The following is a 55622-nucleotide window of genomic DNA, read 5'->3' on the forward strand; positions in this document are numbered from 1 at the left end:
CCTTCCCTGAGGACCCCCAAGACCCAGACCCTCTGGATCTTAACACAAGGAAAGTAAACCCCTTTCCTCACCATTGCCTTTCCTAGGATTTCCCTCCCTGGGTTACCCTGGAAGATTACCATGATTCAAATTCCTTGAATCTTAAAACAGGGAGCAATGTCCCTCCCCCCCTCCCCTTTCTCCCTCACCCAGAGGCAAAACAGATTCAAGCTCCATGAATCTAAAACAAAGGGATTCCCCCTTCTCCCCTCCCTTCCTGTTAAGTACAGACTCAATTCCCTTGAGCCTCAACAAGGGGGAAAATCAGACAGGTCTTAAAAGCAAAACTTTTAATAAAAAGAAAGAAAAAAGGTAAAAGTTTATCTCTGCAATTTAGATGGTAAAAAGTTACAGGTCTGTCAGCTTATAGAAACTAGAAAGAAGCCTTCCCCCCCCCCAGCAAGATACAATTTAAAATACTTCCAGCAAACTACACATTTGCAAATATAGAAACAATCAAAAGACTATAACTGCCTTTCTTACTAAATTACTCACTATTCTGAAATATATAATAGACTGTAGCAGGGAGATTGGCAAGAAACCTGGTTGCACGTCCAGTCCCTTCCAGGACCCAGAGAGAACAAAGCGAAACCCAAAAAACACAAACAAAGGCTTCCCTCCGCCGAGATTTGAAAGTATCTTGTTTCCTGATTGGTCCCCTGGTCATGTGTTTGGTTCCCTGTTTGTTAACCCCTCACAGGTAAAAGAGACATTAACCCTTAACTATCTGTTTATTACAGGGTGATTCTGGGTAAATGTCGTCACTCATTCCTTCCTCTGGAAAAGCAACGGCAGACAATCATTTCATGCCCTTTTTCCCTGGTTTTACACTGGCAGATGCCATAGCATGGCAACCATGGAGCCCGTTTTGCCTTTTGTCACTGTCACCGTATGTGTACTGGATGCCGCTGACAGAGGCGGTACTGCAACGCTACACAGCAGCGTTCATTTGCCTTTGCAAGGTAGCAGAGATGGTTACCAGTCATTCTGTACCATCTGCTGCTGTCATGGGTGCTCCTGGCTGACCTTTGCTGAGGTTGGCCGGGGGCGCAAAGACAAAAATGGGAATGACTCCACCCCGGTCATTCCCTCCTTTATGTTGTATCTAAAAATAGTCAGTCCTGCCTAGACTATGGGGCAAGTGTACTAGAGAACCAGTGTATCAGAGAACCAGAGAGCACAGCCGCTCCATGTCAGATCCCACAGAAATAATGAGCTGCATGCCATTCACGGGGTGTCCCTGCAACAACCCCACCCGTAGCTTCCCTCCTCCCCCAACCCTTCTGGGCTACCATTGCAGGGTCCCCCCCATTTGTGTGATGAAGTAATAAAGAATGCAGGAATAAGAAACACTGAGTTTTAGTGAGATAAAATGAGGGGGAGGCAGCCTCCAGCTGCTATGATAGTCCAGGCAGGACATTAAATGGTGGAGAGGAGAGAAGCGCAGCATCCCGCTGCTATGATAGTCCAGGAAGTACAGAATCTTTTCTTTAGACATGAAAGGGGGGGGGGGCTGATGGAGTTCAGCCTCCAGTTGCTATGATGAGGACGGTTACCAGCCATTCTGTACCATCTGCCGGGAATAACCGGGAGTCATTCCTATTTTTACCCAGGCACCCCCGGCTGACCTCACCTGAGGACAGCCAGGAGCACTCACGGGCTGATGACGAGGACAGCTACCAGTCCTACTGTACTGTACCATCTGCCACCGAGGAAGGGAGGGGAGAGGATGCTGCTGTTCATTGCCCCAGCACCATGTCTAGCAGCAGCATGCAGTAGACATACGGTGACATTGAAAAAAGTCAAGAAACGATTTTTTTCCCTTTTCTTTCACCTGGGATGGGGAGGGGGAACAAATTAATGAGATATACTCTGAACCACCCCAGACAATGTGTTTGACCCTACAGGCATTGGGAGCTCAGCCAAGAATGCAAATGCTTTTTGGAGACTGCGGGGACTGTGGGATAGCTGGAGTCCTCAGTACCCCCTCCCTTCCTCTATGAGTGTCTATTTGATTCTTTGGCTTTCCGTTACACTTGTCACACAGCACTGTGCTGTGGACTCTGTATCATAGCCTGGAGATTTTTTTTCAAATGCTTTGGCATTTCATCTTCTGTAACGGAGCTCTGATAGAACAGATTTGTCTCCCCATACAGTGATTAGATCCAGTATCTCCCGTACGATCCATGCTGGAGCTCTTTTTGGATTTGGGACTGCATCGCCACCCGTGCTGATCAGAGCTCCATGCTGGGCAAACAGGAAATGTAATTCAAAAGTTCGCGGGGCTTTTCCTGTCTACCTAGCCAGTGCATCCGAGTTCAGATCGCTTTCCAGAGCGGTCACAGTGGTGCACTGTGGGATACTGCCCGGAGGCCAATACCATCGATTTGCGGCCACGCTAACCCTAATCAGATATGGTAATACTGATTTCAGTGCTGCTACTCTTGTTGGGGAGGAGTACAGAAACCAGTTTTAAGAGCCCTTTATATCAATATAAAGGGCCTCCGTGTGGACAGGTGCAGTGTTAAATTGGTTTAACGCTGCTAAAATCGTATAAATGCATAGTGTGTAGACCAGGCTTCAGCTCTTCTCTCAAGGAGAGCTATTCTTTAGCTGCCAGCCTCGAGAGCTACTGAATGTGTCTGTCATCTGTGTACTGAGTCCCTGCTGGAATTTGTTCCTGAACAATGACCCAGCTGTTGTGTAAGACTACAGGCCTATATTAATGTTATCAACTGCTTGACTCAGTTGTTTGTTACACTTTTATAGGCCAGTGCTAATCTGCCCCTTACCCCCGTGGAGCTATTTGTTCAGTGCTGGTTATGCAAGTTACATCATTCTTTGCCTTCTGTGATTCTGAAGTTGTGTACGTAAAAATAATCAGTTTTCCTGGAATCATTGGCTGCAACATAAGTCATGTATCAGAGGGTAGCCGTGTTAGTCTGGATCTGTAAAAGCAGCAAAGAATCCTGTGGCACCTTATAGACTAACAGACGTTTTGGAGCATGAGCTTTCGTGGGTGAATACCCACTTCCTCAGATGCATGTAATGGAAATAATATTTCCATTACATGCATCTGAGGAAGTGGGTATTCACCCACGGAAGCTCATGCTCCAAAACGTCTGTTAGTCTATAAGGTGCCACAGGATTCTTTGCTGCTTTTAACATAAGTCATGGTATTCAAGGACAGCAGTAGAAATTATTTAATGAAAGTGTTCTTCTGCTGAGCTCCCTTGTCTTCTCTGCTGTCTCTTTTGTTCTCATTGGAGATACTTATTAAAGGAATGCTAAGACCTCTGAAAAGAACAGAAAAGAGAAGGGAAGGAGAGAACCAAGCAAAGGGGGAGAATAAGACAGTTCATGCTTTTAAAATTATTTATGTAAGGTGCAGGATTAATATGGGAGAACACTGCAAAAATTCAATGAATAGGACATGCCAATTAACCTTGATGGCTTTCATGTGATTTCATGTAGCCTCCTTTTATGTGATTTCCACAAATATTTATGTGAACAAATGAAGAAAGAGAAAGTGTTGGGAATGTTCATGAGTACCCTGTGTATTTGCACAAGTATTTGTTGTAACCACTGTGTTGGTGTAACCATCTTGAAAGCTTGTTTTGGAGAAACAAAGTCAGAGAGCAAAAGCAACGTCATAGATCTTACAAAACTGAGTACAACTAAGGGATACTCAGAGCACTAGTTATCCCTGGCCAGCCCATAGGATGAAAATTAGGGCTGTCAAGTGATTTTTAAAAAATGAATCGCTATTAATCACATTGCTAAACAATGATAGAATACCTTTTATTTAGTTTTTTGATGTTTTCTACATTTTCAAATATATTGATTTCAATTACAACACAGACTACAAAGTGTACAGTTATCACTTTATTTTTATTACAAATATTTGCACTATAACCCCCCCCAAGAAATAGTATTTTTCAATTCACCTCATACAAGTACTACAGTGCAATCTCTTTATCATGAAAGTTGATTTTACAAATGTAGAATTATGTACAAAAAACCTGCATTAAAAATAAAATAATGTAAAGTTTTAGAGCCTGCAAGTCCACTCAGTCCTACTTCTTGTTCAGCCAATCTCTTAGACAAACAAGTTTGTTTACATTTGCAGGACATAATGTTGCTCACTTCTTGTTTGCTATGTTGCTTAAACTGCAGCAAGGGAAGTTTAGACTGAACATTGTGAAACCTCCTAACTGTGAGGGTGGTTAAGCACTAGAATAAATTGCCTAGGGATGTTGTGGAATCTCCATCGCTGGGATTTTTAAGAGCAGGTTAGACAAACACCTGTCAGGAATGGGCGAGATAATACTTAGTCCTGCCACAAGTGCAGAGGACTGGACTAGATGACCTCTTGAGGTCCCTTCCAGATGTTTTCTGTGAATATATGGGGTTTTTTTCAATGGAGGACTAACTAGAGAAACAGGTAGGAAGGAACAGACTGACTCAAGATAAGCTGCCTCAGAAAACAGTTCAGGAATGTTAAGCAACAATGCCAGGACTATTCCCTTGATTTTTATTGTGTTGTTTCTGGCCAACTTTCAAACCTGGTTTGGAACAGGGCAGGAGAAGGTCTGTGACCATAGAAGAAGAAATGAACCCTGGCAGGAATAAAAGGGACCCTTTCACAAGAGAAGTGAGTAGTTGTTTGGCGGAATCACACAACCCTGGCCACCAGAGATGTCTAAACAAGTTAGGTCTGCCTAGATTACCGTCAGGGGATTATTAGACCTTAGCAAAAGAGTGTGTAGACTGTTTGCTTGTAAAATTATTTTTCTCCATATGCTTTGTTCCTACTGTTAAAATAAACAATACTTTGGCTTAAGAAGACTGTGGCCACTTTTCACCACTCCAAAGGGAAAAAACAGAGGAGTCCAAACTCAGTCTTTTTCGATGAGACAGGTGGATGTGCAATGTACTATATCCAGGGCCTGGTCAAGGAGTGGGAGAAGAGTGAAATTCCACCCCAGGTAGGTACTCTCATTCCCATGGCAAGGGACAGACAACTCCCATGCCATTCCACCCCCAATACAAAAAAAATAGCTATGAGCCCACCTATACATATTTGTGACCCCCCACCTGCACAAATATGGCGGCAGTTGGGATGGTATATTATCTCATCCACAGCCACTGGTCTTCCAGATTTCCAGTACATCTGGATCATGGTTGGAATGAATTACTCCCAAGTGCGATGCCTGCCAGTGTTCCCTCCATGCTGCCTGACAACACTTTGGGTTTGTTTGGTTTCTTTTTATAAATGGAATCAGTTTGAAAATGGTGTTCGCTAGCAAAAACACATTGATATAAGATACTATGGTAGGAAGCAAGGGAGGTTTTTTAGCCCAAGTTTCAGAAGTCCAGTAGATTCAAGTAACATACCCCACAATCCACTGCAAAAACAGCCCCTAATTCACAGTCTGGCAGCAGAACTTACTGAGAGAGCTGTGCTGCGTGAACCCTATCCTTTGCAAGGGAAGGCACTTCAGCCACTTTAGACATGTGGATGCACTCCATCAGTTTAGTGTACCTGTATAATTATAGCTCTAACCCCCGCATAAACCTTTCCCATCTTGATAAAACTTTAGACTGAAGGCCATTATTGGCTTCATGGGCCTGATTCACCACTGCCTGTCACTGAGTAGTCATTTACACCTCCACAAAGAGTGCAAAGTGGGCCTAACTTGCCACTATGTACTTTGCACAGGTATGCAAGGCAACGGAGAAACAGGACCCACATGAACAGCGTGGAGACAGGTTTGCTCCCAAGAACAGCATTATGGAGTGTGAAGGAGCATTATATGTACATGCTTCCAGATGAACTCCTCTCCTTCCTCATGCCATGACTAGAGTGAAGAAGCTGAGTAATCAAGGATAAGCCTTTTTAGTTTTGCTAGATAAATGCTCTGTGCAACTGAAAACATGTTTATAGAACTTTCTGGACAGCCTGCTTTTTGTTCTGTGGGTGTGCTTTATCATTTGTGTCATTTAATACAGTGATGGACTGACTATGCCAAATGAAATCAGGCTTTATGTCCTAACGTTGATGGCTTTTTCAGCTAGCAGAGCTCTATGAATAGGTGTGGCATATGATAAGCAAAAGCAGGGCAAGTGACTGCATCATTTGCAAATTGAGTAATCAATACTATCTGTACTTTGTTAGGGTGTGACTTATTACCAGGAATAATAATTTACATTTCTAGTTAGTGCTTGTCATCCAATAATTTCAAAGTACTTTACATTCATTAACTGAACCTTCCCTATACCAATCCCACGCAGTGATTATTACAGCTGTCTTACAGATGGGAAGCTCAGGCACAAAGGCCCAGGCCCACAAAGTTACTTAGGCTCCTAGCTTCTACTGAACTCAGTGGAAATTAGGACCCTGAATACCTCTCAGGATCTGAGCCAAAGACATTGAGTCATTTGGTAACGGCTGCATAATGAATCAATGGCTAAACTGATCCCAGGAATCCTAACTTCCAGTTCCTTATTCAAACCACAAGACTACACTCTTTGCCTATATCTAATAAGATATTCATAAGCAGACTCTTACTGACCCATTCTGGAGTCTTTCTCATCAATCATCTCCTTCCTTTTTTTCCCTTTACTGCTTCATCCATTTTAAAACTCTTTACCAGGGGGTCAGAATGCTGCTTGCCTCAACTTTGTGTTTCAGGGAACTGAAGTGTGAAACACTGTTTTTACATACTAGAGATTTGTCCTGAGCCTGTGAAGTGCTGATCCTGCTCCATACTTCTCAAGTGTTTGAATTCAGGATTTTCATTCAGGGTCCTCTCTAGTTCTTAGGCTGTCCATCCTGATATTCCACTAGGTTCTCATAATGCATCCATGTGGCATCTAATAAATGGAGGTACTGAGAGGTGGAGGCCCAGATCCTCAAAGGTATTTAGGCACCTAACTTCCTGGGGGTGATTCGTTCAAGTACACACTGTGATTTAGTGGTAAAGACAAGAATAGAACCCTGGTCATCTTATTCTCAATTTGATGCCTCTTTTACCGGACCACACTGCCTGGTGAAATCAACAGCAGCTGGGAGGATAAAACTGGTTACAAGAACTGTAAGAGACAAGGGAGTGCTATTACTGATCTGGCCTTGTCTTCCATTGGTGAGGGAGAGAGGGGAAGCGGAGGGAAGGTGTTTGATTTTTAAACCATGTTAGCTAACACATGATAAACTCCTAGTGTGAACAAAGGACTTGCTAACACATGGAAGATATATCTGCCTTGTCCATCCTAGGAGTTTACCATGTGTTAGCTAGCACAGCTCTCAAACACACTCTTTTTTTCCTGCTCTGGACGTATGCAGGGGTAGTGTGAGATATGTACACACAGGATCCCTGAATAAGGGGAGTCCTATACATATGGACCAGGCCTCTGAACTACTATTTCTCCCTACTCCAACTTTTAACTCCCAAAGCCATTGAGGCCCCTGGGGTTTGAGTTTCTGCCTGGTGTTCTCACGCTTTTTGCGATGCTAATAATTCAAACCTGGTTTTCTATAATGTTTGACAACTGGGTGTATTCATACTGCAGCTCTCCAACACCAAATTCTACAAGCCATTACCCTCTGATCCCTCAGGGTTACTAAAAGAAACTACACCATCTGCTCAAGAAACTTCCTGAAAAAGCACAAGAGCAAATCTGCACAGACACACTCCTAGAACTCTGAGCAGGCGAATTCTATCTGCTACCCAAGATCCATAAACCTGGAAATCCTGGACGCCCCATCATCTCAGGTACTGGCATCTGACAGCAGGATTGTCTGGCTATGTAGAATCTTTCCTCAGGCCCCATGCTACCAGCACTCCTAGCTACCTTCGAGACCCCACTGACTTCCTGAGGAAACTACAATCCATCGGTGATCTTCCAGAAAACACCATCCTAGCCACTATGGATGTAGAAGCTCTTTACACCAACATTCTACACAAAGATGGACTACAAGCCATCAGGAACAGTATCCCTGATAATGTCACGGCAAACCTGGTGGCAAAACTTTGTGACTTTGTCCTCACCCATAACTATTTCACACTTGGGAACAACGTATATCTTCAAATCAGCAGCACTGCTATGGGTACCCGCGTGGCCCCACAGTATGCCGACATTTTTATGGCTGACTTAGAACAATGCTTCCTCAGCTCTCATCCCCTAATGCGCCTTCTCTACTTGTGCTATGTTGATGACATCTTCATCATCTGGACTCATGGAAAAGAAGCCTTTGAGGAATTCCACCATGATTTCAACAATTTCCACCCCATCATCAACCTCAGCCTGGAAGAGAGCCACTCCCTGGACAATCACATAAACACCACCCTATACCGGAAATCTACTGACTGCTATACTTACCTACATGCCTCCAGCTTTGACATAGACCACATCACACAGTCCATTGTCTACAGCCAAGCTCTAAGATACAATCACATTTGCTCCAACCCCTCAGACAGAGACAAACATTTACAAGATCTCTCTCAAGCTTTCTTACAATTACAATATCCACCTGCTGAAGTGAAGAAACAGATTGACAGAGCCAGAAGAGTACCCAGAAGTCACCTACTACGGGACAGACCCAACAAAGAAAGTAACAGAACGCCACTATCCGTCACCTTCAGCCCCCAACTAAAACCTCTCCAGCGCATCACCAAGGATCTACAACCTATCCTGAAGGGTGATCCATTACTCTCGCAGATCTTGGGAGACAGGCCAGTCCTTACTTACAGACAGTCCCCCAACCTGAAGCAAATACTCACCAGCAACCACACACCACACAACAAAAACGCTAACCCAGGACCCTGTCCTTGCAACAAAGCCCGTTGCCAACTCTGTCCATGTATTTATTCACGGGACACCATCATAGGATCTAATCACATCAGCCATACCATCAGGGGCTCATTCACCTGCACATCTACCAATGAGATATATGCCATCATGTGCCAGCAATGTCCCTCTGCCATGTACATTGGCCAAACCAGACAGTCGCTACGTAAAAGAATAAATGGACACAAATCAGACGTCAAGAATTATAACATTCAAAACCAGTCAGAGAAAACTTCAGCCTCCCTGGTCACTCAATTACAGACCTAAAAGTCACAATTCTCCAACAAAAGAACTTCAGAAACAGACTCCAATGAGAGACTGCTGGATTGGAATTAATTTGCAAAATGGACACCATTAAATTAGGCTTGAATAAAGACTGGGAGTGGATGGGTCATTACACATAGTAAAACTATTTCCCCATGTTCATTCCCCCCCTCACTATTGTTCCTCACACCTTCTTGTCAACTGCTGCAAATGAACCATTTTGATTACCACTACAGTTTTTTTTCTCTCCTGCTTGAAATAGCTCACTTTAATTGATCACTCTTGTTAGAGTGTGTGTGGTAACACCCACTGTTTCATGTTCTGTATGTGTGTGTGTGTGTGTGTGTGTGTGTGTGTGTATATATATATATATATATATATATAAAATCTCTTCCTACTGTATTTTCCACTGCATGCATCCGATGAAGTGGGCTATAGCCCACAAAAGCTTATGCTCAAATAAATTTGTTAGTCTCCAAGGTGCTCCTCGTTCTTCATAGTACAGTGTTTCAGAGCTAATGTCAAGGCAGTTTGTATTTTTCAAAGGTGTAGATGCTTGTTATATATTTTCCTTTCAGCTCAGTATTGTCATGTTCAGGGATGCCTTCTGTAACATGCTTTTTCAAGTCAATTGTGCTTGTATGGGCCCACAATGGGTGTGTCTACGCAGCAAGCAGGAGCCCAAGGCAGTGAGTCTCAAAGCCCAGGTATACAGTCCCTGGCTTGCAGGGCTCCTGCTGCAGTGCTAAAAATAGCTGTGTTGGCTCAGGCTCTGAAGTCCAGGTCCCAGCCTGAGACTGAATGGCTACACTGCTATTTTTAGCATCTTACAGTGGGGCTCTGAGACTTGCTGCTACAAGATCCTGCTTGCTGTATAGATATACCTGCTGTGTACAATGGTCTTTCATAACCATTCTCAGTAAGTGCTGTGCTGTTATTTCTCCCCATTCCAACTTGCCTGTCTAAAGCATTGAGCATATATCAAGATGTGAGCATGTTGGTCAGGTGACAAATGCAGTGGCACAGAACTCAGGAAATCTGGGATCAGTTTCCTCTATAAGCTTGGGCAAGTCATTTAGCCTCCACTACCCACCTGTATTTCCTTTCTCCCATCCATTAATCTGACATGCCTATTTAGATTGTAAACTTCAGCACGGAGATGCTCTCAGCACAGTGGGACCCTGATCTCAGTTGAGGCCCAAAAGTACTAGCAGAATATAAACAAGAATAGTAGTGATGCAGATAGGTCCAACCCAAGTCCTGCTAGTTCTTGGATTGTTTGTGCCCTAAAACCATTCAAATTGTAGGAATTTCTTACAGAGAAACTAAAAAGGCACCAAACTTCTTTGTTAGTTTAAAAAAAAAAAAAGTGTGTCTGCTGCTTGCAGTTTGAGCAACTTACTAGCAAAACTATTGAGCCTTATTCTTCACAGCCTGGCACCTCATGGTCATGGGTGTAGCACACGGTGGGTGTAAACCCTTGCCAACTCAGAATGATAGTGTTTTCACCCACTGGGCATGGGTGTGAATGATGACTACACACAGTGCAAGGCAGCAGAGAAGTATGCCTACTGGGTTTATAAGATTGTAAATCACTTTCAAAATCAAATTACCCGTGGGAAAATGTGTTGTTTAATGTGTACTTTGAAATTCGAGATTAATTACATGTCTCCGCAGTAGAGCCTGGAGCATGGTACGGTTTGCTGGGCTGTGCTTCTGAAAATAAGTTTTCTAATAAATCCCACTGGACTTTGCTCATTGGAAACTGTGTATTACTTTTGCCTCACTTGTACTGTATTGTGTGGAACAATACATAAGCCCATGGTCCATCCAAGTAGAGGGCTAAGTTGGGCCTCAGTAGGAAGTAGGACCACGACATAGTGTCTCAGCAGGAGCTCCAGAGGCATTCCACGTGGGCCAGACAACATTTTCTGCAGTGCTAGGGGAGGGCAGTTACTGCTAAATCCATTCGAGTACAACTCCCCTCAGTGAGACACCCACAACTAGCCTGTGTCAGTTGATTCAGGCTCAAGGGGCTTAGGCAACCCTTTAGCCTGATCTCTACACCTCAGTCAGCTGGCATGGGCCAGTTGTGGATGTCTAATTGCAGAGGAGATGTACTGTAAAGGTGGAGAATGTACTCCATTCCCCTTTCTCCCTCTAGGCAATTTTATCTGGATGGATTTAATTTATCACCAGTTAATATGAAATAGTTAACACACTTGTAACAGTTAGTGTGGACACTCCTGATACATTTGTGCTTTATGAAGTAGCCTAAAACAGGGGTTCTCAACCTTTTTCTTTGAGGCCCCCCACAACTTGCTATAAAAACTCCACAGCTCACTGTGCCACAACAACTGGTTTTCTGCATATAAAAGCAAGGGCAGGCATTAAGGGGTAGCAAGCAGGGCAATTGCCAAAGGCCCCACATCATAAGGGGACCCAAGAAGCTAAGTTGCTCAGGCTTTGGCTTCCGCCCCGGGTGGTGGAGCTCAGGGTGGAGGGGCTTCAGCTTTCTGCCCTGGGTCCCAGGGAGTCTAGTGTCAACCCTGCTTGAGGGCCCTCAGGGGGCCTCAGATGCCTGGTTGAGAACTGCTAGCCCAGAACAAGTCTGCGGGGACTATCCACAGTAGCCTTTACAACATGTTAAGCACCTTGAGTTGCAAACAAACCTTATAAGGGAATGTAAATACGTCTGGTAGCAAAACAATGAGTGCACAAGCACAGACATTCAAGAGTGGAGAGAAGCCTTCTTGTACCCTTTCCCCCTTGTGCACTTATACAGGGCTGGGTGCAGTTTGACCTAGAATGTGTATCCTTCCATCTTCATCCCATGTCCAAATCTTCAGCAGCTGACAAGGCTCATAGCACCATACTTCCTCAGTAGAAGTCTTCAGCCACCTCTGAATCCCACTAGCTTCTGCCCCTCTTGCCCCACCCATTCAGAATAATGATTGTCAATAGCTAAAGCTACACTTGTTCCTCTGTCCTTACCTACTGATACTTGTTGTCTATTCTTTACCTGTCCTCTACGCTGATATTCTGGTGGCCAGGGATGGGTCACCTGCTGTTGCAGCAGAGTAGTTGTTCTTCTGCTTTTGTCTTACCCACCTTGAGGTCAGGCCACTGGCTGAATGTGGTTAAAGCCTGGGAGGGAGCCTAGACAATAACTGAACTAGTTTAGCACATAGTGAATTAAAAGATGCCTAGTTTAGAAGTGTTAGCTAGCACAATCTTTAAATTCTTGTCAGGAGAAAGCCTAGATGGAGGTAGGGAGGAGGCTGACTATAAACTGAATGGACAATCATCCCTACACTTCACTTTATATTTGCAATGGAAGGCAACTGGGGGCCAGACTTTTAGTGGTATTTAGGCATCTAAAGGTGCAGATAGGCACCCAGTGGGACTTTCAGAAGTACCTGGGTACCTAACTCCCATGGGCACTGGATTAATGAAATGAGTTTTAAAAACTGACTTATACCAGTGTAACATTCTCATGCAGACAAGACCTACATCTTGAGAATCTGTACTCTGTTAACCAGCTGCATGGGGATATATGCCATGTTAAAATAAGACTGCCACAGATAGAGTATGAAGATCTTCTATTGCTTCTAAATGAGAGGCTTTTTTAGAAGTGTTTAAAAACTGTTCTAGAAAGGTGCTTAAGCCCATTTTAGATTCCAGTATAGACAATACCTAACTAGTTTATAATCTATACAATAAAGCCATGTTATGTCATGGGTAGGCTATGCCTGTATATAAATGTCAATTTTCAGGCAACCCTTGGCTGGGGGGGGCGGGGTGAGGTAGACAGGAGTAAGCACCAGAACACTACTTTCCTCATTAACTAAGTGGGCATTTATAAGAGTAAATGGTTAATTAAAAACAATGTGCACAAGGTCTTTGTGGTTACAAATAACTTTAATTTTTGAAAAAACCAAGGACCGCTGAACAGATAATGAGCTGGCTTGATGTTACCAGAAGAGTTCATACAGAAAATACCAATATAACATAATGGTTGAAGGTATAAAACTAGATAAGACTGACTAGAAATAGCAGTGTCTCTTAGTTTTCTGTCATCATACGCAATTAATGAAAAGTCATTTACAGCAAGTATAAAATAGCAAGACTTAGTACATGAAAATTATAAAGCCATATTGTCTTTGGTAAAGTAAATAAAACTCATTTTTAAAAGCACTCAATTATTTCCATAAAGCCTACTTGTGCACGCATTAAAATTGTGGCACTTGAAAGCCCTGATCCAACTTTAATGCTCACACTGAGCAATGCAAAGTCCATGTTACTGCTAAAGGCAGAAAAACAAGTCCAAAGTGCTTAAGCTGGCGTGAGTGAGGGGAACCATCAAAGCTCCTCTAGATTCTCCTCCTACCCAAACCCATGTGGGAAGCTGGAGTAAGAATACCGTCTGATCCTTGTTAGTTTGTTTTATGTCTCACACTCTATTCTGTGGAACTCCCCTTTTAGTAATGTAACCAATGTTATATATTTGAGGTCCCAATTCTGCCAGATGCAGAGCACCCTCAAAGTTTGTTGACTATCTTCCATGGGAGTTGACAGCATTCAGCACTTCAAAGGATCAGACCCGATTGAGTATGAGGCTAGTAGAGCAATAAAAAATGTCTAAAATCATAAGAATTCAAATTGGGGTCACGCCTGGAAATCTCATTTTCATGCTAGCCTGAGGTTAAAGTAATTGATTTTTAAAATCTTCCTGCATTTGTTGTGCATGGGAAGATGCCTTTTGTTTTAAATAGATTCTCTTTACAGTAATTTTTACTGAGTAGATTGCCACTTACCCATGACAAAACGTTTAATAAATTATAGTCACTTGCTATGCAAAAAAATGATCCAAACTCTTTTCATTTCTAAATATTAAGTGAGAATCTTGCATACATGTTGTGTTCTTATAATTGGACACACCCACCCCAATCCTTAGGGAGTATAAACTTGGCAGAGCTTATTCTGTTCACTACAGCAATACCAATATATGTCAGCTGAGGACCTGGTCCGTAGGCCCTAAATCTTCCTCGAGTGTGAATTGTCTCTCAAGCTTTGTGTTGTAAACAGAGCCATTAAAACATGGAAAGTAATTAACATCTCAATATTGCATACTGAAATTTCAAATACATTAAAAGGTATAATGCATCGCAAACAAGGATTTAATAGGATTGGTGCTGTGGTTCCATGGTTATTAAGCACAATGGGCCAAATTCAGACCTTATGTAAGCAGGAGCACTCCATGAATTTCTGTGGAGTTGCATCCACTTATACCAAGCCTGAATATGATGACCCAAGAGGGTTAAAAATCAAACTTTATTTAGCACACCCTTATCTGGTTAAGTTAAAGGCCTGACCCTGCAGTCCTTATGCAGGAGAAAATGTAGTTTAAACTACCAATAAAGCTACATGGAGTCTTGCTCATGTAAGGAAGGCAGGATTGGATCCTAAATAATCAGTATGATACTTGCACACATCCACTCATCCTTTTCTTGTTTTTTTAAATACACTGATCTAAAGAAAACTTCTCTTTTCATGTTCTGATCCTTTTACAAGGCACTGCACGGTTATCAGTGTATAAGCCATTATTTTGTCTGCAGGCAGTTCCGTTGATATGGCTGATGCTTTCACTAATACAGTCTGACTGGGAATTCCCTTCATTAGTCATCTGAAACACACAAAGTTTCAATGAATAAGCATATGTTTGTATCAATCTCTAATCATATACTTTGGCTTTAGGGTTAGGAAACTGTCTGCCTGATTCTCCTCTTTCAGTGAAGCTATTCCATTCAGATCAATGGAGTTATTCCACTTTTACACAGGTGTACATGAGAGGAGGCATAGGCTCCATCTATGGTATTTCTAGAGTAGCCATTAATATAGGATCTCTGCCTTAACAGTCATCCTACTGGGAGATTCAATTATTGCTCTTCAGCCCTTTGGTTCCTGAAAATACATACAGCATATGCTCTTTAGGGAACTCTGCAGGGCCATCTGTAATAGGCATATTTTTAGTGCCCAAGGCTATCATTACATTCTATGGGGTCCAATCACGTAGGCTATTCATTCTCAAAAGTATAAGATGGAAGTGAAATCCTTGAAACTTTTTGAAAATAATATTTAAGGAATAAAGTCTGTTAGCTCTTCATATTTGTTCAGTAACAGGAACCTTACAGATAGTTTTCTGTCTTCTCTCATCATAGACTCAGGTACATTAGATCACTTACGCTTCTGCTATACCTTCACTAGAGTCATTTGTACGTGTTTCCCCAACACCTATTTTTTTAAGACACCAAAAAGAAAACATACTTTTCTTTTATGTTGTGAAGTTGAAGATTTTCCATTTCCTGTCCTGGCTCCAGTTGCTTCTTCCAAAGCTAAAACAAGCAAAGTATTCAACAATCATGTATACATTGTCAATGTTATGATAATTGCACTCATAAAAGGGCATAATGTTTATTACCTTGAGCTACTAGCCGCATGTTCATTGCACAGAAAGATAATGAAGCTTAACTGAAGAGCTAATTAACCCTTTTTAACACATCTCGTTGGAGAGTGATGAATTTATCATGATTTGTAGCCTGAGGATGGTTGGCATTTAGAGCAGAGGTGAAATTTGCAAGCTTAGCACTTCTGTACAGATCTGCCTTTGGGTCAGCACATAAATAAAGGGCCTAACTTTGACTTAATTTACACCAGTGTAACTCCAGGATGGTGGAACATGCCAGGACATCCATAACAAAATCAATAAAGCCAGGAACACTTCAGGAGCTTAAATACAGTCTGGAAATCATCAAAATACAACACCAAAACCAACGTCAAGATTTATCAGAACTGCATACTTTTAACACTACTTTCTAGTGCAGAATGCTGGGGAATGAGAAAGTATGACATGTCCAAACTGTCTTCATTCCATACAATCTGCCTCAGAAAAATCCTCCATATCTTTTGGCCTAGAACAATCTCAAACCAAGACCTATTGACCCAGTGCAGCCAAGAGGATCTGAACACCATCATTACAGGAGGCGCTGGAGATGGATTGGTCATGTGCTTCGGACGGAAACTGATTCCATCACCAGAGTATCAATAAGATGGACACCTGAAGGCAAGCGAAAATGAGGCTGTCCGAAAACAACCATGGTGAAGAGCTTTGGAAGCTGAGCTGAAAAACCTGGGGCACAGCTGGAGAACCACTGAAAGACTTGCCAGAAACAGACAGGAGTGGAGGAGCTTCGTCACTGCCCTAAATGCCAGAGGCATAATAGAACATGATGATGAACTTCACTGAGCCAGATCCTCAGTTGTGGCCAAGAAGTATTTGATACAGATGAGGAGTAGAGAATGTAAAAATGCCTTTATGCTCCCACATTTCTGGGGTCATTTGGCACTGGGCCAATTGCCTGGCACAGGACAGAGGAGTCTGCAGGATTGCAGGGATGTAAAGGTGAGCAGAATTTGACCCATCATGTTGAAAGTTGTGCAATGAAAAACTGATGAATCCACTATAGATTAGAATATAGAGGTCACTTTGACTAGTTTATCCATCTACTGATCTATCCAACACCTGTGCAAACTTTTTAAAGTCAGTGGGCCAAATGCTGTGGTGACTTACATCTTCTGCAATCCCGTTAACTTCAAAATCCTTGAGGGCAGGAACTCTGCTGCCTACCATGTTAGGGGTACCACCAGAAACAGACAGACAGACTAACAAATTATGGGGTTGTGGCAGAAGCAAGTGCAGGATTTGGCCTGACAGATTTGCACAGATGTAAATAAAGGGCCAGATACATAGTTTATAATAAACTGCATTAAGAAAGTGTGTTAGAATAAAGTCAGGGGAAAAGCTCCCTCAAGGAGAGGGAAATAAAGTTCTAAAAGCCAGCTTTCCTGTGAATCTTTGCTTCAATTTTCTGCACATAATGGTCTAGATTTCAGTGGTTTTAGGGAGTGTTTCCTGCATGTCATTTGGAAATGAACAAAGAGGAACATTCTGTAATGCATGGGTACCTGTGAGGAGTTCATCAATCTGGTCCACTACAAGCTTTGCATCTTCCATAGTGAAGCACATGGGTGGTTTAAATTTCAGAATGTTTCTATGGGGTCCATCAGCACTCAAGAGGATCCGCTGTTCTTTCAGTCTTTGTAGAAAACAAATGATGCACATGTAAAAAAGCAGCTAAGTGCACAATGTAACTCGTACATGTCAGAATTCAGAGAAATGCCTCAGACAAAACACCAATCATGTAGATGTATGTAGATATAACAATGCTGAAGATTAGGGAATTACATCTACTTACACCAGGGGTTGTGCCACTATCTGAGTTTTCTAATGACAAATCAAATGTTTTATTAATTTCCAGTTAAAATTGTGTGTGTACATCTGCTGGAGAAAAATCAAGGTTTTCAACCTCCTTAAGAAAAGGCTGGTAAAGGGTTAGATTGACATTGCCCCAATGTACTTTGTGCATGGACACAGAAGATAAATATTTACTTGTAGATGATATGCTGGGCTTCAGCTGTGGCAGGTGTTCGCTTTTGTTGATCCTTCACCAGATCTACTCCAACAAACAAACCAATACCCCTAGAACATAAAGGGAGGAGGAAGGATAAGATTCACTGTCCAACAGTAAAGCCCCTCTCTTGCACAGATAGTAACACTGCTCCAACAATTCCAGCAAATGAGCCAAATATATAGAGAAAGATAGTACACTTCCAGGTGCTAAGTTCTTCCATGCTATTTGTAAAGATATATAGCTGGCTTAATAAAGTTGCTTTGTCAGTTAAAGAGAAAAGCATCTCGTTATCTCCTGTAAGTCCAAACTATCTGTAACTCGATTTTTTTGTCTTTTATACCAATAGCTTGGATTGGGATTTTAACCCATGACATGAATAAAAACAAAACCCAGGAAATTGGAGGGGATCCATTTTTTGGATAATTTACAAATAAAAATGAGACATAATCATCATTTTCAATTTCCTCATTTTGGTCCTATATTCTTCACCTATTGGACTACCAGAATAACCACTTCTCTGTTCCACCTTCTGCCTGGGAACTACTTAACTGTACCCTGAGGTACCTACCTGACATCTCCTATTAAAGGATGTTTTTCTTGTTGTTTGTTCAGCAGCTCTGTTAGATAATTTCCTACTTGTATGGCATTTCCTTGGAGATCTTCTTTTTCAATTACATCGAGCACAGCCAGGCCAATAGCACAGGACACTGGATTGCCTCCAAACTGAAGACAAAGACAAATGGGAAAACAAAGTGGTTGAAATTCTGTTCTGCCTCCATCCTTGGGGGCTTCATTAACATTTCCCATGTCAGTAAGCTATGAGAAAAGCTTAAAGAAAGGGACTTTAGGCAAGATTGTGAGTAGTCCCTGCTTGGTAGCTCAGGAAGAAAATGGGATACAGGATCCTCCCTCCCTTGCTCCTCTCCTCCCAACCATGCAATGCAGAGAGATGCACCCAAGATGTCCCTCCCCAGTTGTTCCTCAGCCTCAGGTTGCAATAACATAGGACTAGAGGAATTGCCATGCTGTATCAGCCTGGAGGTCCAGTATCAACTCTGAAGTCCAGTATCCTGTTATAGACAATGGCCACTATTGGATGCTTCAGAGGCAGCTGCAAGAAACCCTGCAGTAGACAGATGTGGGGTAATCTGTCCCATTTTCCCTCTCCCTGTGAAGGTCTCATCCTAACTCTTAATAGTTAAAGAGTTGTTTAAGACCCAAAACATGAGTTTTTATCTTCCTTCCAATACTCATTTTTGGTATTAACTATTATAACTGGATATTCTTGTGATCCATACAATATCAGGGTTGGAAGGGACCTCAAGAGGTCATCTAGTCCAACCCCCTGCTGAAAGCAGGACAAATCTCCTGACAGATTTTTGCCCCAGATCCCTAAATGGTCGCCTCAAGGATTGAACTCACAACCCTGGGTTTAGCAAGTCAATGCTCGAACCACTAAGCTATCCCTCCCCCATATAACTATCTAATCCTGCCCCACTTGTTTTGTAGATTCAGAAGCCTGGACAAGTACTAGCCTGCATCACCCCATTTTCTTGGTCCAGCAACTGTGTGAGGGAGAGAGGGATGATGCTGTTGAGGCAGTTGACCAGCCTTCCATATGGAAAAGGTAAGATCCATGTTCAGTGTCCCCTCCATATGTGAGCTCAGAGGGACAAAGTAGCCATTATCTTCTACTCGATAGGGTGCAACACTACAATCATTCATTTTTTTAAAGAAGTTGATTATATGAATCAACCCTGATGGTATTTTTTTCAAAGCTCTTAGTGAAAAGCATTTATGGCATTCCAGTCATACAGTTCCACAGCCACAATTCAGAATCTCTGCAATCTAAAGCTTACAAGGACTCAGACTAAGTAATGGAACTTGGTTGCAGTTAGTGACAAGGCTCAATCACAATGGAAAAGATGGCAGACATCAGATTGAACAGGCAAGATGAAATTAAAGTAGTGGCTTTCCAATATCTGCACAGCTCCAGTGTTTCCTGATACAGGGAGAGTGTTTAGCTACCCCTGAGAGGTAAAGAAAACAAGGGCCCCATGGAATTTGGGTGCCTAATGGGAGCTGCTGGGTGATGAGCCCTTTTGAAAACCTGACCACTTCCTTATAGGAGTCTACATGGGAGCAGAGCTCTTTCGAAAATCTGGCTCCAAAGGTGGATACTGAGTTGTTTGAAATGTAGGCCCTTACAGTTCTCCAGCTCTATCAACCCATCATCTGCAAGCACAGAATACAGACTAAAGTTGCTGTAGGAGGAAAAAAGGAAGACTTTCATCTGGAAAGATACCGTGTTGAAATACTCCAATCCAGAGGCACCGAAAGCTTCAGCAATCTCTCTTGTTGTAACCACACAAGACATTGGATGGCCATTGCCAATTGGCTTTCCCATGGTGACAATGTCAGGTACGAAGTCTTTGCCTTGCAACTGGAAACCCCAAAAATGTTTCCCAACTCGACCAAAACCAACCTGGACTTCATCAGCTATGAATATGCCACCTGCCTTATGCACATATCTGAAAACAAAAGGAACAGTCCAAATGCCACACCACATAATAGGATTCAAGTGTCTAGGCCTAATTTTAGAACAAAGGAGGGTGTGTTACAGAAGTTTACAATGTGACTCGGTCCCTGTCCCCGATGAGCATACAATTAATTTAGAAGATTTCAGACAAACCCCCACAACTGTATTTTATGGTTGATGTTTAAATTACTCCATTTCAAGCCACTTGTTTGCTTTTTAATGATACACATATGGATTGTATTTTTTAAAGTGAATGATAAATAAAAATTCCATTGGACATAAGTTACGCAATGGTATTTAAAAGGTGGAACAAAAAGGAAGGATAAAAGCTCCCTAAGGGATAAGCCTATAGCCTCAACTATTATTCTGCGTAACTTCTCAGCTATGCCCATTCCAAGTATTGTACATACTCTGCCACTTTCTGGAAGTAGCCTGCAGGTGGAATTATTTGGCCTCCGCAACTCTGCATGGATTCAGCAATAAAGGCCGCAATCTACATAAAAGAAGATGAAGTAAGAGCAATGTTCCTCTATCAAGCCTTTGCAAATAAGCTAACGCTTACAGAAAAATTGTAAATATCTGGGTGACTTTAATAACATGCCGGGATGGACAGCTGTGGTCTGTTGTCAATGGCTATAGCATAGGATTTCCATTAGGGGTGCCCAAATTTGCAATGCCAAGGTCCACGCTGGCAGCCTGCCAGAAATCAAAAGGCCACATCCAGGACCTAAGCCACCAGCCACTGATGGCCCACTGGCCTCAGTGGGAGTTGGATCAGGCTCATGAGGTCCATGTAAGTTTATACAGAAATTTCAATTAAAAAAAAACATACTTACTGGTACTCATGATTGCCCTGATAGATGAAATTGCTTAGCGTCAGGGAACACCAGCAGTAGAAACCTGTGGTGGCCAGGGACAGGGCAGACAGAGTTTGCATTTTTAGAACACCTGGCTATGCTTTAGGCACCCCTGCCTCAGGCAAATGACTAAACAAGCAATACATTAGGGCAAGGCACTTCACAAAAGAGAATCTATAGGTGAAGTAATTCCAGTTGCTAGGAATGAAAAAAAGTAGTTATTTCAAATCAGAAAGGGCAATAGCAGATCAGATATACTGGAACATCAAGTTTTATATTCCTTGTCAACATCAAGTCTGTGCAGCACAGTGTTACCCCAAATCTCCCAGAAGTGTCACCACAAGTCTGCTATGTAACAGATTGCCTCCCACACTGCTTGTGCAACCCTCCCTGAGCATCAACAGGTGCACGCGAGCTGGCCAGCAGTGCAGTCTTCCTGGAAACAAGGTCGAGCGGTAACGTGTAAAGAAGCGTACACTATATTCGAAGAGGCACACTACTGCCATACAGTACGAGGGTCCCCATAGCATGTGAGACTTTAGCCTTTATCACAACTTGTCCTGTCACAGGTCTACGGCACCAAAACCTAAGAAGATATGCAAAAGGAGGGAAAAAAGGAAGACAAGAAAAGAAAAAAAAAAACGGTCAGTTAGTCAAAAAAAGAAAAAAAATGATGAAGAAACTAAAACACAGGTGATGTAAACCTTTGGACTGAAAAGGGACTGTTTGATCCAACATCCATTGCAGGCTTTCTATTGGCTTCAGCAGGCTTTAGATCAGTCCCTAACAGTCTTCAAAAAAATTAGAATTGCCCTAGGAAGCACTGGGTAACAGACACTCTGAATCAAATTTCATAGACGTTAAGGGTGGTGGTGGTGATCACCAGCTTGTACATGGATTCCAAGCTATGAGGCGTGAAAGTGCAATAAATTTATCTCAATGTGCTTGAATGCAATGGTGAATTTAGAAATATGATTTTCCTCATTCATCAGTTCTCCAGGCAGTGGTTTTCTACATACGCTGTCTAGGACTTTCACCATAATCTCTAGATAGGACTCAAAAGCTTGACCATGTTTCAAAGGCTCACAAAATAATGAATTAAACTACCGCTACTTTGGATTTATTTGCTCCTTTATGAGTCTATTCTCCTCTTGATCCTTGCATGTAACTTTCATGGATGTTAATGAGAGTTATGAAAGTGTATCAAGGGGAAAATGGAAGCCTTAGAACATAAAACCCATAACAGAAGAATGAAGGCAGAAAAGGAGAAGAAATTGCACTGTATAGATGCTGATCTTTTGTCCCCTTTCCCCCCTATTCTGTTGCTAACACATGTAGTTTTATTACTAAACATGAATGGGGTTACAATGTTTCCACAGCTCATGCTACAAACCTTGCGCCCATTCTTCTCAGCTTCTTCAATAATCTTTTTCACATCATCTGCATAAGCACTTGCTGGATCTGGATGATCTTCCCTGTATTTTCCTCTGTAGATATCTGGAGAAGGAGCCTGAAAGCAGCAGAGTTTATTCCAAATGCATGCCTCCTTGCAATATTCATTTTCTGTTGGACAGTTCCCAGTGTTTTTCATTAGGAATGTAACTATATTGGAAAAAATACCACCTTTTCTCATACATATCAGAAAGTTTGGATATTCTGAATTTCTGCCTTGAACTTCATGTACACTATTAGGAGTTGAAGATTGTACCATGTATTACAGGAAAGATACTTTCCTCTAGATGTGAAACAGATATTTGCCTAATGTCTTCTTTTCCAGGGCTTAGTGCTGATCTGTTTATAGGAAATACAGAGATGAGTAAATGTATGAGGGGAGGACTATTCCCCTTGTTTAAATTTAACTCATTCAGGGAATAACCCTGTAGTCATTATTCAGAGCGATGTCAATGCACTTTCCTCAGCAGCAGCCTTAGCCACTGAGTGCTAGCAACCTTACAGGCCTCCATTCTTCAAAGAGCCTTCCACCACATACATCCATTCAGCCCATAGCCACTGCCACTTCCTGGTCTATAGTGCTAACTGACTTCAGTTCTTACAGACTGCAAGAATGGTTGATGCCCCTTCCTTCCACGGAAAATCTATGCTTCAGTTGTACCGCTTGGCTTCCTAGTTTGTGAGAGAAGGTAGGCCTGCCCAAGGCTTGCCAACCCCTACAAAAGGTGTGGGGAGGGTTCCAATGGCTGGGGAAGGGTCATTGGAAGGTAGAAACCAGCCTGGGGAATGTCATTGGCATGGAGAGCTGTAGCACCAGTTCTAGAGTGGGAGATAGCTGGATGGAGGCCTACCTATTACTTTGGGCTGGAGATCTGCAGTGGGGGGCTCACTCTAGCTTTAACCAGATGAGCGCTAATTGCACAACAGCTGTTTACTGATTTTCCTTACCCATAAATTAATATATCATTACATTGTATCACAATTCATGATAATAGCGTGAGGCAATTCAGCATCAAAGCTAATAATAAGCCACTTGTTACAAATCCCGCAGCAAACATTTCTGCTGAATTTAATCCTTTGATACAAAATGACTGGAGTGTGTAGTCTGATAGGTTAGGAATAATTTTATCTGGGGAAATAAAGCCAGCACACAGGCAGATTTTGAAATGACTAGAGGAAAGCAAAAAAACACCTACAAAGGACAGTAATTTATATGCAATTGAAAAAATACTCACCACATGCACAAACTCTTTTTTGCCCTCTGTCCCCAGCTGATTAAACTTATATGGACTAATGTCAATCAGAGAAGAAACATGACCATGGTAAGCACTGCAATGGGAGTTAAATGCAAAATCACTATCATTAAGGTTTTAGAAAAGCTAAAATTCACAACTGTGAGCATACAACCCAGAATAGAAAAAAGTACCAGAAACCCGAGGGTGGTGGTTGTGAGGGCTGCTCAAGTTAATTTGACCACACCTGAACCTAATGAAGGCAGTGGGAGTTTTATTATTCACTTCAGTGGAGCAGGATTGGAACCAATAAGCCAAATTCATCCCTGCCACTGCAAGGACAGACACAGTTGGTGTCTTCCTAAGTCTACCCGTAACAGTGGCCCATAGGATTTTGAAAGGATGCAGAATCACTGGGAGCCAGTACACGTTGGCCACAACCCCTCCCATCTCCAGCTTTTCATGTCCCACCTCTACTCCAGCCATCAGCTGCCACATGCATCCACAATTGTAGCACAGACAGGGCACAGCTGCCACTGCACTTAGGTGTTGGGATCCTCTCCATTGAGGTATTCCACAAGGCCCCTTAAACCTGGGATTTTTTAAATGTAGTCTGACTGTGACTGTGTATGTTTAGAATTAAAAAAAAAAAAACCCAGCCTGGAGCAACTATCCCCCTCAGCCCCACCACAAACCCACATATATAGAATTGTAAGTTTTCTAGTCCTGTAGTTGTGACACAGGCAAAACATCCACGGAGTGTAGCTCTCTGGATGTTTTGCCTGTGTAAGTGAGAGAGATCTGGCCTAGTTTAGGACATCTATCATGGTAATTCAGCTTTCAGGCTCACTAAACTTTAGTGTCCCTTCACATCTCAGTTTACTTGTTGTCGTCAGATTGTGTCTCAAAACCTAGTTAGCATCACTTTAAATGGAACCTCCTGTATTTAATTATAATGTTTGTGTGAAGGCAACAACGCTGATCTTTCACTGAAATATACCATACAACGGTATAGACTCCACCTCTAAAGATACTGTGTGGCTAGCTGCATTCATATATGCTATGCTGCATACTTACTGGTCAAGGGTGATCACATCTTGGTGTCCATGATACTGCCGAGCCAGTCGTAAGGCGAGATCATTGGCTTCAGATCTACCAAATAATAAACACATTAGGGGACTATACACAGTACAGAATGGTTTATTGCAACACCAGAGCTAGATGGTTAGCAAGCACTTTTCAGTCATTTTAATTTAAAACAGAAAAAGGGTATGGAATTGATTAATGCAAACAATCAACACAGCAGGCTTTGTCATACAGATTAGAATGCTATGATTCAGAACATAAATACCACATAAGAAGGAAAACAGCTCTTTGTATATGTATCAAACAAAGAGATGCTTTATTCCCCTAGCCCTGTTTGCTTGTGGGCCCTTTACCTCTTCTTTGTACAGATAACACCACTCCATGCAGCAGCCACCAGCTGGGAGAACAATGCAACTGCCCCTCATATTAAAGTTACAAAATTCCCAGCAGCTTTCCAGCCTCCACATGGACCAGATCCCACTACGCGCCTTGTAGCAACAGGCCCAGATGAAGACCCAAGTTTACTTTGAAAGTCAGGGCTCTCACTCAGCACCAAACCACACTACTCTCTAACCATCAACCTATGGTACATCAGACTATCTTGTAGAAAGATTTAGATAGGCTTTGGTTAGTAAGATTTCAAACAAAATATATCATCTTTATTGCAATATTGCCTCCTTTAAAATGTAGTACAACCCACATACCCCAAATGATCCATTTGCTGGAACAAGAAGAAGCAACAAAACTTGTCATGGGGAATACAAGTCACTCTGGGGCTATGTTATAGCAATGCCTGACTAAGGATTTTAGGTAGTACTGATATGTGCAAACTCCTTGGCTATGCTAAATAAAAAGATCCACTCCCTTTAGGGATATTGGGTTATAAATCTATTCTGACTGAAGAATAGCAGCATTTAGCATTTTGTATTAGAATAAGGACTGTTGATTAAAACAGACCCACACAATGTCTTTACAGAGATCAACCAAAGAGAATTGAGTACATTTCTCTGCTGAATTTTCTCTTGATCCTTCTTGTTTCTAAATACACAGATCTATTTTCAGAAAATTCATGGTATCAGCTCTTTCTGCTGTACTCTCCTCTAGTTGTTATAGAAAAGGATCATCACTGCTTCAAAAGTTTCCATACTAAGGGTCAAATGTGGTCCTAATGAAGTCAATGGGAAAATTGCCATCGATTCCAATCACAGCTGGATTTTCCCTGCTAAAGACCAATCATATCAAATCATCAGAGTTCAGGACCTGTCCACAAAGTCATTGATTTCTCCGGGGATCTATGCTAGGGATGAATTTGGTGCTGCATATACCTGTTTGGGGATCTGGGATTAGAATGCATTTGAACATATAATTTCTTTCAGTGAAGCCAAGAACATTGACTAAAAAGGTTGTTAAGCATTTTAGTTTAGTTTAACCAAATTATCTATTTTCCTATTATTTACATCCTGTTTGTTTCCTTTTTGCATAAGCTTGGCATAGAAAATGAAAACAGACTAGTTCATGTCACTTTGCTGAGGGTCAGTTTCATTTTCTGGTTTTCATGCACTAAGACTATAAAGCAAGGTGAGGGTAGCAAACACTGCATAGGATGTTTTTGAGTCTGAGGAGGGATAGTTCAGTGGTTTGAGCATTGGTCTGCTAAACCTAGGGTTATAAGTTCAATCCTTGAGGGTGCCATTTGGGGATTGGTCCTGCTTTGAACAAGGGGTTGGACTAGATGATCTCCTGAGGTCCCTTCCAACCCTAATAATAATCTATGAAAAAAACAATTTTTCCTGGAGTTATTTAGAAATAAATTTCCATGGAAACGTGTTACTTTTGTTAAATCCTGTTTTTTCACAGTTTAAAATCTGGGTCTAAATTAACGTGACAATGTCCTTGTTAAATAGCAACAAAATAGTGTCAATGAAAAATCCTTCAGACATACCCAGAGTTAACAAAATAGCAAATGGAGAGTTTCTCTGGTAGGGTAGCCGTGAGGCGCTTAGCATACTGGACAAGGTTGTCATGCAGGAATCGGGAATTAGTGTTGAGCAGTTCCATCTGTTTCACTGCAGCCTTTATCACATCTGGATGGCTGTGGCCAACTAAACAAGAAATTATTAATAATTAATGACACGTGATCAGCTACTAAATCACACAAAGAAAGTCAGGGAGCTCTCTTTAATCTGGCACCGTCAACTTGCCTTGAAAAAAGGATCTTCTGATTTCTAGTGGGAATGACATAAACTTAGTCAATGGAGTTTTTGTACTTACCATGTGCGACATTGTTGATGCAATCCAGGTATTTTTCTCCGTTCTCATCATACATATACTGCCCCTGAGCACGCACTATCTTGATAGGGTCTTTAGCAAAGAAAACTTTGCATGAAGGTCTAAAAAGTATAAAATAACATTATTTCAGCTTGCTCAGTTGTTGCCCTGCCTCAGAATCTTGAGAGTTGATGATCTCAGGGCTTAGGAAAACAAAAACTAAATCCCACATACTCCTGCAGTCACAGCACAGGCAAAGCTGCCACTGACTTCAAAGACATCTTCACCTTCACATGGACAGCTGCTGAAGTCCAGGGAATATGCTATTTTATATCAGTGAAGTGCAAAGCTTGAAATACTAAAATCACAAAAGCCGTTCAGTAAATTATAGGTAAATGAGGCCATCTCTTCTCTGAAGTGACTGTGAAGCAACATGATTTTTTTGGATACTATGTTGTAGTTTAACTGAGGGGCAAGTGAGGCCTGAACCAAGTCATTAAAATGAATGGAAAGGCTTCCATTGATTTCAATGGGAACAGGAGCAGGTCCTTAATGATGTTATTTTCAACCCCCTGTTTTTGTATCTACGGGCTTGAACATGGGAACACTGAGAGAAATTAATCCAAATTAACTAACGGAGTGATTTAAAAATACATTAAACTCCTGTGTGGAGACACACATGCTCAGAATTGCAGTGGTGAAACTTAATTGAGGCCACTTGGATTCTGAATAAAAGCATCCACACAGGAGTTTAATATGATTTAACTCATCCAATTTAAAACATAGTTCAGATTAACATTCCCGAGTGTCCCTGTGTACAAAAGTCCTGTGTATGGTTTACTGTGAGCACAATGGAATGTGCACCATATTGCATCCTTGGATGTCTGGCTATGTTTGTCTGACACAGTCCTATTAATTTACACGTATTATGAAAATTTATATAAAATTAACTCTCTGGAAATAGGATTAATTTTTAAGAACTTTTTAAAAATATATGGCCAAAAATTGATTGCACAGTGGAAGACTATGCTGAATTTGATGTATGAGATTTATAGAGTCCATATGTTAAAACAAAATGCTAACACATAATGGGCTTAATTTTCAGAGGTGCTCAGCACTTTGGAAAAATCGGGCTTAGGGTACTGAGATTTTCTGGGCAAAATTTTCAAAAGTAGCGAAGCCTTGCTTTCAAAAGTATCCAAATCCCACTGACTTTTAATGAGACAGGCTCTGAAAGTCATTTAGGCACTTCTGAAAATGTTCCCCTCTTTTTTCTTTTCTGAGCATACAACACTGACACACATTCCTACTATACAGTTATATTCTGAAATACTAGTGAATAGGGAGAAAGCATTTAGAAACCTTTCATAGTACTTATTTTAACCTAAGAGGGGTGCAATTGTTTCCAAATAACAAAACTGCTTTACTAAAAGCATCCTTATTGTCCATGTTGTCTGGTGACCTGATGCAATACAATTAATTGTGTACACAGACCTGAACTGTTACTCATAAAATGTAATCTGTAGTGTTTGAAATAATTTAGTGTCTGCTTGATCAAGCAGTTACCTAGGGGCATCTTTCAGAGCTATTTCCCCTTTATTTACTCTTGCAAATCTACTTCCATAAGACAATTCAAAAGTGAAATGGAGGTAAAACAGCAGACTGAACATTATCAAATATCATTTCTTTAGTACAGTTTTTCAGTTAGTAGTTGTAACTTCTTTCCATGAGATTTCCATTACTATTTTGCCTTACAGAGCCGGATCCCACAATGTGTACTCAAGCAAGACTCCTAGATCACAAGATTTGGCCCTTAGAGATAACTGGCTCTACATGCTATGATGGCATTGATTTTTAAGCATATTAAAACAATTGATGGCATTATATGGCTCTGTACACCCAGGACTCTAAACAAGTGAGTATTTTAGTAGTAGCATAATATTAGAAAGTCAGTGAGCATCTTTGTACTTTCATATCTAGCAATAATGAATTAGCTTTTCACTTGGCATGACCTAATGAAATATTTAATCAAGACCACATGATCTGGAGGAAACCATACTATTTAACTTGTAGTAAATGATAAATAGGTATCAGATACACACCGTGACAAGGGTAGAGTTCATAATTTCTTTCAATCCTGACTCAGGTCACAAGAAAAAAAAATAGCATTTGATGGTCTCATCCTACTTCCCATTATATCACAGTTGCACAGTCTTGACTCAGACGAGGCTTAAGAGTGGCACAACAGGTAGCAACTACAGAGTTTGTGTGGAAAATCTGCACCATAGCTGTCTGTGCTAGGTTACGCTCAAGACAAACCCTTTAGGCCCCCATTTTATGAGTGCTAAATTTGCCCATGAATTAACCAAACAATAGCATTTTAAAAATGTACTTCGGGCATTCTATAATGTTTCATAGTTTTATGGTGCTCATTTTTGTGCAATCTGCCATCAAGTATAGTATATTAAATAAGTAACTTTTTGAGACTGCATTTGTCAGGAAGAGGCAAAGTCTTAAATATCGTAATTACAAACTAAAAAACTGACCTTCCTCTTGCTTGCTTTGTATTTCTTTCACCAGTTATCTACAATGAGGAGGTACTACCTATGTATGATGACTTAAATTTGATATAAGTAGACTCAACATTATTTTGCCACACAAATAGAATGTACCAAACAAAGATGGTTTACTACTTTAAGCACCAACTATGACATGCCAAAATTCCCTGAAGCCACAGGTTACCAACTGGATGACTCAGCCCTTCATATGTCTGAGGTAGGCGAACTAAATTCTATGAAATTTCCATTATGGATAAGAGACCTTTGAAACCAAGATCACAAGCTAGGGTCTGCTCTGTTTCAGTGATAAACCAATTAACTTCAGTGCAGCTACTGTGAATTTGCCTGGGTGCAACAGAGGGCAGGATTTGCTTTGGCTGCTCCGGCTTGAAGCTTTATGTAAGAGCAGGTGTTTACCAAATTTTCCCCTCCACATAGTACATTGAGTAGTTATCTGGTGTTTGCTGCCCTCCCCACTGGTAACTCTGTATAACTTCGGGATTATGTAATTTTTAGAGTACTTTGATGTTCTTTGTGAAGATGCTATAGAATTGTAAATGATTATTATAATGGTTCCATGGATCACAAGGCATTTGTATTTTATTCATCAAAATCATGTTGTGGAAATACTTTGTTCTCTGGGGGAAAGTAGTATTACCATGTGCTTTTAACAATATTAATAACTCTGAATTCTTTTGGTCATTTGTATAGGTCTGGTATGTAATTAAGTATGAAGCCCATTAGCAGATGCCCATTCCATTTATTATACAGGGCTCATGGATTTCAGCTAGAATTGAGTCTATTTCAAAGCGACCTACAATAAACTATGTCAAAAAACAACCTTAAAGGCAAAACGCTCCGTATTATCCTGGCTGCAAAAAGCGTTTAATTCTGTATTCCAGCTTGCAGAAGCAGCTCTGAAACTCGGGAATAAAATGTTTAAAACGTAGCAGCCTCTGATCCCAGCTTGTGCTAAACTTGTGCCGCGGGAGGGAGGAAGACAAACACCCTTGTTCTATGTAACAGCGATCGAGGCTGGTTTATGTAACCGAGCGCAGGGTAGTTACTGTCACAAACTGACCCCCCGCCCCCGCCCCACGCTGAGCCGCCGCCCTGGCTCCCAAGCCTCCCGTTTGCCTCGGGGTTAGCTGAGGGCAGAAGCACCGTGTGCACCGCTGGTGCAGGGGATGGGGCCAGGCAGGGGGGATGCGCTGCGCGGAGAAGCTCGGGGGGCTGCGGGCTCAGCTGCGGGCCGGGTGGGCGAAGAGCGGGATCGTGCCTAGCTCTGTCCGCAGGGCTCGCCAGGAGCAAAGCCGGCAGCTCCCCTGCCCCGCTGGCGCTGGCACTGCCCCGCCGCGGGCGCTCTCCAGCCCCGGCGCCCTTGCCCTGAGCCGGCCCTGCTCACCCGATGTGCTTCCTCCTCAGCTCCATGGTCTCCGCCTTGCAGTACAGCTCGCTCATGCTGGCGCTGCTCTCCCGCCGCCTTGGGCTGTCCTTGTCCCAGGAGGCTGGGGTTGGGGTGGGGAGCCGGTTAGTCTCATCTTCCTTTTATCCCGTCTGCTGCTCTGCCTCCTGCCAAACCCCTCCTCCTGCTCTCCAGTCTGCCCAGGAGAGGGCCAGCCTCCCTCCACACGCCCCTCTGGCCGTGCCACTCTGCCTCAGCTCTCCTGGCAGGGCGGCTGGGAATGGGAGGAGGGCACAGCACCCCCCGGCTTGTCCTGGTTTCCATCATCAACAGCTTTGTTCAAGGGTTTTCAGCACCCCCCCCCCCACTCTAAATATTGTTCGAACAGCCACTGCCTCCCCCTCTGTGCCACTACTACTCTTCTCTTCTCCTTTCACCCCCATGGAGGATGTTCCTCAAGAGGGGTTAAAAATTCCCTTTCTTATTCACTGCCTAGCTCCTCTTCGCTGCAGTTGTCTGCTTTCCATGTAACAGGCACATACAATATTGTCTAATGTTAAGCTCTACTACCTCGACTGCTCTTCTATTTCATCATGTGCATGATTTACTTCTATGCCTTATTTACCTACCTCACTGGCGTACCTTAGAGATTACTTATCTCATGCTCATAGAAAGTAAACAATAATTAATCTCATCGAGAGATTGTATTAATTTGGTATGCTAGGCTGCAGTTCTTTCCCTCCTGAGCTTTCCAACCATTGTCCTGAAGGACATAGTATTTTAGTTTTCCGGCCAAATTTCCTAATATTACACAGGGTTTAGCCAAAAATGATTGATAAATAGTTTGGCTTCTGTCTGACTGAGAGGATGGGTCATTCTGCCCAACTGCTTATAAAATTGCTGCAGAAACCCACAGTAGCCTAGTAGGATATATTTGAGCTGTATTTTTCAATGTACTGATCAAGACTTTATAAAAATTGTAAACAGCACAATCTTGCAAACATCTGAACTGCATTTTTACAAAAGGGTTTTACTTTTACAAGAGACACTGTACAAAATTACTTTGTGGGGACCCTTTAAAATATACATAGGATGTATACACAGCACACCACCTACACATCATACATACTTCAGTGAGCTATGAACATCATTGCCATTATTTTGATACCCAGGGTACACCTTTTTGAAAATTCTGCTTATCAAATTACTTTTGTTATGTATATCATCTTAGCTATAGACTCAATTGATGGGAAACCCAGGGCAGTTAAGTTAACCAAGCCTGGAACCATAATTCAAGGGCCATAATAGTTCATCTACATACTTCCCAGAATCCATCAATTATTACAAATGTCAACGTTCTAGCTGTAAGGCCAGGCAAATATGTAAGGACCATCTTTGTTGTTCTGTGTTTGTACTGTGCCTAAGCACAGTGGGGCCCTGATCCTTGACTGGGGTCCCCTTTGAGCTTCTGCAATCCAAATAAATCATCATTATCTAGGAATCAGATTGTAGCCATCAACTAAGATTTTTGAATTCTTAAAGTGTTTTACAAACGTCAGTGAATTTACCTTTACACCTTACAACATCTCTGGAAGGCAAAGATTAGGGTTTGAACTAGGTCAAATCATATCAGCTCTATGAGCAAATATTCATTTCTTTTCTTTGTTAGGGTGCTAGCTTTTACTCCATAATCTAAATTTTAATTTAAAACAGTATGGCTATGTCTACACTTAAAACTTGACAGTTTCACAGCTGCAGGGTTGCAACTGTGCTGCTGTAGCACTTCAGTATAGACACTACAGCAACAAGAGGGGGTTCTCCTGTCACTGTAGTAAAACCACCTCGCTGAGAGCTGGTAGCTAGGTCAACAGAAGAATTCCTCTGTCAACCTAACGCTGTCTACATGGGAACTCAGGTCAGCTTAACTATGTTTCTGAGGGGTGTGGATATTTCACATGTCTGAGTGACATAACTGGGTCAATCTAGTTTGCTAGTGTAGAACAGACCTTAGTCTCACTCTCTAGCTGTTATAGTTATGAGAAAAACTTTCAAAACCTGAGGTGTAACTGATGCAGTGATGTCTGCCAAAGGGTTTGTCCATACTGGGAACTTACATTGGCATAGTTATGTCTCTCAGCCTGTGAAAAATCCAACCTCCTGAGACATGTGGCTATCCCAGGTATAGACAGCTCTAGGTCAACAGAAGAATTCTTCCATTGACGTAGCTACCACCTCTCAGGGAGGTGATTACCTATACTGAGGGGATAGCCCCTCCTGTTGACAGGTGGTGTGTACACTGAAGTGGTACAGCCGTGCAGCTACAGCTGTGTGGCTGTAGTGATTTAAATGTAGACATACCAAGGTAAGCAGGATGTGACAGACAACACTCAAGACATGCACATTTTATACTGACCTAGTTACAATCCCTTTATTAAACGAATACAAACTAGAGACAGCCTAGACATTGTTTCTCTGCTTTATCATGAAAATTAGTGTGCAAATGAATCTGAAAGGACAATATAAGGGCATTTAAGGATAAGCCACTTTCCTTTCCTGTCTGCGTCTGCCCTCTGTTGGTAGGAAATGTACATTACTCTCTGTCTCTTAGAATTGTGGAATGAGTTTCACAAAATACCTATGGTGAGAGGGGGAAGATTATCACTAGAAATCCCATTTCGTAAGGGAACAATAAGCTCCAGCAGCAAAGGACAGGTATGAGCTAGAAATAGATTGTTAGAGAACAGCTTGAAAGAGGCCTTTACGTGGCCATGCAGGGGCAGAAAGACAATCAAGAAGCCTCCCAAGGCCTGCTGGCTCATAGTCTTTGCATTCCTTCTTCCAGAATCAATGCACTAGAGAGAGTAATCTGCTCCTAATGGATGGGACAAATTATGCATATCTCCCTCACATTAGCACAGAGCACCCCCAGAAAGATTGTGGTTCAGGCAGGCACAATCTCTCCAGTGCTCTTGCTGGGATGGTGGGCTCTGCTCTCCTCCACCATCTCAACAGGGATGTGGTATAAATACCATAAACTAGCCCCTAGTGATTCAGTGGATTGATAAGAGTTTTAAAAAACAAACCATATATGTGCCATTTTGGCATACCTTTTTCATCAGTATTTTTTTCTTTATTCATTTCTCAAGGAATATGCAAAAACAAATGATCACAATCTGAGGAGAAAGACATTTGAATAAATACTACTGTTGTTACTACTGACATCAGGAGGGCAAGCGAATGCAAACATACAAGTCCGTTCCATACTAAAAGTCAGAACCCAGCTAAGGGAAAGCAAGATTCAGCATCAAAGAAAGGATGAGCTCTCATCACAACGCATTGCATAACTGTGACCCTGCAGCAACTTCTGAGCTCCACAAGATATGAAAATAGTAACTAGCCAAGCAGAGTTCACCAGACCTAAGGAAATCTTTGGTTAGGGTATGTCTACACATGGAATTATTCCAGACCAGATTAGCTCTTCCCATCCACGTTTGAATTCTTATTCTGAAATAAAAATTAATCCAGAATAGTTCATCTGGAATAATTAATCTCATGCTTTATTTTATTCCAGAATAGCTCTCCCGTGTAGACAAGCCCTTATAAAATATATTAGGTAAATAATGAACCATATATATCCTAAATGTCTTAAAGCTTCATGTGAAGCCACCAGTTTCAAACAGGCCTTACTCAACCTGTAGCAATATAAATAAGTAAGGCCTGGCACTGAAAGGGTTAACTTGAGATGGAGAACTCAGTTAAGGCATCTGGGGGGTGGCCCAGGCACCAGCCCAGCTGGAGGAGGAGCTGGATGGTGAGGAAGCCCAGCTGAGAAGGGAGTACTATGAGAGAGAACTCTGTAGCCTGGCTGCTAGAGAATGGTAGAAAGGCCTCTAGAGAGTGAGGCAGATATACAGTAAGCCCAGAGAGAAGCTGTGGGAAAGGACCTGAAGAAAGGCCAAGGTAAGAAGAAATCCGAGAGGCAGTGAGCAGTCTGACATAGCAGATGTTAGTGCTCATCACAGGGTCCTTGTACTGGAACCCAGAAGACAAAGAGGGACTGAGCTCCCCTACTAGCTCCTGGGAAACACTCTAACATGATGGGGAGAAGGGCTACTGAGTTTGGAACTGGGCATCCAGGGAGAAAGACCAGGGAAGTCTTCTTCTGCACAAGAGTGGGAGGACAACCCTGCAGAGCCTCAGAAGGGGTGAAGAGTCTGCAGAGGATCCAGCCTAGGAATGAGTGAAGAGGTATGTTGATTTGAGTTTAATGCACTGTACTCCTTCTTTACCCTGAAAAGGGTGGAACTAAAGGTCACCTGGCTGGGGGGTGGAATCACGAAAAGAGGCAGACCACTGCCAGGGCCAGAGTGGCTCTTTTCAGAGATTGTGGGAGGGAAGTGCTGTTATAACAATAAATCTCACTATGAGGGGTGTGCCAGGAGTGAATCAACTCTTTCACACCTAGAAAAGGTTCAGGTTTACTTAGGGACTTTTCTATATGGGAAATTTATGGTTTATAGTTTAATTTAAATCAGTTTTTTAATCAGTTAGTTAAAGCAGTGCCAACCCTTGTGTGGACACTCTTTTTCCAGTTTAAGAGGCTTATTTAGGGTTATCTTAAACCTGCTTGCAATTGACTTCTCCTATACTGTAAAAAGCCCATCTTAACTGGAAATAAGGTGTCCACAAAGAGGTTTGCAGTGGTTTAAAAACTGATTTAAATTAAACAGGCACAGTTTCTTCATGAAAACAAGTGCTAGGGTTGGTGTGTGACCTTAAATATGGTCTATGCTTTCACAAGCTTGCAGGCCCATTCTCAATCAGATGATTTGGGCTCATTTGAGATGTCAATTGTACCCCTCTAGCAAGGCTGGTTGTGTGTGGAGGGTTCACATCCCAAACCTGTAGAGAGGCAGGATTGCACTTGTACTTGGAGGTGGGGGAGAGCAGTTTTAGTTTCTAAAAGGGATTGTTTAAGATCCCTGTCAGCATAGGCTTCTGAGGAAATATGATGGATGAGCTCACCCCAGGAGGTACTGACCATATCCCTGCTCTGACCAGTGCTGCCCCCTTTTCAGGCTCTGCACTTTTCAGGCAACACTTCACCCAATGGCAAGGACATTGGGTGAGACGTGTTTAATACAATTTCTCCCCAGCAGACTTGCTGCCTTTTTTGTTTGTAAATCACATAGGAGGTGTCGGTGCAGATATACATTCAAGGAAAATGAAATTCATGGTGCCAGAGCCTAACAACATCCAGTGAATCAGAGAAAGATCCTTGAAGATCAAAAGCAGAACCATTCAGTGGAACTGATAGTGCCCCATCAAACAGCATGCGCCTGTTTGAGTATCTTTGCATTTACTAGAATTGGACAACAGCAATAGATGGGCAAAAAGAAGGCTCCAGAGAAAGGTAAAGGAAGACACAACAGTCTTATGGGAGGGCTGCACAGCAATGGAAAGATGGAAATTTGCAAAGGCAGAGATAAAACATTATCATTATTTGTGGGGAATGTGTTCTACCATGTTCTGACCAACATTAACAAAATCTTGTTTGGTCTTGCAGTGTAGTGGAGCTGAACAATTTTGATCACTTTCCTGAATTGTGCTACACCACTGCAGAAGATCATGAGTTAAATCGTCAGCTCCTTAAGCAATGGTAAAAATCTCATCTTTGAGGCCCAGCAAGACCAAACCATAGCTTATCTGTGTTGAAGCACCACTGTTTATTATTTGTTGATGATAGCATTTAGTATGTGGTAGAAATCTTTCAGTCAGACCTTTGCAATGTTTGCTCAATGTTCCCCATTCGGGTTGATAGAGGTGAGTTTCACAGATTGAGGAGGACTCCACTGATCAGTTCTTCACTTGATTTGCTTGGGCCAGGTTAAGTGAGTAGAGTGATGACTAGATAGTTTGGACCCTGCAAGAGCCATCCATAGCCTTGATGCTTGGCTTGTAGCTCAAGAATCTCAGCGTGAAAATCGCTCCTCTAAATTCTCATTTAACAGCCAAGAATTGTGGCCTGATCTAAAAGCCTGAAAGGACAGTTCCTTTCAAATCATGAATTCTCATGAGACTAGTCACCTTACTACCACTGCCTCCTCCAAATCTTTGCCCAACAGTTGATTTGGAAACAATGGCTAAAATGTTCAAATTTTAAATAACAAGTGACATCAAGTGCCTAACTTTAGGCACTCATTTATTTTTTAAAAAAGAGCCTGAAATTGCAATATCATATCTGTAACCAAAAATTCTGGCTCCTTTAAAATACATGAGTCAGGATCAATATAAGTAAATCCAAGTCAGGAGAAGTGCACTGTTAGTAGAAGGTATCACATCTAAACTCTGATGTAGTGGATTACCTTTATAGTCGTTAAACTATTGATGTTTCTCTGGCCAAAAAAAAAGGAAAATGACTAGGGTGTTAACCTGTGAATACATCTGAATATTTTTTTAACTGTTTATGGCAGATGCACAATATTATTACTCTGTTTAGACCTGAGTGGTTAGCTAAAATTGTGAGTCCTGTGGGTTGTTTCAATGAAGAGGGGAAACTGATGATGGAGCTGAGTTCTTTGATGCAATCCTGTTTGTTTTTAAAGGATTACAAAGTCCTGCTCAACATAGGAGAAATCAAGCAACAGAGGAGTTTCTTTGCTCACAGTTCCAAGCCTCTTTCAGCCAGCACTCAGCCTGAATAGCTCTCAAGGCCTTTTCTCAGGGCCATGCTCGCAGTACTTGCTCAGCTGTCTCCTTAGCTTTCTGCCCCTCTTCTGTGATGATGGTTCTTGCTGACTCACTCTCACTGACACACTGCTGTGATCCAGTCAATACCCTGCCCTTGAGTTGATCAAATCACAGTGGAACCCCTCCTTGGGCTGCCTGGCTAAAGCCTACTCGAGCTTTGCATGTGGCTTTGTTTTCAGTAGATGCAGGGGCGGCTCCAGGCACCAGTGCACTAAGTACATGCCTGGGGCAGCAAGCCGCAGGGGTTTCTGTGAGGATGGCAGTCAGGCTGCCTTCGGTGGCATGCCTGCAGGAGGTCTGCTGGTCCCGCGGTTTAAATGGCAATTCAGCGGTGGGTACGCCAAAGGCGTGGGATCAGCAGACCTCCCACCGAAAGCCACCTGACTGCCATGCTTGGGGCTGCAAAATACATAGAGCCACCCCTGAGTAGATGCCCTAATTTTCAACTATCTATGCCATGATGGAGCTCAATTGCTTTTTACATTTGTACTGAAAGAAAGGTGGCTATTTCACCCACCTGTTTCAAAGACATCATACCCACCCCATAACAGTACAAAGAAATAGGACCTGATCTGAAGTTCAAATAGGGCTCTGGAATCAGGCACATAGTGAAGTAGACATATATGCTCCCAAAACAAGTGAAAAGAACAGGGGCGGCTCTAGACATTTTGTCCCCTCAAGCATGGCAGGTAGGCTGCCTTCGGCGGCTTGCCTGAGGAGGGTCTGCTGGTCCGCCGAAGCCACAGGACCAGCGGAGCACGCCTGCAGGAGGTCCACCGAAGCCGTGGGACCAGCAGACCCTCCGCAGGCAAGCCGCCGAAGGCAGCCTGCCTGCCGCCCTCGCGGCGACCGGCAGAGCACCCCCGCGGCTTGCCGCTCCAAGCAAACGCTTGGTGTGCTGGGGCCTGGAGCCGCCCCTGGAAAGGAAAGTGCAGAAAGCAGGCAACTTAATAACACATGTCCTAGAACACTGGTTGAGGAAAGGAATCAAACCTACAGGTTAAATATTGAAAAATTAAGAACAATTTTATAATAAAGGAAAAGCATGACATCTGCTGAATGAAAGCGCGAGGCCTGCACATTACCATGTTGCACAAGGTTGTCTTTTCTGGCTCTTGCAGCCTCTTTGTTTTTTTTTTAATTTATCTTGTTAAGTCAGGAAGTACTGAGGAGCGATTGCCTGCAACCTATGGCTAGAGATAATTATCATGTCCTTCAGAGTGGCCTTCAGTTGCCTAGGAATAGGGTAACCAGATGTCCCGATTTTATAGAGGCAGTCCGGATTTTTTGATCTTTTTCTTATATAGGCTCCTATTACCCCTACCCCCACCCCCGTCCCGATTTTTCACACTTGCTGTCTGGTTATCCTACCTGGAAATTTTCATGAAAGGATCATTTTTAAGCTTATCTAACCAGTTCATTATTTAGTCTACATTTACAAGGGTTTTTTGTGTGCTTTTGCTATACCAATATAGTTGAAGTTTGGTCAGTCTTGTCTGGTTATTCAGACTCTAGCAGTGGCTCCCATTTGTTGCCCCAGTGGGAAACTGCAGCTCTCAAGTCTCATGGTGAACCTGCTCAGTTACAGAATTCTATATTTTTAACCCTTATAAAAAAGCCACTTAGTTTTTGTGGCTTTGTAACATAGCAAGCCAGTCTATAGATGCTATCCTTGTTCATCAATGTCTTTTGACACCCTTGTAAACATCACTTGCATAAATGATGTTCTACAGCAATTAATTTCACAGGTTCCTGCTTATGTACTCTTCATTTTCAAGCTCTGGGGACTGTTTCCCATCTAAGCATTGATGTTCTAAGAGAGACAGTTGGAACTTCTTTATTTTCCCTTTCTTTCCCGTGTATGGTGGTGCTGAATCACCCCTGAGACTTAATGAGCCAACTCCACTGCAGAAGCAAAGCCTTCAGGAGTGCATTAATGCTGCTGCTGGATAAATAGGGGGTGGAAAATAAATGTATAGTATTGGAAGCTGAAGGATGGCAGAAGCTAGTGAACATAGTTAAACAGCAGGAAAATAACATATTACATGTCATAAAGGACACCGTTCTTTACTAATTAGTGCAGTAAAGAGTAGTATGTTGATTCTGAGGATTTGAAATGGGCACTATTACCAAGTCCCTTATGAGCTTGGCATCTTTTACTGGTTATGTGGTAATATTTTTCCAGGCATTCATGTGGGAAAAATAGGCCAGTCACACAAGAGTACTCTGTTTCCCAAGGGAAACTGTGGCCTGCTGTTGCTTGCTACCGAGGTGTTAGCCTCTTTCCGTTTTTTCTTCACTTAGTATTGATGAAAGATTTCAGCTATTAGTGCTATCAGTCAGACATCTTCTACTGATTATAATAAATACTATGTGGACAACAGCAACACATGCAAAATATAAAGGGGACCAAGATAACAAGAAACAGGGAAAGTCCATGATAATCCGCAAAGAGAGAAAATAACCTACCATTATTTCTGAAACCTAGATATTCAAAGAGAAGGAGACAGTTGGGAAGCAGTAATATCGAGATGTTTGGAGTGATGGTACACAGGTGAGAAATGAATTTGCCATGCAATAAGTATTTACAGGGATATTTTCTCTGTTCAGGGTTTTAAATTGTTCTATAAGAAAGTGCAATTTCCTCCTGGACAATGACTGTGTAAAAACAGGTCCTTCCATTCTACTGTTCTGCTCAAAATCATCTCTGTTTGCCTGCTAGACAAGAGCAAGTTTCGTTATGCAAGGATGCCAGACACACAGCTTTGAGAGAGAGAACTAGATTCTCTTTTGGCTTGATCATTATCAAGATTAACTTAAATCTTGTCTACATGGGGGGAAAGTGACCAGCATAGCTATTGCAGAATAACTATTCTGGTATAATTTAAGTATTCTGGAAAAACTCTCCTGCATGTATGCTCTATTCTGGAATTTAAATGATTTTTTTGTGGAATAATTACTTTGCTTCTGAAGTCACTTTTATTTGGGAGCAGTGTGTTCATACAGGAAAGCTATTATGCAATAGCTATGCTAGTTAATTTTCCCACATAGAAAAGATATAAAAATCAAATTTCAAGACCACCTTTGCAACCCTGTTTTCTTCAAATTATTCCCTTATTTACACCAGTGTCATTTCTCTGAGGGCAAAAAGGTTGCATAGACAATGACCATGGGTTTATTGGCAGTAGCATCTAGATATTATAGAGATGGACAGCCTAAGAATATGAGGTTTGGTCTAAACATAATTGTTTTAGTAATATAACTGTTGCAGTTAGGGATGTGATCTTTTTTTCTACTGAAATAGCTAAATTGGTACAGCCTCTAAGCCGGATGCAGTTGTACTGGTATAACAGTGCCTTGTAGTTTACTCCTCTTCCCAAACATGAATAGCTACATAGGTAAAGACACTTCTTATTCTGTATAGTTGTCTGTCTACAGTAGTGAGATTGTACAGGCTAAACGATACCAGTTTAACTAAAGTAGTACAATTCTTGTGTGTACATAAGATTTGACCAATAGATTTTTGGGACAATGGGATTACACAAGTGTAACTGAAAGCAGCTTTTGGCCTGTAGAACCTTGATAGTGCACAAATGAAAAGTAATACCTAGCTCTTATATAGTGTGTTTTTCCTTCAGTAGCTCTGAGCCCATTTTACAGATGGGGAAACTGATGCACAGGAAAGTGAAGTGTCTTTCTTCAAGTACCCAGGAGGCCAGTAGCAGAGCCAAGAGTAGAACACAGATCACTAGAATCCTAGTCTAGTTCTCAGTCCACTAAAATAATGTAATTTAACTTTCAGATTTCAAGCTAACCCCATGGTAGCGGGGTTAGGAAAAAATCACCTTTGTCTTGCATGTAAATTTGGCAAATGTGATCTGGAAATCATTGGCTTTCTCCCCAGTGTTATTACAGAATATTATTCTTGCATGCACCTCTCTTGTTCCCTGCCCTCCGGTAACACTCTTCCCCTGGAACACACTCTCTCTCCCGCTCCACAACCATTCTTTGTTCAGTTGAAATAACCATAACTGCAGTATTGTATTGCATTATATTGCATTGTATCGTACTAATACTTAACAACGAGCTATGGTACATCACAGTAACAAACTTAACATAAATCTATAAAAGTAGCTAACTATGTCTACTTTGTTTTCTATATTATTAAGTAACATCAACAAATTATATTTGAGTATGGACCAAACAAATGTAACCAAACTTTAAAAAAAAAATCAGGTTTTTCCTTACCCTAATCCTGCAGTGTTTGGGAGAGATGATAATGGATACAGCCTTGTAATTTACTTCTCCAGAAAAGTCCATAAAATAGCCATATTTGACTGGCTAACTTATTGTTTTCTTTCCTTGCTGCTTGTGTAATCAGCTTCTCTGCATCCTCTGTGTCATCCAGGCACCTGGACCTGAAGGCAGCACCGCAGCTAGCAGCAGCAGCAGCGCAGAAGTACTGATGGTATGGTAATGGGACCTGCAGGATTCCAGTCCTGTGCAGGGCTCTACTACCCTTTTCTGTTTTTTTTATCCACCCCATTCCCCCCTTCCACAAGACCAGCTTTGCTCCTTGAGCAGCTGCTCCACTTGCCCCACTCCATTTATGGCTCTGATGGATACAACCGCGTTGATAATTTTAAGAAAAACACATTTCAGAGCAAAAAACAGAGATTTTTCTTTACTTTCCTAACTGATGTGGCAGAGGTGCTGGTGCTATGAATTGCCATATGTAGTTTTGCCAGGGTTCAGGCCCGAACAAATTAAGCACTGCCTTGGAGACTGTTTTTGTATGAAGACTGGGATATTTTTACTCTACTAAATGTAATCAATTGCTTGACAAACATGGGCAGATATGTTCCTTTGATCAATTAAGGACACCATATGTTTATGCAGACATAGCGGTACTTTCCAAAGTCAGACGTTTTACAAGACAATCTGATACTTTAATGATCAGATGCATTTCACACTTCAAATAATTATCTAACAGAGGCAGATCATCTATAAACCATGCAGTACTTTAAAAAGTCCTATGAGAATCAAACCTTCACAGCCCCATTGGGGAAGCCCCCCTACAGTTGCTAGGAGAGGTTCTCTCTTTCCCATTGCCAGTCCAGTCAACTTCAAGAAGGCTTCAGCTTTGTGCTCAAGTCTGGGAAAGGCTTATCAGTCCTACAGTGGGTATTAGAGAGGCCAAAATTATTTCCAAATCCATCCCCTACAAAGGATGCCCTTTCAGAAATAAACCTAGATACCTTGCTAGTCTTAGAGAAGGAGATGAGACAAAACTTTAGAGTGAGTGCCAACAGAAAACTCCAGGACTGGTCAAACTGTGTGTTTTCAGTTCCCAAGTCCGCTGGGGTACACTGTCCAGTTCTAAACCGAAAGCCCTTAAATCTCTTTATGGCTTCCCAACTGTTTTGCAGCGAAAGGCTCAAAGCCATGGTTTACAATGGGGGTTTCCAGCAAATACTAGATCCAAGGAAAGCCTCTGGTAGCTTGGATACATGGTTATGCTGTGGGAGATTCCTAAGAAGTTATACCAGCTACAGGTGACTTCCTGGAAAGCAATATTGTACAGTAGGAGGGATTGGGAATTGAGTCTGTACATTGCTCCACGGATTTTCACCTCATTTATGAGATCCATTCCTCATGTCCTAAAATTCTGGGAGTGAAAATGATAATTTATTTAACTGTCTTGATTTCAGCATAACCAGAAGAACTCCTAAAGTAGGTTATTGTGCTTAAACTCCATTCAGAAGGGCAGTCGACTTTCTAGTAAATCTAGAAAAATCTATATTAAAACTGTAACCTGGGCAGCCGCCTCCTGAGCACCCTGAGCTCAGTTCAAAGGTAGTTCAAAGAATCCCCTACTGGGGTCTAATTCATTGAGTCCTCAGGTGTACATTGGCCCTCTGGTCCCCAACCCCAGTTCAGTTCTCGTTCCTGATAATCCAAGAGTCTTTCAAAAATAAAACACAGACTCATACAGGCTTCATCCCAGTTTCAGCTGAGCACAGCCCTGCCTCCCTGCATGACTGTTGTTCTGCTTTCCAGCACCTCCAGCCTGGAGTTTGTCTTTCTCCACAGACCTTTCCAGCTGGGTCTTTGCGGTTTCTCCCTTGCTTGGACAGGATCTCTCCCATACATCCCTGCTTGGAGAGCTCTTCTCACTCTCTCCTGCTTCTTGAGCTTTTCCTCCTGCTGACTCAGGGCCCTGCAGGATTCTTCTTTCCCCCTGCAGTGTTTCTACAGCTTCAGTTTCTTGAGCATTCCTTCTTCACTGCAACTTCCTGCTCCTTTTTGTAGAGAAATCATTTGATTCTTCTCCAGGAGGAGAGGCTGATCCTGTAATCAGAGTTGTCTTAGCTCCCAGCTCTCCATCCCATATGGCAAGCCACCCTGTTACAAACACCTTCACCCAGATTTTACTTACTGAGATCCACAGTAGATTCCAGGTAGGGATTAAATTCTAATAGAGTATTTCCCAGAGCTTCCCACAGCTGTCCCCAACATATTATAAAAACTCTAGGGCAACTGAAAATATTTACCAGATCTTTGCTGTGGACAGCTCTGGCTCAATTTAAGCCCCGATGGAGACTTGATTCTAAACCTTCACAGTGCCCAGTCCAAAAGGAGTTGACAAATATGTGTCAGGATGTGATGCATGATATTCCTCTTCTCTCAGAGGTGCCAGTGTATTTTATGTTACATCTAGGTAATGGGGGAGAGGTATTTTCCTTCAAGTTTTATATTCAAGATGTTAAGTCTATTCATAGGTTTTCACTATGTTTCTATAATAAAACACTTTACCTTTGCTGAACATGTTAAAGTTTTGTTTACATTTTCCAGATGCCTTAGTCTTTCACCGTTAAACATCAAGTAGGCACAGAAGATAAGCTGTTCTCAGAGACATCAAGAAAATGTGTTACCTTTAAAGCAACAGTGAATAGATTATGCCAATCCATTGATGTGGTTTCTTTTTAAAATTTGTGACAGATGTCAATAATATTTTTTTCAGAATAAGTAGTATGATACAATATGTTGCAACCTCTATTACAAATTATATCAGTATATGTTGATGAATATGTAGAAGTATTATGTATTTAGCTATCACAATTAGGATATAAATGTGACAGACTATACTCGTATGTTCACTACTTTTACAAAACAATAATAAATTTTATACAAAGTATGCCTTGTGAGGTATCATTTGAAAACTCATAATTCGCTGACCTTCATTGTCCTGGTAAAATGAGTGGCAACATTGTATGTAAATTAAGATTCTACTGTGTGATGTTACTAAGTCATATTCCAAACATAGATCATTGTTGCAACCAGGGTCCTTTCATTGCACGAGGTCTTGTACAGAGGATGTCAAGTGGGGTGTCTATGGAAAGGTTGTAGTTTGCTGGTTATGATTATGCTGTCTGTATGTGTGTATCATTTTTGTATTTGAAGTTTGAATATTGGCTATGTACTTGTATCTCAATGTGTTTGATTCTAAGTAGCCTCAGTGAATCATTTGGTCAGCTTCTTGAGAAAGGACTATTCTCAGTAAGTGCCCAATCAAGAAACACTTAACTGACAATGGACTTTGGGAGATGCCAATACACATCTGAGTTTTCCTGGGAGTGTTCAAACTAACATGTAAACAATGGCGTCGGCCTACAAAACGCTGAATCATTCATGGACATGTGACTTGCCCAGGTGGCTACAAACTCCATCTTGTTGCTGTGATTTTGCACAGGAGAACAGAGGGGTTTCCACCCACAAGAGAGAGAATATAAAAGGCCCTGGAAACCCCTCCATTTTGTCTTCAGCTGGCTTAAGAGTTGGCCTCTCCACCCGTAAGAGATGCCTGAAAGAAACTGCAACAAAGGACAGTAACTACGGGGGTGTGAGTGATTGCTGGACCCAGACTAAGAAGGAGTCCAGTCTGTGAAAGAAGCTTATTGGAACACCTCTAAGGGTGAGATTTACCTGTATGCAGTTTCTTAATGTATTAGGCTTAGACTTACGTTTTTTGTTTCATTTTGCTTGGTAATTTACTTTGTTCTGTCTGTTATTACTTCAAACCACTTAAATCCTACTTTTTATACTTAATAAAATCACTTTTGTTTATTATTGACCCAGAGTTAATGAATAATACCTAGGGGAGCAAACAGCTGTGCATATCTCTCTATCAGTGTTATAGAGGGCGGACAATTTATGAGTTTACCCTGTATAAGCTTTATACAGAGTAAAATGAATTCATTTGGAGTTTGGACCCCCCTGGGAGCTGGGTGTCTTCGTGCTGGAGACAGGAGCACTTCTTAAGCTGTTTTCAGTTAAGTCTGCAGCTTTGAGATGCGTGGTTCAGACCTTGGGTCTGTGTTGGAGCAGACTGACATGTCTGGCTCGACAAGACAGGGTTCTGAAGGCCCAAACTGGCAGAAAAAATGGGCTCAGAGATTGTTTCAGCACATCAGGTGACAGTCCCAAGGGGATTTCTGTGATTGAACCCATCACAGATGTCTCAGCCAAGTGTCAACAAAATCAATTGGACAACCACCTTGGTAAGCAGCCATTCTCTGGCAGAAAGAAGGGCATGAGCGAGATATTTACATCTTGGCAAACCAACTTGCTGTTACCTTAACCCCAGTTGGAGATGATTCTCAAAGAAGAGAAATGCTATAAGAAGGGAGAACAGAGGACACAGATTACCTCCCTTCCCTCATCTCTACTCACAGCATCAACCATATTTGAAAGACAAAGAAAGCATCACTGAACTAGGGGAAGGGTCCTGGCTCAGAAATCCAGTCAGACTGCTATAAGCATATGATGAGAGAAACCTTTTTGCTTTAAATTAACTTAGCTTGTTATAAAATTCAAACTAATAATCAACATCTTTTATTTCTTTATAACCAATTCTGACTTTTATGCCTCATTGCTTGCAACCACTTAACATCTGTCTTTCTGTGGTTAATAAACTTGTTTTATCTAAGCCAGTGTGTATTTGGATTGAAGTGTTTGGGAAACTTAATTTGAGATAAAAAGAATGAGGAGTACTTGTGGTACCTTAGAGACTAACAAATTTATTTAAGCATAAGCTTTTGCGGGCTAAAACCCACTTCATCGGATGCATGCAGTGGAAAATACAGTAGGAAGATATATATGTATACACAGAGAACATGAAAAAAATGGGTGTTGCCATACTAACTATAACGAGTGTAATCAGTGAAGGTAGGCTTTTGTCAGCAGGAGAAAAAAAAACTTTTGTAGTGATAATCAAGATGGCCCATTTCCAACAATTGACAAGAAGGTTTGAGTAGGGAGAAGAGTTCTACTTTGTGTAATGACCCATCCACTCTCAGTCTTTATTCAAGCCTAATTGAATGGTGTCTAGTTTGCAAATTAATTCCAATTCAGCAGTTTCTCATTGGAGTCTGTTTCTGAAGTTTTTTTGTTGTAGTATTGCCACTTTTAGGTCTGTAATTGAGTGACCTGGGAGAATGAAGTGTTCTCCGACTGGAGTTTGCGCATATCATATTCTGTTAGTGAAATGACAGACTTCCTATGAGCTTGTACTGCACAGAAGGAAAGAGCTGGGCAGTACAAGATGCTTATTTCTGGGGATAAGGCTGCGACTGGGAATTTGTTGTACTATTTGTTGCCCTGTAATATGATTCAGGAGTGGCTGGCCAGAAGCACTCATAATTCATCTGGGAGTGATTTGCATGCTAGAGGCTGTGTGTGAACAGACCAGGAGTGGTTGTTCTCACAGTGAAGCAATGTGAAAGGCACCCCAGGTTGGAGAACTTGGTGAGGACTGCTATTCAGCAGTCCAGATTGTACCCTGGGAATCTCACAATAAGAATTCGAGGTAAACTGTCTGTCTAACTTTCAGAAATTTCTTAGTAATACACAATAAACAAACCAATTTATTAGGATCCCACTGATTCAAGCATTGTTGATATCTATATTGGTTTGATTAAACAAAGTCTGAGGCTTATGGCAGATATAAAAAAGGATAAGTAGAAATTCTCAGGTGCAGAAAGATCTGGATAAACTCTGGCCATATTTGGAAGAAGGACATATCTGGAAACTCCACCCATAATCACATCTATCCTGTCATAAATATAGGTGAAAACCAAATCTGAGCTCTGCTTATGCAGAAGCATCTCTGTCTGCACACCAGCCTCGATACTTGCTTTTCCAGTGCTAATACCTGCCTGCTCAATGTGATGAAATCTGTATAATCTATCTGCCCAGGTGTTTGCGTAAGCTTGGGCATTCACAAAGTTGCGAGTATAAGAAAAGCAGCAGGGGACAAGGACCAGGCCGTTAGCATGTAAGTGATGATCGTCATATAAGCAAGGTTTGGATTCCAGGATGCATTTCCCAGTATATTAGAGCAATTTTAAAGTGGGTCACAGTTAGAACCAAAGCTGTTTCACATTCTCAATTTTAAAAGTCATCTTTAAATAGAAGTCAGTTTATATTCAAACTAGTACAACAGATATTACTTTGCTTTTTGCATCAATATTGTCCTTTCACATTGTACAGTACATTGTGAGAGTGTAAGCAAACAAAGTCAGAAATGGACAGAAAAAGTTTCTTCCCACAGTTTTGCAAATGGACATGAGTTTGAATTAGGGTCAGCACTTAACAAGGATTAACAGAATAGCATGATCATAATGAGGTTTAGAAGTGTTAACTCATTATAAAATAAATCCAGTGTTGTATTGTTAAATCACATTGGGAAACTTTTTCTCATAACTAGTCCTCATTACCCTAGAAAAGTTGTGAACTGTTTTTTTTTTAAAAAAAGAGCAAATTCTTCAGAGACTAAAACCCTACATAGTTCCACTGAAAGCAAGAATTCCATTGGCTGTAAATCACTGGAGAATTTGATTAGTATTCTTTAAATATATGTTATCACAATCTGAGATTATTAGCCATAAATCACAGTGATGTTTTGTCTGGAAAGTTTTCTGCTATGTTACATTCAACCCTATATATACAACTGTGTTCCCTGACTCCATGCCAGAGTCCAAAATGTCATGTCTGTATTGCATTGGATTGGCTCTAGCACATATGTAAGCAAGGTCTGAAGGAGCTCTCCCCTAACAGTTAGTGATGAGCTGGGGATAAAAAGGCTTAAGGACCAGACTGTGTTTATGGGAACACACCTGCTTTGTCTAGATACCCAACAGACAGAGCTGTGTTGCCCAAGAGATCAATTTTGACTGGTGGAGTGTTATAAATCAATTGTCCTGATTGGGGGTGGGGTGTGTCATCCTCAACTCAGCTGAATGCAGGGGGCTCGGATGTCAGATCCCAACAGCGAGAAGAAGGGATGGGGACAGGTGTTCCTGCCTGGAGATGTAGGCTCTGTTTACGAGTCCTAGGCACCATTTAGCCTGCCCCTCGCCACTGTTTAAAGATAGAGCTAATTAGGGTCCATTGAGAGTCTTTTGTTTTGTCAAGTGATTCCTAGAACTGAAATTGCCAATAATCAAGTTTAAGTGCTGCTCAGATCTGCTGTGGAACAGCGTTTCTGCAGAAGTGACTGCTCAGCCTGCATTAGAAGTGAGGTTCCCCTACTGAGAGTTGAAATCAGTGAAGACTGAGTGGAACCTCAACAGACCGACTCTCAGAGGTCCGAATAGAGAGGCAGGCAGCAGCAGTAGAATGTGGCGGTGCAGGGCCATTGGTGATGGAGCAGACAACAGTGCAGTGGGGTGAACAATGGCAGGATGAATGACTGCAGCAGAACAATGGTGCAATGGCGGTGGCAAGCAGCAGTGCAGAGTGAATGGCAGCAACGGTGAACCAGTTGCAGTGGCAGCAGCAGTGACAGCATTGTTTGGCATTCCTTCCCTTCCCACCCCCTCCCCCAGGTGGGAGGTGAACGCATCTCTGAACTATGGGTCTTTGCTGACCCAGGATAGCAGCTATGAATGGGGTGTGGCAGAGAGAGAGGGGAGTGTCATGCTAAAAGGGACATTTGTTGGACTGTCACACTGAAAGATGAGAGAGGGAGGCAAAGGACACTGCCTATATATACTCTGGGGCGGGAGTTTTGCTCATGGTCAGATGTGTTCGAATCATGGTTGGGTGTTTTCCCAAATTAATGCCAGGTTCCTTTCCCCTTTGTATGGAAAGTTTTATCTGCTATGCAGAGACTCGGTGCTTGTGAAAGGGGAAGTATTGCCCCTTGGAGGTGCCTGGGGTGGTGGTTAATTTTCTCAGATTACTGGGTGGGGGCTCAGGCTGGTTATGTATTGTATTGTTAAGAGGCACCCCTGGATATTGAACCCAGCCCTTGTTGCTGCCAACTCCACTTGGCAGAAGGGTTACACTTTAAAAAAAAAAAGATTGCTAATGTCAGCTTTAGGACTAACGCACACAAAAAATCCTACAGTTGTTTTCATGTGTTACAGTACGTCTTCACCACAAGGGAAGTAAATTAATCAAATCACAGGCTTTCTAGGGATTTGGAGGTGTAAATGGTTTCACACTCATCTTTACAGCATTCTGGTCCAATTATAGCAATGTTCTGCGTCTCACTATAGAATGCGAATGCTGAGCCTTAGCAGAATGTTGGGCAGATACCCTTCAAAATGCACCCATCGCCACCTCCTCACCATCATTAGGAATAGTCTAGTGAGGAGCAATTTCATGTTTCCTCCATACCTCTTTAATCACCAGCAAAATGAATGCATCTAAGCGCAAGTTCTGATAGGGCCCAATAATCAGAACCCAATTAGAGTCAATGGAACAACTCCCATTGATATAAATGGGCAGTGACTCATGCCCTTGGAAAGGATGTGTGCAAGGGCACCACACACCCATTGTCTCGGGCAGCCCACAGATCCAGCCACGTTGCTCAGGTGGACGTAAAAGTGTAAAGAAAACCTTTGACAAGGATTTTGATATAGCTTCTACTCTAGAGTACAACCTCTCTGAAACCACACAGCAAGTAAGAAAGTTATTGATTAAAGAGTATTAATGACAGCATGAAGGTAAATCTCAGCCAGTGGGAGTAAGTATTTCAGGATTTGGTCCTCAGATAATATTGTAACTGACCCAGGTAGGCGATAGCCTTAAACTGCATGAGCAGTGGTGAAAAGAAATTCACTGCTATTGGTAGCCTGCCTCTAAAGACTTGGGGACTAGATGCTGGGTCTGCAGGGGTTTTGACACATTAATTTTTTCTTTAAATCCCTCCCATAATCTGAGTTGGCGTCATGTCTTCCTTTAGCGTCAAGAGGAGTTTACCATTTGCTTAAATGGGAGCAGAGTTAGGTCAACACTGAGCACTTTTCAAAGTCACATGGTACCTTTTTGTGTTTTTTGTCATATCTGCACATTTTCTGCCTGATGTAGCGCTTTCCTACTTGTCACTCATGCTATCCCTGCAGAACCAATGCAGCTAGAAAGACTCTATCCTGACTCCTGCATTATCAAACAGAGTAGTTAGCTATGTATGTGCTGATGAAAGAATCTTTATTACTTGTGGTGTTGTACAAGCCAAACCCCTCCACTGCCAAACCAAGCCCTCCCCCGCAAAAAACAAACAAACCAAAAACCACACAAAACCACAAAATCTAATGTGAGTTCCAGGTTGAAGTCAAGTTTGTTGGGGGTGGCAGTTTAGTTAGCCATATTCTTACCTGAAAACTGAGCAATTTTAGTCAGGAAATCATTGAGACATGGCAAATAAAGAACCCAAAGTGCCATATTTCCAGCATTATGTTTTAGAATATAATCACATTCTTTATTTTATGATAATTTAGGCAAATCAGTTAGGCTGTCTGTGCATCAGGTCCAAATCTGCAAGAAGGGATATGCCACTACTGCCTGCCTGCCTACCTCGTGGAATATCATGCTGATAAATATAATGAGGTTGTGAAACACTCATGTCCTGCTTCATTCATTAGGGATTGTTCTCAATATCTCTTTTGTGTGACCCTTTTTTAGGACACTAGGGTGATGGGGCCATATAAACACCATGGATTAGACTGACAGATAATTTAACACTTGAATTTGCCCTGTATGTCCTGGGTTAATTAAATACTACAGGAATCATGATAAATATAGTATAATAGAAACTTTCCCCTTTCTTTGGGTGCACAGAGTGAATCCCATGAAGCTAACACTTTCTTATGCAGGTGGAGGTTGTCCCTTTTGTCTCAGTGTGCCTCTGTCTCTCCTCACAGGTAGCATAACCTAGCAGGGTCACCACGCAGGCCTTGATCCCATCTCTGCTTGTATGCTAAGCAGCCACTCTACCCTTTAAGTTAATCCCCTGCCCAAAATTGATACCTGACCCATCCATGCCAGAGGCTGCAAGGTCCCTGAGGTAGCATGTTGCTCCTTTCTGAAATGGTCGTGGGAGGTGTTCTTTTCATGGGGTGACTAGCTCATTTGGTTAGTGTGTGGTGCTAATATTACCATGGTAATGGGTTTGAGTCCCTTAGTAGATACAGGCCTTTGAAAAGTGACTTTTGACTCACTGCTCTGAGCAGGGAGGCCAAAAATAGGGAAGAAGGCAGGCTGGATGCCTCACATGGAGCTGGCGAGAGGCCTCACCCTAGTGCCTGGAAAAACTCCATGTCAAGCTAATTCCTATTTTCAGCTGACTTGTCTCATGCCCGTGATACAAAGAGATGGCTCCAGGGTCTTGAGCAAAGCAGCAAGAAAGGCATGGCTCCCGCTGCCACAGCAGAGCAGGCTAGACAATGCAGGCATCAGTCTCATTACCGCTTGTATGCAAAAGGATCCCTAATCCACCTGACCAAAAAACAGGGCCCCACTCTGATGTCCCATTTCAGCCTATTTCATGTACCTCAATTGGTTGTGGGAAAGGGCTTTGACATAGGCAGGCTGTAGGTGGGCCTTGCCCTGTAGCTTTTGCTATTTTCCCTGATTGCTTTGGGCAAAGAGCCAAAGGAAGAGAGAGGGTGGTGGGTGAAGCACTCCCCACATCCCAAGAAAACAGGGGAGAGCCATTGCCCAGCATCTGGACAATGCAAGCATCAATCCTACTATTTCTTGCATGTGAAATGATCACTAATCCCCCTATGAGGAATTGGCCCCAGCCAGACCCCATTGTGGCAGGGGTCACAAAGATCCCACAGCGGCCTATTGCTCCTATCAGAAGGCCCAAGAGATGTGTTCTAATTGTGGGCTGGCTATCTGGGTGGTTAGAGTGGCGATAGTTACCCCTGCATGACCCCACTGCAGCCAGACTCACCCTCACTAACCCTAGGATGAGCCCCAATGCTGCCAACCTGCTCTCTATGACCCCATGTAACACCCACTGCCTTCTGTGACTCCTCCACTACCACCAAACTTGCTCTCCTTGACTCATTGTGACTCCACTGTTCCCAGCCTAATCCTCATTGACCCTTGCATGACACTGACGTCTCTGACTCCCCCCCAACAATATCTCTAGCTTTGCTATCTCTGACCCCACTGCCTCCTGCCTTGCATTCATTGACCCCTCTGTGACAGGAACTGGTGCCAAATGTTTCCTGATTGACCCACACATGACACCACTGCCCTGCCAATTCCCCTCTTTGCCCAAGACCTTCACTGCCACCAAATTTACCCTCATGATGCCTAGTACTTCCAGCCTTGTGCTCAGTGTCCTCATTAGCCACCTGTGCCTCCAAACTAAGTCTTATTCACCCTGCACGACCCAGTCTTCTTTCAGCCTTACAATCTATGTCCCACTTGGACCACCACAGCATCCAGATTGAGCCTCATTGACCCCATCATGACCCCACAGGCTTGATTCTTGCCCTCATTGACCCTCAGTGTAACCCTCATTGCCTTCAAATTGATCCTAATTAACCTGTGTGTGAGATACCCCCTAAAAATTCCAGCCATGCTCGCCGGGTCTTCATTTAACTTCCCCCCAATAATAATCATCGACTCTTGCATGACCCCAGTAGTTCAAGCCTTGCTCCCTGTGTCCACATTTGACCACGTTACCTACCAACTAATACTTATTGACCCCTGCATGACCCCCCTACTACTTTCAACATTGCTCTCAGTATCCTCATTTGACCCTCAGTAGGGCCAGATTAAGCCTCACTGACCCCTGCTTGAACCCTACTCCTTACAACCTTGCTCCCCGTGTCTTCAGTTAACCCCCATTACCTCCACAATAAGCCTCATTGACCGTTGCATAACCCCCCCCAGTACTTCCAGACCTGCTGTCAGTGTCCTTATTTGACTTACCTCCATAATAACCCTCACTGACCCCTGCATGACTCCGACTACTTTCAGCATCACAGCCCATGTCCTCATTTGACCCCACTAGGTCCAGATTAAACCTCATTGACCTCTGTATGACCTCTAATACTTTCAGCCTTGCTCTGTGTGTCCTCATTTGACCCCACTACTTCCATAATAATCCTAATTGATCCTACATGACCCCGAGTGCTTTCAGCATTGCTCCCCATGTCCTCATTTCACCCCACTACTTCCTTAATAAGCCTCATTGACCCCTGCATGACCCTACTACTTTCAGCATTGCTCCCCGTGTCCTCATTTGACCCCACTACTTCCTTAATAAGTCTCATTGACCTCTACATGACCCCCCCACGACTTTCAACTTTGCAGCGCGTCCTCATTTGACCCCACTACTTCCTTAATAAGCCTTATTGACCCCTACATGACTTCTAGTACTTTCAGCATTGCTCCCCGTGTCCTCATTTGACCCCACTACTTTCATAATAATCCTCATTGACCCCTGCATGACCCCAACTACTTTCAGCATCACTCCCCGTGTCCTCAGTTGACCCCACTACTTCCTTAATAAGCCTCATTGACCCCTGCATGACCCCTACTACTTTCAGCATCACTCCCCGTGTCCTCATTTGACCCCCACTACTTCCTTAATAAGCCTCATTGACTTCTGCATGACCCCTAATACTTTCAGCATTGCTCCCCGTGTCCTTATTTGCCCCCACTACTTCCTTAATAAGCCTCATTGACCCCTGCATGACCCCCACTACTCTCAACATTGCAGTGCGTGTCCTCATTTGACCCCACTACTTCCATAATAATCCTCATTGACCTCTGCATGACCCCTACTACTTTCAACATTGCACCCCGTGTCCTCATTTGACCCCACTACTTCCTTAATAAACCTTATTGACCCCTGCATGATGCCTAATACTTTCAGCATTGCTCCCCGTGGCCTCATTTGACCCCACTACTGCCATAACAATCCTCATTGACCCCTGCATGACCTCTACTACTTTCAGCATTGCTCCCCGTGTCCTCATTTGACCCCACTACTTCCGTAATAAGCCTCTTTGACTTCTGCATGACCCCTAATACTTTCAGCATTGCTCCCCGTGTCCTTATTTGCCCCCACTACTTCCTTAATAAGCCTCATTGACCCCTGCATGACCCCCCACTACTCTCAACATTGCAGTGCGTGTCCTCATTTGACCCCACTACTTCCATAATAATCCTCATTGACCTCTGCATGACTCCTAATACTTTCAGTATAGCTCCCCATGTCCTCATTTGACCCCACTACTTCCTTAACAAGCCTCATTGACCCCTACATGATCTCTAGTACTTTCCGCATTGCTCCCCGTGTCCTCATTTGACCCCACTACTTCCATAATAATCCTCATTGACCCCTGCATGACCCCCACTACTCTCAACATTGCAGTGCGTGTCCTCATTTGACCCCACTACTTCCATAATAATCCTCATTGACCTCTGCATGACCCCTAATACTTTCAGTATAGCTCCCCATGTCCTCATTTGACTC

At 42.4% G+C, this 55622-nt stretch overlaps 1 protein-coding gene and 1 long non-coding RNA gene across 2 annotated transcripts; one reads left to right on the top strand and one right to left on the bottom strand.

Annotated features, from left to right (window-relative positions):
* Positions 1-13053: 13053 nt before the first annotated feature.
* ETNPPL (ethanolamine-phosphate phospho-lyase) lies at positions 13054-31264 on the bottom strand. Its single transcript, XM_030564567.1, has 13 exons — positions 31082-31264; positions 27122-27240; positions 26793-26952; positions 24842-24916; positions 23768-23861; positions 22474-22590; positions 20634-20716; positions 19990-20215; positions 18253-18407; positions 17663-17752; positions 17179-17309; positions 15481-15548; positions 13054-14839 (listed from the first exon to the last, which is right to left on the bottom strand). Exons 1-13 carry the CDS (start codon positions 31135-31137, stop codon positions 14705-14707), a joined length of 1509 nt encoding a protein of 502 aa, XP_030420427.1. The 5' UTR covers positions 31138-31264; the 3' UTR covers positions 13054-14704.
* Positions 19084-45053, top strand: LOC115652509. The gene is made up of 7 exons (XR_004000664.1): positions 19084-19311; positions 28876-29033; positions 29699-29893; positions 34228-35329; positions 36274-36494; positions 40320-40385; positions 42240-45053. It is a non-coding gene; the product is annotated as an uncharacterized LOC115652509 (long non-coding RNA).
* The last annotated feature ends 10569 nt before the right edge of the window (positions 45054-55622 follow it).

This window comes from Gopherus evgoodei, chromosome 5, assembly GCF_007399415.2.
Source record: "Gopherus evgoodei ecotype Sinaloan lineage chromosome 5, rGopEvg1_v1.p, whole genome shotgun sequence".
Lineage (NCBI taxonomy): Eukaryota > Metazoa > Chordata > Testudines > Testudinidae > Gopherus > Gopherus evgoodei.

Coding starts and splice junctions, on each gene's coding strand:
- ETNPPL (XM_030564567.1), bottom strand. CDS start 31,137: ATGAGCGAGCTGTACTGCAAGGCGGAGACCATGGAGCTGAGGAGGAAG. Junction 20,717..22,473: donor CTGAGAAGAATGGGCGCAAG/GTTTGTAGCATG, acceptor TCTTTTATGTAG/ATTGCGGCCTTTATTGCTGA. Junction 20,216..20,633: donor TACTTCCAGAAAGTGGCAGA/GTATGTACAATA, acceptor TTTTGTTTTCAG/ATATGTGCATAAGGCAGGTG.